This window comes from Rutidosis leptorrhynchoides, chromosome 4, assembly GCF_046630445.1.
Source record: "Rutidosis leptorrhynchoides isolate AG116_Rl617_1_P2 chromosome 4, CSIRO_AGI_Rlap_v1, whole genome shotgun sequence".
Taxonomy (NCBI): Eukaryota; Viridiplantae; Streptophyta; class Magnoliopsida; order Asterales; family Asteraceae; genus Rutidosis; species Rutidosis leptorrhynchoides.
Genome location: NC_092336.1, coordinates 15,493,758 through 15,565,846, shown reverse-complemented (window position 1 = coordinate 15,565,846; position 72,089 = coordinate 15,493,758). Strand labels below are relative to the sequence as shown.

General features: G+C 34.9%; 4 protein-coding genes and 1 non-coding gene across 5 annotated transcripts; all 5 read left to right on the top strand.

Moving 5' to 3' along the window:
* The first annotated feature begins 42,265 nt into the window (after positions 1-42,265).
* LOC139839365 (probable aspartyl aminopeptidase) lies at positions 42,266-47,356 on the top strand. Its single transcript, XM_071829418.1, has 11 exons — positions 42,266-42,405; positions 42,566-42,701; positions 43,069-43,147; positions 43,232-43,434; positions 43,706-43,775; positions 43,883-43,984; positions 44,626-44,781; positions 44,894-45,067; positions 45,799-45,873; positions 45,966-46,106; positions 46,924-47,356. The coding sequence occupies exons 1-11, from the start codon at positions 42,327-42,329 to the stop codon at positions 47,143-47,145; spliced, it is 1,437 nt and encodes a 478-aa protein (XP_071685519.1). The 5' UTR covers positions 42,266-42,326; the 3' UTR covers positions 47,146-47,356.
* Positions 47,357-49,674: 2,318 nt separating this feature from the next.
* LOC139846329 (U5 spliceosomal RNA) lies at positions 49,675-49,794 on the top strand. Its single transcript, XR_011759048.1, has one exon. It is a non-coding gene; the product is annotated as a U5 spliceosomal RNA (small nuclear RNA).
* Positions 49,795-52,457: 2,663 nt separating this feature from the next.
* Positions 52,458-55,630, top strand: LOC139839580 (elongation factor 1-delta-like). The gene is made up of 8 exons (XM_071829674.1): positions 52,458-52,569; positions 53,571-53,681; positions 53,772-53,888; positions 54,163-54,256; positions 54,365-54,485; positions 54,599-54,712; positions 55,142-55,303; positions 55,412-55,630. Coding segments are annotated over exons 2-8 (693 nt in total). The 5' UTR covers positions 52,458-52,569; positions 53,571-53,598; the 3' UTR covers positions 55,414-55,630.
* A 4,016-nt stretch (positions 55,631-59,646) lies between these two features.
* On the top strand, positions 59,647-63,179 carry LOC139839899 (SWI/SNF complex component SNF12 homolog). The gene is made up of 3 exons (XM_071830104.1): positions 59,647-59,775; positions 60,722-62,341; positions 62,936-63,179. The coding sequence occupies exons 2-3, from the start codon at positions 60,780-60,782 to the stop codon at positions 63,009-63,011; spliced, it is 1,638 nt and encodes a 545-aa protein (XP_071686205.1). The 5' UTR covers positions 59,647-59,775; positions 60,722-60,779; the 3' UTR covers positions 63,012-63,179.
* A 3,231-nt stretch (positions 63,180-66,410) lies between these two features.
* Positions 66,411-69,583, top strand: LOC139839592 (elongation factor 1-delta-like). Its single transcript, XM_071829695.1, has 8 exons — positions 66,411-66,522; positions 67,524-67,634; positions 67,725-67,841; positions 68,116-68,209; positions 68,318-68,438; positions 68,552-68,665; positions 69,095-69,256; positions 69,365-69,583. Coding segments are annotated over exons 2-8 (693 nt in total). The 5' UTR covers positions 66,411-66,522; positions 67,524-67,551; the 3' UTR covers positions 69,367-69,583.
* The last annotated feature ends 2,506 nt before the right edge of the window (positions 69,584-72,089 follow it).

Below are 72,089 nucleotides of genomic sequence, written 5' to 3'. Positions count from 1 at the left end.
AAAAGCATGTCAGAGGACATTGCCTTAACAGTTGCTTGTTCAACGCTTTCCTTTACAACCGGACGGTAGTTTATCAAAAGGTAATATACGGAGCAAGTAAACTAGACGTGTTGCTTTCCTAATACAAGGTTAGCAAGTGGGTGACACAAAACTGCAAGTTTTGAGCTAAAATTTTCAAATCTGAAACCCACCAAACCCACAAAAAGAACTTGCAAACACCGGTGAAGGGTTATTCTGGAAAACTTATCTAGGGTAAAAGCTAGATTTAATTTTCAAAAGATCAAATGTTTTCATAAAGATCCAATTTCCTTAAAGGATCTAAATTTTTATAGTCATATGGGACTGTAAACCACAACGTTACTACCATTGTTTATACCGCCGTAAAGAAATCACTGATGTACAAAGTGTGAAGAATAAAGAAGTGATTCTAGTATTTCAAGACTATATTGCTTGAGGACAAGCAACGCTCAAGTGTGGGAATATTTGATAATGCTAAAAACGAACATATATTTCATAGCATTATTCCTCAAGAAAGACAAGCTTTTAGTTGCAATTGTTCTATTTACAAGTGATATTCGTTTAAATAATAAAAGGTGAAGACAAAAGACAGATTCGACGAATTGAAGACGCAAACGACCAAAAAGCTCAAAAGTACAAAAGACAATCAAAGAGGTTCCAATTATTGATGAGAAACGTCTCAAAATTACAAGAGTACAAGATTCAAAACGCAAAGTACAAGATATTAAATTGTACGCAAGGACGTTCGAAAATCCGGAACCAGGACCAGAGTCAACTCTCAACGCTCGACGCAACGGACTAAAAATTACAAGTCAACTATGCACATGAATATAATATAATATATAAATAATTCTTAAAAATTATATATATATTATATTATTATTTAAAATCGTCGGTAAACAAAGAGCCAAGGCTGATTGAGCTGTAAAAATGAACTCCGCGACTTGCGGAGTTCGAAGGCTAAAAGAACCGCGACTCGCGGAGCCCCAAAAAATGAAAATGCCTATAAAAGCCAACGCAGTTCGACGAATTTTAATATCAATAGATATCCATCCATCTATCTATACGTAATATTTATATTTATAATTTATATTTTAATTTTAATTTTAATTTTAATCCTAATAATAAGGGTATGTTACCGAATGTTGTAAGGGTGTAAGTCGAAATTCTGTCCGTGTAACGCTACGCTATTTTTAATCATTGTAAGTTATGTTCAACATTTTTAATTTAATGTCTCGTAGCTAAGTTATTATTATGCTTATTTAAAACGAAGTAATCATGATGTTGGGCTAATTACTAAAATTGGATAATTAGGCTTTGTACCATAATTGTGGTTTGGACAAAAGAACGACACTTGTGGAAATTAGACTATGGGCTATTAATGGGCTTTATATTTGTTTAACTAAATGATAGTTTGTTAATGTTAATATAAAGATTTATAATTGGACGTACCCATAAATTACCATATACACTCGATCGGACACGATGGGCGGGGTATTTATATGTACGAATAATCGTTCATTTAACCGGACACGGGAATGGATTAATAGCCACTAGAATAATTAAAACAGGGGTGAAATTATGTACAAGGATACTTGGTATAATTGATAACAAAGTATTAAAACCTTGGATTACACTCAGTCGACATCCTGGTGTAATTATTAAACAAAGTATTAAAATCTTGTTACAGTTTAAGTCCCCAATTAGTTGGAATATTTAACTTCGGGTATAAGAATAATTTGACGAGGACACTCGCACTTTATATTTATGACTGATGGACTGTTATGGACAAAAACCAGACGGACATATTAAATAATCCAGGACAAAGGACAATTAACCCATGGGCATAAAACTAAAATCAACACGTCAAACATCATGATTACGGAAGTTTAAATAAGCATAATTCTTTTATTTTATATTTAATTTCCTTTATTTTATATTTAATTGCACTTCTAATTATCGCATTTTATTTTATTGTTATTATATTTAATTGCACTTTTAATTATCGTACTTTTAATTATCGCAAGTTTATTTTATCGCACTTTTATTTATCGCAATTTCATTATCGTTATTTACTTTACGCTTTAAATTAAGTCTTGTATTTATTTATTTTTTTACATTTGGTTTTAACTGCGACTAAAGTTTTAAAATCGACAAACCGGTCATTAAACGGTAAAAATCCCCCTTTATAATAATAATATTACTTATATATATATATATATATATATTTGTATTTTTATAAAAGTAAACTAATATAGCGTTAAGCTTTGTTTAAAGATTTTCCCTGTGGAACGAACCGGACTTACTAAAAACTACACTACTGTACGATTAGGTACACTGCCTATAAGTGTTGTAGCAAGGTTTAAGTATATCCATTCTATAAATAAATAAATATCTTGTGTAAAATTGTATAATATTTAATAGTATTTTCTTGTAAAATATAAGCTATTTTATATACACCTCTGCTTTGACATCAAGTTATTTTTGGCACCGCTGCCGGGGACAATCTAGCTTAAAAGCCAGATGGGGTAGCTTTTGTATATTTGGACGCGGATGGGGGATTTGGTAGTCCCCGGGATTATGCTCATGGTATCGGGTTGGGTTGTAGAGTCCTAATCCGTGTATATATATATATATATATATATATATATATATATATATATATATATAAGTCCTAAATGATAGTTTGTTAATGTTAATATAAAGATTTATAATTGGACGTACTCATAAATTACCATATACACTTGATCGGACATGATGGGCGGGGTATTTATATGTACGAATAATCGTTCATTTAACCGGACACGGGAATGGATTAATAGCCACTAGAATAATTAAAACAGGGGTGAAATTATGTACAAGGATACTTGGTATAATTGATAACAAAGTATTAAAACCTTGGGTTACACTCAGTCGACATCCTGGTGTAATTATTAAACAAAGTATTAAAATCTTGTTACAGTTTAAGTCCCCAATTAGTTGGAATATTTAACTTCGGGTATAAGAATAATTTGACGAGGACACTCGCACTTTATATTTATGACTGATGGACTGTTATGGACAAAAACCAGACGGACATATTAAATAATCCAGGACAAAGGACAATTAACCCATGGGCATAAAACTAAAATCAACACGTCAAACATCATGATTACGGAAGTTTAAATAAGCATAATTCTTTTATTTTATATTTAATTTCCTTTATTTTATATTTAATTGCACTTCTAATTATCGCATTTTATTTTATTGTTATTATATTTAATTGCACTTTTAATTATCGTACTTTTAATTATCGCAAGTTTATTTTATCGCACTTTTATTTATCGCAATTTCATTATCGTTATTTACTTTAGGCTTTAAATTAAGTCTTGTATTTATTTTTTTTTTACATTTGGTTTTAATTGCGACTAAAGTTTTAAATTCGACAAACCGGTCATTAAACGGTAAAAATCCCCCTTTATAATAATAATATTACTTATATATATATATATATATATATATATATATATATATATATATATATATATATATATATATATATTTGTATTTTTATAAAAGTAAACTAATATAGGGTTAAGCTTTGTTTAAAGATTTTCCCTGTGGAACGAACCAGACTTACTAAAAACTACACTACTGTACGATTAGGTACACTGCCTATAAGTGTTGTAGCAAGGTTTAAGTATATCCATTCTATAAATAAATAAATATCTTGTGTAAAATTGTATAATATTTAATAGTATTTTCTTGTAAAATATAAGCTATTTTATATACACCTCTGCTTTGACATCAAGTTATTTTTGGCGCCGCTGCCGGGGACAATCTAGCTTAAAAGCCAGATGGGGTAGCTTTTGGATATTTGGATGCGGATGGGGGATTTGTTAGTCCCCGGGATTATGCTCATGGTATCGGGTTGGGTTGTAGAGTCCTAATCCGTGTATATATATATATAAGTCCTAAATGATATTTTGTTAATGTTAATATAAAGATTTATAATTGGACGTACCCATAAATTACCATATACACTCGATCGGACACGATGGGCGGGGTATTTATATGTACGAATAATCGTTCATTTAACCGGACACGGGAATGGATTAATAGCCATTAGAATAATTAAAACAGGGGTGAAATTATGTACAAGGATACTTGGTATAATTGATAACAAAGTATTAAAACCTTGGGTTACACTCAGTCGACATCCTGGTGTAATTATTAAACAAAGTATTAAAATCTTGTTACAGTTTAAGTCCCCAATTAGTTGGAATATTTAACTTCGGGTATAAGAATAATTTGACGAGGACACTCGCACTTTATATTTATGACTGATGGACTGTTATGGACAAAAATCAGACGGACATATTAAATAATCCAGGACAAAGGACAATTAACCCATGAGCATAAAACTAAAATCAACACGTCAAACATCATGATTACGGAAGTTTAAATAAGCATAATTCTTTTATTTTATATTTAATTTCCTTTATTTTATATTTAATTGCACTTCTAATTATCGCATTTTATTTTATTGTTATTATATTTAATTGCACTTTTAATTATCGTACTTTTAATTATCGCAAGTTTATTTTATCGCACTTTTATTTATCGCAATTTCATTATCGTTATTTACTTTACGCTTTAAATTAAGTCTTGTATTTATTTATTTTTTACATTTGGTTTTAACTGCGACTAAAGTTTTAAAATCGATAAACCGGTCATTAAACGGTAAAAATCCCCCTTTATAATAATAATATTACTTATATATATATATATTTGTATTTTTATAAAAGTAAACTAATATAGCGTTAAGCTTTGTTTAAAGATTTTCCCTGTAGAACGAACCGGACTTACTAAAAACTACACTACTGTACGATTAGGTACACTGCCTATAAGTGTTGTAGCAAGGTTTAAGTATATCCATTCTATAAATAAATAAATATCTTGTGTAAAATTGTATAATATTTAATAGTATTTTCTTGTAAAATATAAGCTATTTTATATACACCTCTGCTTTGACATCAAGTTATTTTTGGCGCCGCTGCCGGGGACAATCTAGCTTAAAAGCCGGATGGGGTAGCTTTTGGATATTTGGACGCGGATGGGGGATTTGGTAGTCCCCGGGATTATGCTCATGGTATCGGGTTGGGTTGTAGAGTCCTAATCCGTGTATATATATATATATATATATATATATATATATATATATATATATATATATATATATACATAAGTGGGTCGAAATGGTCACTTTGTCGTAATTTGGGTCGATGTAGGCCCGGTGTTGTAAAACTCAATTTTATTGTGGAAATCTCTAAATTATAATTATACTAATGTGTTGTGAAAACCGTTTCGTTTAAAAGTGTTGGGAAGCGGGTTTTCCGCCCGCGTGAAACTGAAAAACTGATCAGGAACTTTTAGTTCAATTGGATTTCGTCCTGATTTTGGGATGCCGTCCTGTCTTTTGTAACTGGACACCGTCCAGAGACCTGGACGCCATCCAGATGGTCTGGCACATATTTAAATAAATAAAAAGGTTTGTCGTGTTTTTGGTAATACGAAGTTGGGATGTTACAAGTGGTATCAGCGCATGGTCTAAGGGAATTAGGTGACCTTGGTATAGGTGCCTAGTCTTAGACTTGTTAGCGGTTATGCATTATTTGCGGGACTTGTAGGAATACGGGTCGGATTGAGATTTGTTAGTGCCTTAGAGTAGGTGACTAACTAGGACTTGTTTTTGTCCAAAGTGTGATTATGTGGGGCCTTATTTCGTGTGTAAATTAGTGCCTTAGATAGCTAGTGCCTAATGTAAGTAGGCGAACTTGGACATTGTTTTAGTGATAGCCGCCTAGGATGTAGGTTGACTTGTGGTTGCGGTGTACTTGTGTACATTTATTATTATATTGTATATAGGTGTATATATACAGGTATCTTTTGTGCGGTATCCTAGGGATGAATCCATTGGAGAGATTCGTATGTTTGGCGGTTTTGAGTGATCAAGTTCACGGTAAGGACTTTGGTCATTCGGGTACTAGGAGTTCTCGCGTGTTATTTTGTGTGAATGTTGCGTCAGTCCGGGTAAAGTACTTTGCATGACCATGTGGAAATGGTAAGGTACGCATTTGTAATAATGACCGATCACCATTATTACGAAAGTGTATCTTGACACTAAGCATGACATGACAAGTACCGAACAAAGGAAATGTGGCATGGTTGGGGTTGAACTGGATAAATTAGGAATCTTTTATTGGTTCCTAGGATATAGTAGTCTCGAGTGATGTGCTTGTTATCACATTAGGATCTTTGTGAGTCGGAAAGTGTACGATGGATTCAGTTAGTTAAGTGAGCGAGCCAACTCACGAGTTTGGTGCGTGCTTAGTCACCCTAAGTAGTGGGTGCACTGTTGAGATTGTTATTGGTTTTAGTACCCATCGTAACTACGGTGACCGATTTACGTGTGAGTGTGTGCGACGAGGACTTGAATTCCGTAATGGAATGCGACAAGTCTAATGATTGTAGTTTTGAGTTACACTCGGTATAGTGTGTGGTTAGAGAATCGTGTTAGGATTCTTGTTGGGATTCGCTTTGGAATTGGTGAATCGAGGAGTCTTCGGGTCGTTAAACTCATGGGAGTGGGACCCGTATAACGATGATTGTGTTAGTGTGTTGTGGCTTATAAGGTAACATTCCTAATGGAATATCCCTTGTAGTAGTGGTTTTATCGAGATGTAGAAAGGGTGTAAGACTTGGTGTTCCCGAGCATCTCTTTAGTGTTAAATGAAGGGCCTCATTAGGCCATATCGTTTGGCCTTGTGAAAATTGCGGGTAGCGTGTGATCGCTTGGAACTTTCGATAAGACAATAAACCGTAAGGTTGTCTGGTAGGTATGACTACGGGTCATTATTATAGAGAGATGGGTGACATAGGGTGTATGGAACCTAAAGATCGATTTTCTAAAATTCGATTGATTGTGGTGGGAGTCTACATGACACTGCGTCAGGTGCCTTTTTATACCTGCTAGTGTAATGTTCAACTCCGGTAGTGGTGTGATCACTTTGTGCTTAGGGTGCCCGTGAAATACCCTTGGAAGCATCGGTGATGATAATAGTGATCGACGGGTGATAGTAATTCGACGGTTGTGAAAGTCGAAGTTTAAGAGCATTGTGATGAATACTTCTTATGAAGTGACGGGTGAGCGAATCTTGTTGCTCTTAAGTGATAGACGGGTAAAGATGACCGGTGAGCCGGTGACGGATTTAATGGTTGGTTAGTCCGAAGGGTATGATGAAGTGTTGATATTGTGGTGGACACAATTAGGGTATCGGAATTGGTCACTCTTCTCCATGAGAGTGAGCAATTGTCGATAAAGGTTCGTTGCGTGGAGGGTGGGTGATCTCGACTGAGATGCATGACTGGTTAAGTGGAGTGGCATATGCCTAGTCGTAGAGGTGTATGTGACACTTTGATGGAGTTCGCTTTACGAACGATGAAGGACTATTAATTGTATTTATGGTATGAGGATGCGATGTTATCACGTGTACGTGTCTTCAAGCGAATGTGTATGTCGGCTCTGAGATCCCGAAGTGAATTCGTGGTGATTTGGAGTGAATGACCAGTGATGAGAATGGTCATGTGTTTCGTGGAATGCTAATTCCTTAGGATGTTATCATCTTGGCGGTGAGAATGTGGAGCCAAATTCTAAGTGGGGGAGTTTTTACTGCCGCCCGAGGAAGCTCCAGTGGTGTTATATATAGCAAAATGTCGGAGTGTACCGTGCTAAGCCTCAATAGGTATTCGGAGTTCCTAACTAGGAAGAGTGACGGGTTGCTAATGTCGACTCGAGATCATGCTTTACGATTGTGAGTTACAACTCTGGAATGTTATGCGTGAAGATTGTGATGATGGGATCGAAGGAAGTGTAAGGCTTCCTATGTAAGGTGGTCGTGTAGTACCAATGTGCGGTATGAGACCAAATGTGAAGTTTGAGATCCCGGAGTGAGAAAATGAAGTTGTCGTTGCGGGTGCTCCTATAGTGAAAAATCTGGGTTGTCGTGAAACCGGACAGTATAATTGAATGAGAACGAGTTCGATATCGTGGCGAATATAGTATTTTTCCTGTCGGGAAACGCAATCGTGGAGATTGTCAGTGGATTATTCCACTTTACGGATGATTGTGAAGCGGAAAGTGTCGATTCTGATTGTCTCGCATCGAGACACACGGATGTTGTTTGTTTGCGAGAGTGTTTTCCCTAGTGATGTGACCTGTTGGTTGTATCGAAATGTCGAAGCCATCCTCAATGGACGGTCTAGGTAGGAGGATTCACCCGGCGTTGGTGAATATTTTGTGGGTCGTGTGGCGAATTGCGAATTGTTATGTTGATAATTCGTTGTTGACGGGATTCTAGTACACGAATAGTTTCCATGATAGTACTAGGAAGCCATAGTGTATGGATGTGTTGTAGGGTTTAAGGGAGAAACCTTGTGTCGAGTGTTTATGTTTCATCTAACTCGTGGTGTATTATTGTCGTCCTGGATTAATCCAGTGACGGATGGTCGTGTGCGGATCGATTGGTGGGAAAGTGGTGCTCCTAAGTGATTATTTTGGGGTTACCGAAATTTCTTCGTTGAAGGAATGACCCAGTTGTGGAGCCGGAGGAAGTTGGTTCTCGGTCCAGAGAATGTTCATGAATGACCGGTTGAGTAGTACGTTTATGAACCGATGGAGCACGGAGTTTCAAGGAAGCATGAATCCTTCTCGATTGGGATTAATGCAAGACATGGTTCACGACGTGGTGGATTTAGTAGATTGCGTTGGGTGATATAGTTATGGATATAGCTTGTTACGAGTTGTAGTCGAGATTATTTGAAGGGATAATGGTGTTCCTCGTATTTTCATAAGTGGGAATTCTGAACGTTGAGTGTATGAGATACAGTTTGTTGCGGTAATGCGCGCTAGTGATTATTAGCGTGTGGCGAGATATTCGAGTTAATGGAAACTTTTATGGACATCGATTTTGAAGGTATGTCAGATGGACTTTGAGTGTGGGTCTGGTTTATTAAAGTGACAGAGATCACGGGGACGTGATCCAATTTAAGTGGGGGAGAGTTGTAACACCTCGTTTTTCAGTTACGCGTTATTTCGAACATCATTCGAAATACGAGGCATGTAAGCGTATATTTGGATCCCAAATAAAGTTTGATTTGATGTTCTAAAACCTTACCATTAGAAAGGAAATCTCATTTCGTTTCCAACGATATTTGATTCATCGAAAACGGAGTTACGGTTTGAAGTTACGACCAAAACAAGTTCAGAAAACTGAGTCAGTTAATCTGGACGCCGTCCAAGCATTTTGGACGCCGTCCAAAAGGCCTGACGGGCCAGGTGTGACATTTTGAAGCTTTTAAAAGAGGGTATTTGGATCTTTTCACTTGGGGGTCGTTTGGGCCATCAAAACTGATCTAAACTCACCCTTATCCTCATTTTCTCCCACAAACACTCCCAACCAAACCCTAGAGAGAGAGAGAGAGAGAGAGAGAGAGAGAGAGAGAGGAGTTTCTAGAGAGAGGAAGCTTGGATTAGTGATGAAGTTGGTGATTTTTGCCCAAATTGGAGTGGTTCTTGGTGCTTGTTGGTGATTCTAGCTACTAGAGCTCGTTTTGGTGCTTGAGGTAAACCCTAATCCGAATTGTAGTATTTGATTTCTTGTTTGAGTTAGGGTTTATGTTAGTTAGAGTTATAAACCCATTTATTGTGAAATTTGGGGGTTTTGGGTAAGACTCATGTAAGTAAGCCTAAATGGGTGACTTAGGGTTTTGATTGATGAAATTGTGAGAGTGGATCTTGCATGTGTTGGTTAAACTTAGAACACTTGTGTACTAGTGATTTTGGTGTGTATCGACTTGATTTTGGGTGTAAACCCTAATTTAGGTCAAATGGGTATTTTGGGTCAAGTAAGCTTAATTCGGTGTCAAATTAAGTTTTGAGTCAAGTTTTGGTAAATCAAGTATGTAAATACTTGATTTAGGTGTTAGTTGGTGTTTTGGAAAGTTAATCACTAGCCGTTAGTGATTAAAGATGTTTTTGAGACTTATGTCAAAATGGGTTGACTTTGATGGGTCAAAAATTGGTAATGACACTAGTTTGGATTAAATGGATGTTAAATGCTTTTGTTAAGTGTTAAATTGTACTTTGTGGAGCGGGTTTGAATTACCACCCGAAGTGGTAATTGGTTTGTGTCCATTAGGTGTTAAATGGGCGGGTTTTGGCGAACAAGGTGAGATCCCTCGACTAAGGGATGTGAGTGTCGGATTCTCTTTTAGAGAATTGTTAATTATGTGTATTTTGTGCTTATGTGTGATATAGGTGGTTACTTGCTCGGATTTGAGGACGGAGATCATGTTATACATGACTTGTGCGGACATTCCAAGGTGAGTGGAATAATTATGCGTACATGTATATGGCGTGTTTATTTGTGAATGTTATGGTATGAACCACGTGCCGGTAGTGCCATAACATGTATGTGACGAGTATTGGATGTGAACCACGTGCCTGTAGCATCAAGTGTGAACCACGTGCCGGTAGCACTATAAAATTTGGATGTGAACCACGTGCCGGTAGCATCAAGTGTGAACCACGTGCCGGTAGCACTATAAAATGAGGCGTGAACCACGTGCCGGTAGCGCCAAAGTGTGAACCACGAGCCGGTAGCACTATAAAAGAGTGAGACTCAAATGCGTATGGTGTGAACCACGTGCCGGTAGCACCATAGCGTTATGGTTAACCATATTATGTTGTTGGATATTGTTTAGCATGATATATATATATATATATATATATATATATATATATATATATATATATATATATATATACACACACACACATTGTGTTAAGAATATGCTAATGTGGTGTTGTGATTGTGTACGAGTTGTTAGCATTATGAGTATGACGGCATGCTATTTGAGTTATATTTCCGTATGAGGTATTTGGTGGATGCGGTTGCAAATAGATGGGTTATATATGTGTATGTATAATTGTTGCACTCATTAAGTATTGCCTACCCCTCGCGTTGTTTACCTTTTTACAGGTATTGTGTATGAAGCTAGCTAGTTGTCAGACTAGACGAGTAGGAGCACTTGGGCTCGATGGGGGTAGCTTTTGGATATTTGGACGCGGATGGGGGATTTGATAGTCCCCGGGATTATGCTCATGGTATCGGGTTGGGTTGTAGAGTCCTAATCCATGTATATATATATATATATATATATATATATATATATATATATATATATATATATATATATATATATATATATATATATATATATATATATATATATATATATATATATATATATATATATAAGTGGGTCGAAATGGTCACTTTGTCGTAATTTGGGTCGATGTAGGCCCGGTGTTGTAAAACTCGATTTTATTGTGGAAATCTCTAAATTATAATTATACTAATGTGTTGTGAAAACTGTTTCGTTTAAAAGTGTTGGGAAGCGGGTTTTTCACCCGCGTGAAACTGAAAAACTGATCAGGAACTTTTAGTTCAATTGGACACCGTCCTGATTTTGGGACGCCGTCCTGTCTTTTGTAACTGGACGCCGTCCAGAGACCTGGACGCCGTCCAGATGGTCTGGCACATATTTAAATAAAAAAAAAGGTTTGTCCTGTTTTTGGTAATACGAAGTTGGGATGTTACAGAAACTTCCTGGATCAGAGAGTTCTTCTGGTATCTTATTCAACAACACTGCAGAGCAATTAGCATTCATTGTAACAGCCGAGAGTTCTTCCATTTTCTTTCTATTTGTGATTAGATCTTTCAGGAATTTGGCATATCTTGGCATTCCTGATATCACATCAATGAAAGGAAGATTGACATTTATTTGTTTAAACATATCCAAGAATTTGGATTGCTCGGCTTCAAGTCTTTCTTTTCTCATTTTACTCGGGTAAGGAAGCGGTGGTTGGTATGGTTTAACATAAGGTTTAGCCTTAACTATGTTATCTTCATTAACCTTTTCAACTACTGGTTCTTTTTCCTTTTCTTGCTCAGATTGTGGTTCTTGTAGAGTAGGAATAGTGTCATCAGAAATTACAGGTATTTCACGTGGTTTAAGTGTAATACCACTTCTTGTGGTAATAGCTTTAGCTGTTTCATTCCGGGGGTTAGCATTTGTATCGCTAGGTAGACTTCCCGGTTTTCTTTCACCTATCAACCTTGCTAGGTTACTTACTTCTTGTTCCAGATTTTGAATTGTAGCTTGTTGATTTTTAAATGCTTGAGCATTTTATTCATTGGTTTGTTTCTGAGATGTGAAAAACTGCGTTTGAGATTCAACTAGCTTCGACATCATATCTTCTAAATTTGGCTTTTTATCATCGGTTTGTGGGTTTTATTTGGAAAAATAGGTCTTTGCTGGTTGGAAGTATTATTGGATACTTGTTGATTGCTAGGACCTTGTTGGTTGTTGTATGGAACATTTCGGTTATAATTCTAATTTTGATTGTAGTTTGGTCTTGGCGGTTGATAATTATTCTGATAATTATTTCCAGGCATTTGGTTCATGTATGAAACATTCTCTCTTTGTTCCATTGTTTGTTCAATACTGAGACAATCTTTTGTCAAATGTGGTCCTCCACACTGCTCACAACTAATTCGTATTGAGTGAATATATTTAGTCATCTTTTCCATTCGTCTCTCGAAAGCATCTATCTTTGCGGACATGGAATCAAAGTCATGGCTAGAATCGGCTCTAGCCGCCTTAGATGATCTAACGATGTCTTTTTCTTGGTGCCACTCATGTGAGTGGGATGCAGTGTTATCAATAATTTTGTAAGCTTCAGTTGCGGTTTTCTTCATAATGGAACCACCGGCTGCTATATCGATGTCTTTTCTTGTAGTGATGTCGCATCCTTGATAGAATATTTGTACTATTTGATAAGTGTCTAAACCATGTTGAGGACATCCTCTTAACAACTTTCAAATCTTGTCCACGCCTCATATAGAGTTTCATTTGGCTTTTGTGTGAACGTAACAATTTCTCCTTGAAGTCTCACGGCTTTAGATGCCGGAAAGAATTGTTTAAGAAATTTTTCAACTAAGACATCTCATGTATCAATCGCCCCTTCAGGTAACGATTCTAACCAATCTTTAGCTTCTCCCTTTAAAGTCCAGGAAAATAACATGAGATAGATCTGTTCATCCTCCACTTCTCAGATTTTAAATAGAGTACAGATCCTATTAAAGGTGCGAAGATATTCATTTGGATCTTCCTTCCGTGCACCACTAAATTGGCATTGATTAGTTACCATGTGTAGGATTTGTCCTTTAATTTCATAATCTGACGCATTAATGTCTGGTTGAGCAATTGCATGACCTTGGCCAGTGCGTTTAGCTCTCATTCGGTCTTCCATACTTAGAGGTTCCAGATTTTCCATGATTGAAATTGTTGAATCTGAATCACTAGAGGATTCTGACTTAATGGTTTCTTCCTCGATAATTTTTGGATGAGTGATTTGTGGTTCAGGAGGAATGATTAGTGGTTCAGGATCTCTGAATTGTCCCTGAATATCCTCCGAAATCTCAATTGTGAGGTCGGGTTCAAAAAATGGATTATCGGAAATTTGAATTGGAATACTTGGTCGACTAGATGACGATTCTAAAGAAAAATCAACTGCGACAATGTTGGCTAGATGTCTTGATCGAGTTACAGGTGGTGAACGTATGAAAGGTGGTGAACGGTTTGCTCGGTGCATTCACTGAATATCCTATTAGTTATAAAAGATAAAAATTATATAAGTTATCAAATTAATAGACTTTTCTGATTTTGCTCACGTTTCGAATAGCCAATAGATGCAGCAGGTAGCCAGGACCCTTTAAATCGAAAGCCCACAACTTGCCACTAACAAATCCAACTATTATGTAACACCCCAGGTAAAACGTTCCCCGTAGCATGATATTGTCCGCTTTGCAGAGATAGGGACGTACCCTTGTCTCCCCCGTAGGTTGCTCACGGATTTTTCTTGGCAACCACACACGACGAGCACTTTCCCAGGAGGTCACCCATCCTGGTAGTGCTCTCGGCTGAGCACGCTTAACTGCAGAGTTCTCATGAGATCTGCTGCGCTTGTGGTCCCAAAACGCATCATGCTAGGAAAGGTCTCCACACCCTTATAAGGCATGCTTCGTTCCCCTCTCCAACCGATGTGAGACGGATGTAACACGGATGTTACAATCCACCCCCTAATGGAACACAGCGTCCTCGCTGTGCACGTTTGGTCCGGGGCCTGGCTCTGATACCATCTGTGATGCCCCGTACAAAACCATCGTGTATGAATCATCAATAACAGGATCATTACAAGGTTAAGTACTATATGCTGTAATAAAAGAAGTTGCATTCACGATAAAAAGATGACGTCATAACCGACGTCAATTGTTTTTACACCAATAGTATGCTTCTACGAATAGCAAGCACGAATAAATGTATGAGACCCTTAGGTCGTTACAAAACATAGTTTCAAATGTATTAAAGTTTGAATGCAAGATAAACAGTTCATGCGGTGATAACACTAGAGCAGCGGGTGTCTACGACAAGACTAGCACGACAGCGGAAGCAAATAACCTTAAGCACCTGAGAAAAATATGCTTAAAAATGTCAACACAAAGGTTGGTGAGCTATAGTTTAAGTATAACAGTATGTAAGGTAGGCCACGAGATTTCAGTGCTACAAAGTGCGTTTCAAAACAGTAATCCAAATCCGTATGTTTAAGTATATGCTCAACCGTGGGCACTCGGTAACTAACTTAACGTTTAATAATATATCACCCCCTGAAAGTACACTTGGCAAGTGCGTATGTCTACGAAGTATTAAACGCTCGTTAAATGCTAGCGCGACTAGCCCGAGTGGGGATGTCAAACCCTATGGATCCATATCTAAGATTCGCGTTCACGGTTCAAAAACCAATGATTAAACGTTACCGAGCTAAAGGGAATGTTTATGCCGTTGTATAACCCACACATATATAAGTTTAAGTACTCGTGCCTAGTATGTAAAACGTAAAATGCGCATGTATTCTCAGTTCCCAAAATAGTTAAAGTAAAAAGGAAATGCTATAACTCACAATGATAAAGTAGCGGTAAAGTATGACTCGGAAAGTAAGCAAGTAATGAAGGTCGTCCAAACGGGTCCTCAACCTAAGTCAAATAGTACTAAGTCAGTAAATCGTCCGAATAGGTTTAAAAGTATGTAAATAAGGTCTTAAGGGTCATCATCATTCATCATTTAACAAAAGGTGTAAAGTAGGTTTCGTTCATGAAAGTAGTTTAAAACAAAAGCTGACTTCGATCAGTCACCACGGCCTCTACCCTTACTGAATTAAGGTGAGACCAGTGGCCATGGCTCCGTATATGAGTCCTTTAAGTGTGGTTAAATTTACAGAATCAAACTCGTCTTCGTTTGACCGTGGTGACGGTTTAAGTGCGAGCAGGTCAGAAATTTCTGCACAACGTTAAAGGACATAGTGACGATCGGAGGGCCATAAATCCTAAACCGTAACTCGGATTAAGACGAGTCCTATATGAAAAGTTATCTACTCGAAAAGTTCTATCTAAAAATCATGGTCTCAGTAGCCCAGGTCTACTGTTATGTTACAGAAACAGCAGGTCAGTAGGGTTTGGACAGAAACAGTAAGTTTAAGTGAGTTCCGGTGGTCTTGGTGCTTGATGTTCATCATGGTTCTCATCCTTGATGCATATAGCTTCAAGTGTACAACTCATTGATGTATCTACATCATCTTAACCAAGTCTTGACCATCATAACCCTAGTGCAAGTCTAAGACATGAAGCACAACTCTTAAGAGTTGCATGTAGTTTGATGAACCAAAGTTACATCAAAGTCTTAGGTTTGACACTTACATGAACTATAATAGAAATATTGAACTCTAAACTTGAAAATAAACTAACTAATCAAGATCTTAAGATGTAGAACATAGTTCTTAGTTAGATCTTGAAGATACAAGACCCAAAAGTCTAGATCAAGCATAAGTATACAAAGTTATAATTTAAAAGTTTCATTTATATGTTCTTGAACTTTAAAGTTAACTTTAAGTTCAAGATTAATGAGATCAAAGTTAACTTGTAACATTTGACCAATAACAACCAACAAACATAAATTAAAGTGCATAGCATGAAGTAAATAAACTAAGTAACAAGTAATTAGTTCATGGTTTGTTCATACTTTAAAGATTCAAACCAAAGTTTGATCTTTAAGAAAGTAAACTTTAAAGTTTACTAACATGACTTACAAGTATGAGTTTTACAATCATGAACTTACAAACTTTTTGAAACAATAAATGAAGAACATAAACTAGATACTTTATGTTCTTGTATGCCTTGTAAGAACAAGTTAGATGAAGAATCAAACTAATAAGTTTGCTTCTTGAAAGCTAGTAAGTAAGTAACTAACAACAAGATTTAAGTAACTACTAATCAAAGAAAAGTAACATTTAAACAAAAGAATGATGATGATGAAGATGAATGGAGTCGGTTTTGTTGTCAAGAAAAGAAGATAATTATTTGTTTCAAGTCACTTACAAGATGAGAGAAAAGAGAGAAAGTTGAGAGGAAACAAGTGTGTGAAAATGAGAGAGGAATGTAGCAAATGAAGTAAATGAAAAATGGAACAAAAATCACTCCATATGGGAGCCTAGGCTCACGGTTTTAGCTACACAAAAGGGGAGGGAGTTTGTTCAAAGGTTACTTGCAAGTAAAGCTTCAAAAGTTGGTTAAAAGGATGATTGTTCATGGGAAAGATGAGCTAACAAGATTCCAAGTCTTTTTAAATTACTAGTTACCCTTGTAAGTACTACTTACATGTAAAAGAAATGGACTAGTTACATGGGAGTTGGGCTAAAGAGTCCATAAAAGATGTAGGGTGGGCTTCTAAAGTCCAATAACACTAATAAAGGCCCAAGTATGTATGTAATTAACAAATGAATCCAAATAAAGCCCATGTAACTAACTAATCACCATAGTTAATTAAAATGATTAATAAAACTAATCATGAATGTAAATAATATCTAAAAATATTATTCATGAAAGTTCCGGGTGTCACAAAGACGTTTCGGGCAATTAAAGTCAAGTTCGGGCAATCATGGCAACATGTAATTGTAATAACATACATTCGTTTTATCACACGTATTAATAATAACAATTATTAATAAATAAACGTTGGAAATTCCAGGGTCGTTACATTACCCACCTGTTAAAGAAAATTTCGTCCCGAAATTTAAGCTGAGGTAGATGGAGGAGTCGGAAAAAGGTGAGGATACTTCCGCATCATTTGATCCTCTCGCTCCCAAGTAAACTCAGGTCTTCGTTTGGCATTCCATCGCACTCAGACGATCGGAATCTTGTTGCGTTTCAAAGTTTTGATCTCACGATCCATAATCTCAACAGGCTTTTCCACGAAGTGGAGTTTGTAGTCAATCGTAAGTTCCTCAAGTGGTATGATAAGTTCAGGTGCAGCAAGACACTTCTTCAAGTTTGACACATGGAAGGTAGGATGAACTGAGCTCAATTGTGCTGGTAGATCCAAACGGTATGCAACGGGTCCAACACATTCCAAGATTTTAAAAGGACCAATGTATCGTGGGTTTAACTTTCCACGTTTTCCAAAATGAATCACACCTTTCCAAGGTGCAACCTTCAACATAACACGATCACCAACGTTGAATTCAAAGTCTTTACGTTTAAGATCGGCATAACTCTTTTGACGATCGCGGGCAGTCTTAAGTCTAGCTTGGATCTGAGCAATCTTCTATGTCGTTTCATGGACTACCTCGGGTACGGTGATTTGCTTTTCGCCTACTTCGGCCCAACAAATAGGAGATCGGCACTTACGGCCATACAATGCTTCAAAAGGTGCAGCATTAATGCTAGAGTGATAACTGTTGTTGTACGAGAATTCGGCTAGTGGCAAATGCCTTTCCCAGGCCTTTTCAAAATTAATGACACATGCATGCAACATGTCCTCCAAGGTCTGAATCGTTCGCTCACTTTGCCCGTCAGTCTGTGGATGATATGCAGTACTCATGTCAAGACGAGTTCCCATGGCTTCTTGCAATGAACGCCAAAATCTAGAGGCAAAACGGGGATCGCGATCGGAGATGATCGATAAAGGTACACCGTGACGAGATACAACCTCCTTGATGTATAATTGAGCAAGTCTTCCCATTGTATCAGTTTCCTTCATCGCTAAGAAATGTGCAGATTTGGTAAGGCGGTCAACAATAACCCAAATGGTATCGCACCCGCCCGCTGTCTTTGACAGCTTGGTGATAAAATCCATTGTGATCCTTTCCCACTTCCATTGTGGGATCTCCGACTGTTGAAGTAAACTAGAAGGTCTATGATGCTCGGCTTTGACCTTCGAGCAAGTCAAACACTTTCCAACATAAGTCGCAACGTCCTTCTTGAGATTCGGCCACCAATACCGTTCCTTAAGGTCGTGGTACATCTTGCCTGCTCCAGGGTGAATCGAATATCTCGATTTGTGTGCTTCATCAAGTATCAGGTTTCGTAGATCTCCATAAAGAGGTACCCAAATTCTTCCGGCATAACATCGGAGTCTAGACTCCCTAACCTCGAATCGAGAGACAAGTATGTTCAAATGTTCGTGAGATATATTCTCCTCCTTGAGAGCCTCATCTTGGGCTACTCTGATCTGGCTGTTGAGGTTCGAATGGATGGTGATGTTCAGAGCCCTAACACGAAGAGGTGTCGTCCTCTCCTTTCGGCTTAAAGCGTCAGCTACAACATTGGCCTTGCCAGGGTGATAACAAAGTTCACAATTGTAGTCTTTGAGCGTCTCGATCCATCGACGCTGTCTCATATTCAGTTGCTTCTGATCAAAGATGTGCTGGAGACTCTTGTGATCGGTGAAGATAGTGCTCTTAGTTCCATACAAATAGTGTCTCCATAATTTGAGCGCAAAGACAATGGCTCCAAGTTCAAGATCATGAGTAGTGTAGTTCCGCTCGTGAATCTTCAATTGGCGGGAGGCATAGGCAATAACTTTTGATCGCTGCATCAGTACACAACCAAAACCACTCTTCGATGCATCACAATAAATAACAAAGTCGTCACTGCCTTCGGGAAGTGATAGGATAGGTGCGGTGGTCAACTTCTTCTTCAAAGTTTGGAATGCTGATTCGTGTGCGGGTTCCCAAATGAACTTCTTGCCCTTGTGAGTCAGCGCAGTCAAAGGACGCGCAATCAGAGAAAATCCTTCAATGAATCTTCGGTAGTAATCGGCGAGACCTAGGAATTGGCGAATATGCGTTGGAGTAGTGGGGGTCTCCCACTTGCTGATGGCTTCAATCTTGGCGGGATCAACTTTGATACCCTGGTCGCTCACAACATGACCCAGAAATTGAACTTCCTCCAACCAAAATTCACACTTGGAGAATTTGGCGTAAAGTTGCTCTTGTCTTAAGAGTTCAAGTACTAGTCGGAGGTGTTGCTCATGTTCTTCTTCGCTTTTGGAGTAGATGAGGATGTCATCTATGAAGACAATAACAAACTTATCCAAGTACGGCTTGCAGACACGATTCATGAGGTCCATGAACACGGTAGGTGCATTTGTCAAACCGAATGGCATCACGAGAAACTCATAATGACCATAACGGGTCCTGAATGCAGTTTTCATCATGTCACTTTCCTTCACCCTCAGCTGGTGATATCCGGATCGCAAATCGATCTTTGAGTAAACGCTCGATCCTTGTAGTTGATCAAAAAGATCGTCAATTCGTGGAAGAGGATACCGATTCTTGATTGTCAATTTATTGAGTTCATGGTAGTCGATACACATACGGAAGGATCCATCCTTCTTCTTCACAAACAGAACAGGTGCGCCCCAAGGAGAGAAGCTTGGTTGGATAAATCCTCGATCAAGTAGTTCTTGCAGTTGGCTTTGTAGTTCTTGCATCTCGGAAGGTACGAGTCTATAAGGTGCGCGAGCTACAGGTGCAGCTCCTGGCACTAAATCAATCTGAAACTCTACGGCTCTCTGCAGCGGCAATCCAGGCAGTTCCTCTGGGAAGACATCGGAAAATTCGTTCACGATTCGAACGTCGTTCACGCTCTTCACCTCAGTTTCTACCGCTTTCACATGTGCTAGGACAGCAAAACGTCCCTTCTTCATAATCTTTTGCGCTTTCACACAACTAATGAGGTTCAACTTCGAGGTACATCTCTCTCCATAGATGATCAGTGGTTCGCCATCTCCTTGTGGTATGCGAAGTGCTTTATCTCTACAGATAATATCGGCCTTTATCTTGCTCAACCAATCTATACCAACGATCACATCAAAACTTCCCAGTTTGATAGGTATCAAATCAATTTCGAAATCTGCACCAGCTATGTTGATAATAGCTCCATGACTAATATGGTCAACTTTCTCAAGTTTACCGTTGGCGACCTCGACAAGCATACTCTCTTTTAACGGGACTAATGACCAATGAATCTTATCGCAAAAATGTCTACATACATAACTTCTATCCGTACCAGTATCAAACAAGATAGAAGCTAAAAGATTGTTGATTGTGAATATACCTGTCACCAAGTCGGGGTTTTCGCGTGCGTCCCTTGCATTAACATTGAAAGCTCTACCACGGGGTGGTCCGCCATCTTTTCGCTTGTTTGGGCACGCATTTCTGAAATGGCCCGTCTGTCCACATTCGTAGCACTTCTTAGGTCCATTGGTATTCGGCTTCCCATTCAAAGTGGTAACCTTGCAGTCTTTCTCAATATGCCCAGCCCGTTGGCATTTCTCACAAACAATATTGCAATACCCAGTGTGGTGTTTGTAGCATCGCTTGCATTGTGGTAAGGTTCCTTTGTAGTTCGGTTTGGTGTTGGTGTTGTTATTGGGGTTGGGGTTTCCTCCGTTGTTGTGCCTCTTGGTGGGGGTCTGATCATAGGTTCTCCCCCTGTTGTTGTGGTGGTTGTTGTTGTTGAGGTTGTTGTTGTTATTATCCCACTTTCGCTTTTCGCTACTACCAGCTTCAAACTTAACCTTCTCCAGCTCATCAATAATGATTTGGTTCATGAGAGTATGCGCCATGCGCATTGCTTCGGGAACATTCGGTGGTTTGGACGATGTGACGTTTCCTTTGATGGACTTAGGGAGTCCCCAGAAGTATCTCTCCATACGCTTGAATTCCGGGGTGACCATTGTCGGACACATAAGAGCTAGTTCCAAAAATCTCCTGTTGTAACCATCAAGGTTGTTCCCAACGGCCTTTAGCTGCATGAATTCCATCTCCATCTTTTGTATTTCGGTTCTCGGACAATACTCATCAATCATAGCAGCCTTGAATTCCTCCCATGGCGTAGCATACGCCTCATCAATGCCTTTTGCTTGAGCTAACGTGTTCCACCATGTTAGCGCGCTGTCAGATAGCGTGCAAGATGCAAACTTGGTTTTGTTGTCCTCCGAAAAATTGCTAACTCGGAATACTGATTCAAGTTTCTCGAACCATCTGGTGAGACCAACCGGTCCCTCGGTTCCACTGAAGTTATGCGGTTTGCAGCTCTGAAATTCCTTGTAAGTACACCCATTTCGAACGGGTGGGATAACTGGTGGTGGTGGCGGTGGAGCCTGGAGATTTCTTTCGGCTAGGGCCGCGGCGACCCGTTCGTTGATCATGTCTTCAATCTGGGCTGCGGTAGGTGTGGTTCTTCCATTGGTCATGATGTTCTAAACAAAAATTTTGACTTAAGTCAAAATCCAGCATTCAATATGTAATAATATAGTATATATTAACCAACATGGAATCAAAACATCACATGCTATTAAATAATGCATCTAGGTACAAATACCACAGAATTATCGTACAGTAACGTAAATAGATCATCGTGCAAGAATTAAATAACGCAAAGTTCCATTAATAATAATAAGTTTCATACATCTGAATAAGTCCGTACAATACATGAGTAATACAATAAACTAAAACTAGATTACATCATGAAATCTAATACAAAAGTCCTACGGTGGAGGTGGGTGTAGGATGTCTAAAACCTGAGCCAACTGCTCCTCGAGCTCAGTAACCCGAGCTCGGAGGATTCCCACCTCCCTTGTCAATTCCTCGACAGTGGGTGTTGGTGGGGCAGGCGGTGCTGGTGGTGCAGGTGGTGCCGGTGGTGCAGATGGTGCCGGTGATGCAGATGGTGCCGGTGATGCAGGTGGTGAAGCCCTCACGAAACGAGGTGCAGATGTCCCGGCTCCAGAAATAGTCAGCACGTAACGAGGTGCCTTATGTATCTGTGGGTCGGCAGGGTACGGAACAAGCCGCTTACGGGCAGTAACCCTCCGACGCCGACCAAAAGCGTCAGTGAAAGCACGACCTACATTCACCCCTGGAATGACGGTGCCGTCAGGACGGTACCGCTTCTTCGGCGGGGTGGAGGGTGTCTGTATAGGTACGTCATCAAGGTTCTCTTCGTCGAAGTCACTGGAGTCATCTGTAGAGGAGTCATCGGATGAAGGATCATCAGAATCATGTGGTGGTGACACGGGTGGCTGAACTGGTAGTCCAAAGGCGGCCAACATCTCTCTGTGTCTGCCTGGCGGAATCGGCACTAAACGTCCGTCGAGAGTGCGTCGGCAAGGCGTGCGCATATGGTTACGAAATGGCCCTTCCCCGAACTCCGCGGGAATCTCAATCCCACCGATGCGGGGCTGTGACCCCGAGGGTCCGGGAGTAGACGGAGCTGGAATCTCCGTAGGGCCTACGTATCCATCGGAAGCAGCCACTGGGGCAGGTGTACTACTACTGGCTCCGGAAGTAGAAGCGCCGGGATCACTAATGGGTAGCGGGACCGGTGGATCGGCAACGGTAGTAGGTGGAGTAGCTGAAGAGTCTAAACTGCCCAAAATGCTAGCAGGTGGTACATCCGACATCTGAACAAGGAAAAATAAATTTTCCATGTCAGTAAGTCATAAAGCAAGCACGTATTAGGCCAATAGTTTAAATCATGTATAACAATAAGTAGTATGGCAATAATAACGAATCGTACAGAAGTAGCATGCAATCGAAAGCAAGTGATATCATACAGTAGTGAAATCATGTAGTAGCATACGACATATAGCAGTAAAAGCAAGCAGCAGCATGCAGTAAGTTCAGCGGAAACATGTAAACTAGCAAGTTGTAGATTAGTCCTATTAGTGAATCCTACTCGGGTCGGTCTTAGACTCACTAATGCAACCTAATTCCCTACAACCAATGCTCTGATACCATCTGTAACACCCCAAGTAAAACATTCCCCGTAGCATGATATTGTCCGCTTTGCAGAGATAGGGACGTACCCTTGTCTCCCCCGTAGGTTGCTCACGGATTTTTCTTGGGAACCACACACGACGAGCACTTTCCCAGGAGGTCACCCATCCTGGTAGTGCTCTCGGCTGAGCACGCTTAACTGCAGAGTTTTCATGAGATCTGCTGCGCTTGTGGTCCCAAAACGCGTCATGCTAGGAAAGGTCTCCACACCCTTATAAGGCATGCTTCATTCCCCTCTCCAACCGATGTGGGACGGATGTAACACGGATGTTACAATCCTCCCCCTAATGGAACACAGCGTCCTCGCTGTGCACGTTTGGTCCGGGGCCTGGCTCTGATACCATCTGTGATGCCCCGTACAAAACCATTGTGTATGAATCATCAATGACAGGATCATTACAAGGTTAAGTACTATATGCTGTAATAAAAGAAGTTGCATTCACGATAAAAAGATGACGTCATAACCGACGTCAATTGTTTTTACACCAACAGTATGCTTCTACGAATAGCAAGCACGAATAAATGTATGAGACCCTTAGGTCATTACAAAACATAGTTTCAAATGTATTAAAGTTTGAATGCAAGATAAACAGTTCATGCGGTGATAACACTAGAGCAGCGGGTGTCTACGGCAAGACTAGCACGACAACGGAAGCAAATAACCTTAAGCACCTGAGAAAAATATGCTTAAAAACGTCAACACAAAGGTTGGTGAGCTATAGTTTAAGTATAACAGTATGTAAGGTAGGCCACGAGATTTCAGTGCTACAAAGTGCGTTTCAAAACAGTAATCCAAATCCGTATGTTTAAGTATATGCTCAACCGTGGGCACTCGGTAACTAACTTAATGTTTAATAATATATCACCCCCTGAAAGTACACTTGGCAAGTGCGTATGTCTACAAAGTATTAAACACTCGTTAAATGCTAGCGCGACTAGCCCGAGTGGAGATGTCAAACCCTATGGATCCATATCTAAGATTCGCGTTCACGGTTCAAAAACCAATGATTAAACGTTACCGAGCTAAAGGGAATGTTTATGCCGTTGTATAACCCACACATATATAAGTTTAAGTACTCGTGCCTAGTATGTAAAACATAAAATACGCATGTATTCTCAGTTCCCAAAATAGTTAAAGTAAAAAGGGAATGCTATAACTCACAATGATAAAGTAGCGGTAAAGTATGACTCAGAAAGTAAGCAAGTAATGAAGGTCGTCCAAACGGGTCCTCAACCTAAGTCAAATAGTACTAAGTCAGTAAATCATCCAAATAGGTTTAAAAGTATGTAAATAAGGTCTTAAGGGTCATCATCATTTATCATTTAACAAAAGGTGTAAAGTAGGTTTCGTTCATGAAAGTAGTTTATAACAAAAGCTGACTTCGATCAGTCACCACGGCCTCTACCCTTACTGAATTAAGGTGAGACCAGTGGTCATGGCTCCGTATATGAGTCCTTTAAGTGTGGTAAAATTTACAGAAGCAAACTCGTCTTCGTTTGACCGTGGTGACGGTTTAAGTGCGAGTAGGTCAGAAATTTCTGCACAACGTTAAAGGACATAGTGACGATCGGAGGGCCATAAATCCTAAACCGTAACTCGGATTAAGACGAGTCCTATATGAAAAGTTATCTACTAGAAAAGTTCTATCTAAAAATCATGGTATCAGTAGCCCAGGTCTAATGGTATGTTACAGAAACAGCAGGTCAGTAGGGTTTGGACAGAAACAGTAAGTTTAAGTGAGTTCCGGTGGTCTTGGTGCTTGATGTTCATCATGGTTCTCATCCTTGATGCATATAGCTTCAAGTTTATAACTCATTGATGTATCTACATCATCTTAACCAAGTCTTGACCATCATAACCCTAGTGCAAGTCTAAGACATGAAGCACAACTCACTTAAGAGTTGCATGTAGTTTGATGAACCAAAGTTACATCAAAGTCTTAGGTTTGACACTTACATGAACTATAATAGAAATATTGAACTCTAAACTTGAAAATAAACTAACTAATCAAGATCTTAAGATGTAGAACATAGTTATTAGTTAGATCTTGAAGATCCAAGACCCAAAAGTCTAGATCAAGCATAAGTATACAAAGTTATAATTTAAAAGTTTCATTTATATGTTCTTGAACATTAAAGTTAACTTTAAGTTCAAGATTAATGAGATCAAAGTTAACTTGTAACATTTGACCAATAACAACCAACAAACATAAATTAAAGTGCATAGCATGAAGTAAATAAACTAAGTAACAAGTAATTAGTTCATGGTTTGTTCATACTTTAAAGATTCAAACCAAAGTTTGATCTTTAAGAAAGTAAACTTTAAAGTTTACTAACATGACTTACAAGTATGAGTTTTACAATCATGAACTTACAAACTTTTTGAAACAATAAATGAAGAACATAAACTAGATACTTTATGTTCTTGTATGCCTTGTAAGAACAAGTTAGATAAAAAATCAAACTAATAAGTTTGCTTCTTGAAAGCTAGTAAGTAAGTAACTAACAACAAGATTCAAGTAACTACTAATCAAAGACAAGTAACATTTAAACAAAAGAATGATGATGATGAAGATGAATGGAGTCGGTTTTGTTGTCAAGAAAAGAAGATAATTATTTGTTTCAAGTCACTTACAAGATGAGAGAAAAGAGAGAAAGTTGAGAGGAAACAAGTGTGTGAAAATGAGAGAGGAATGTAGCAAATGAAGTAAATGAAAAATGGAACAAAAATCACTCCATATGGGAGCCTAGGCTCACGGTTTCAGCTGCACAAAAGGGGAGGGAGTTTGTTCAAAGGTTACTTGCAAGTAAAGCTTCAAAAGTTGGTTAAAAGGATGATTGTTCATGGGAAAGATGAGCTAACAAGATTCCAAGTCTTTTTAAACTACTAGTTACCCTTGTAAGTACTACTTACATGTAAAAGAAATGGACTAGTTACATGGGAGTTGGGCTAAAGAGTCCATAAAAGATGTAGGGTGGGCTTCTAAAGTCCAATAATACTAATAAAGGCCCAAGTATGTATGTAATTAACAAATGAATCCAAATAAAGCCCATGTAACTAACTAATCACCATAGTTAATTAAAATGATTAATAAAACTAATCATGAATGTAAATAATATCTAAAAATATTATTCGTGAAAGTTCCGGGTGTCACAAAGACGTTTCGGGCAATTAAAGTCAAGTTCGGGCAATCATGGCAACATGTAATTGTAATAACATACATTCGTTTTATCACACATATTAATAATAACAATTATTAATAAATAAACGTTGGAAATTCCAGGATCGTTACATATTACTACGAACCAGAAAATTTTGGATGTCTATCAATTTAACCGCTTAAAATAATTTTTCGTCGAAGCTTTAAAGAAAGTAAAGAGAATTCTATGTCCTAAGAACTAGAGTGTCGAGAAATAAGAAAGAAAAAGAGTGCATCGAAAAATGTCGAAAAGTAAAAGGTCGAAAAAATAAGCGTCGAAAAATAATAAAATGCAGCGTCGAAACTTAAAAAGTCTAAAAACTAAATATTAAAAGTTGCGTCTAAAGGTATTAAAGCTTAAAGGAATTCTATATCCAAAACGGCAATATCTTAAAAAGTACTAAAATCTTAAAACGGCGTCGCAAAATTCTAAAGCACCTAAATCTTAGTCTAAAGAAAAAGCACTTAAGGGATTTTACGGCAGACCTAAAAATCTAGAAATATATAAAAAAAAACTATGGCAAAAATTATATCTTAAAACTAGTTACAAACGATAAATATTATAAAAGTTACGAATTAAACGATTAAAATATACAATTTATAAAAAAGATACAAAAAAATGATAAAATTACTAATTTTATAAAAATATTATTTTTATATTATTTATTTTATAAAAGTATTAATTTTATAGTTAATAAAACCAAATAAAACTTAATATTACAAATTAAATAAAACTAAAACTAAATATTATTAAATCAAAACCCTAGTTAACTAATTAATTAATAATAATTATTATTAAACAAAAACCCTAATCGTACAGACTAAGATACCAGACCAGTCAAATCACCTCATGCGATCGCATGAGGTGTTAGTTGTTTTTCCATGCGGTCGCATGGCAGTGGATACCAGGCCAAATGTTTGGGCTGCTACAGTGTTCGGCCCATTTACAATTTTAATTATTATATTTTTTTCTGTTTTATCTTTATATAAAATATTTATATAAATAAAAACTTATATTTTAAAAAAAAAATGTACTTATTAGTTTTAATCTTTTAACAAAAGAAATAAAAAAAATATAAACTTTTTAATTTAAACACTTAAAAACATAGAAATATAATTTTGTTTTTATGTTTTTATATTTTGTATATTTTTAAAACTTATATTTTTTTTAAAAAAAAAACTTAAAAACTAAAATTTTTTATAGCATTTCGCTTTCGGCATTATTGAGATATCCCCGGCAGCGGCACCAAAAATTCCTTATGTTATGCGAGGTGTATATGAAATAGTTATATTTTTATTGCGAAATACTATTAAATACGATACAATTTTACACAAGTTATTTATTTATTTATTTATAGAGTGGATATACCTAAACCTTGCTACAATACTATAGGCAGTGTACATAATCGTACAGTAGTGTAGTTTTTAGTAATTCCCGTTCGTTCCGCAGGGAGCTAGCCAAGTTTAATGCTATATTTATTTTAAACTATATTTGTATAAATATATATATAAGTAATATTAATATTATTATTATTATAAAAGGGGTTTTTACCGTTTAATGACCGATTTGTCGATTTTATGTCTTAAGTTGCAATTAAAACCTAATGTAAAATATTAAATATAAATACAAACTAATTTAAGGCGTAAAGTAAATGACGATAAATAAAAATGCGATAAATAAAAGTGCAATAATTTAAAGTACGATAAATAAAATGACGGTAAATAAAATTGCGATAATTAAAAATACGACAATTAAAATGATGATAAATAAAATTGCGATAATTAAAAAGTACGATAATTAAAATGACGATAAATAAAATTGCGATAATTAAAAAGTACGATAATTAAAAGTGCGATATGATACGGAGTATAAAATAAAGGAATTATGCTTATTTAAACTTCCGTAATCATGATGTTTGACTTGTTGATTTTAATTTATTACCATGGGTTAATTATCCTTTGTCCTGGATTATTCGATATGTCCATCTGGTTTTTGTCCATAATAGTCCATCAGTCATAAATATAAAATGCGAGTGTCCTCATCAAATTATCCTTATACCCGAAGTCAAATATTTCAACTAATTAGGGACTTAAACTATAACAAGGTCTTAATACTTTGTTTAATAATTACACCAGGATATCGACTGCGTGTAACCCAAGGTTTTAATACTTTATTAACAATTACACCAAGTGTCCTTGTATGTAATCCACCCCCGTTTTAATGAGTCTATTGACTATTAATCCATTCCCGTGTCCGGTTAAATGAACGATTATTAGTACTTATAAATATCCCACCCATCGTGTTCGATCGAGTGAAAATGGTTATTTATAGATACGTCAAATTGTAAATCTCTATATTAAATTAACGAACTATCATTCAGTTAAACAAATACGAAGTCCATTAATAGTCCATAGTCCAATTTCCACAAGTGTCGGTCTTTTGTCCAAACCCCAATTATGGTACAAAGCCCAATTAACCCGTCTTTAATATTTAGCCCAACATCACGATTACTTCGATTTAAATAAGCATAATAATAACTTAGCTACGAGACATTAATTTAAAAAGGTTGAACATAACTTACAATGAGTATTAATAGCATAGCTTTACACGGACAGAATTTCGACTTTAAAACCCGTAAAACATTCCTTACAATAACCCAATTATTATTAAACTTAATTTAAAATTAAAATTATAATTAAAAATATAATTATGATTACAGAGGAAGAAGAAGAAAAGGGTGTCATTCATTCGTCCGAATTCATTGCTTTTTATAGCACTTGGGCAGCTACAGGACTCCATGCGATCTCATGGAGTTTATACCTCCAGGCCATGCGATCGCATGGCACCATTTTACAGCTCAGGATCTTTTGTTTGCAAGCTTGCCGACACTTATTATATATATATATATATATATATATATATATATATATATATATATATATATATATATATATAATATATATAATTTTATATAATTATATATATATTATATTATATTTATATGCATAGTTGACTTGTCATTTTAGCTCCGTTGCGTCGCGCGTTGAGAGTTGACTCTGGTCCCAGTTCCGGATTTTCGAACGTCCTTTCGTACAATTTAATATCTTGTACTTTGCGTTTTGCGGCTCGTACTCTTATAATTTTTAGACGTTTCTCATCAATAAATTGAACCACTTTGATTGTACTTTGTACTTTTTAGCTTTTTGGTCGTTTGCGTCTTCAAATCGTCGAATCTGTCTTTTGTCTTCACCTTTTATTATTTAAACGAATATCACTTGTAAATAGAACAATTGCAACTAAAAGCTTGTCTTTCTTGAGGGATAATGCTATGAAATATATGTTCATTTTTAGTATTATCAATACTGTTGGTAAGTCTTAACTCCGTATTTTGAGTTTTAGTTAATTTGTGGCTAGGGTTTGGCCATTTGAGACTTGTAAGACCCATTTGGGGATTTAATGGGTGGATTTGGGTTAATTTGATGTAAGAAAACCCAAATGGTGTTAACCTAGGGTTTGTTCATGTAATTGGGGTTTTGTAAGTGTTAAATTGAGTTGCTAGTCACTAACACACTTGTAAATGATGAAAGCTTGTTAAAGGGTTAAGTTTGACCAAGTTTGTGTGTATAAGTGTTAAAATGGGACAATTGAGTCATGGTTGAACTAATTGGGTAAAATGGGTATGAAATACCCATAGTTTGTGTTAGTTGGTGATATTAGCCTTCAATCACTAGCTTTTAGTGATTTATGACGAGTCATGGCCATTAATGGGCGATTTGGTGGGTGTGAGTCATTTAATGCGGTTAGGACATTAAATGCTCAAGATTTGAGTGATAGTGGTTAATTCCACTAGGTTGTATGTTAATTAAATGCATAATGTGATAGGTGCATTTCATTGAAGGTTGCGAGCTTGATTCACTAGATCACCAAGGGCGATAAGGTGAGTGGAATAATTATATGCGTGCATATATGATGTATTTATTTGTGTAGTTGTGTTGTGAAGTGTCGACGTGTTAAGGCACCACTTCTCACATGGCGAGTGAAGTGTCGATATGTTAAGACACCACTCGGGAGTGAAGCATCGACGTGTTAAGATGCCACTCTGAGGGATGTAACGAGTGAAGTGTCGACGTGTTAAGACACCACCCGGGGTGAAGTGTCAACGTGTTAAGACACCACCCGGGGTGAAGTATCGACGTGTTAAGATGCCACCCGTGGGGTTAGTGTACGACGTGTTAAGTGCACTAACGGTTGTTGTGAACACCGATGGGAAATTTGAGTACCATTCCTTGTATGATTGGTTAACCATGGTTGTGCGTTGTATTGTAGCATATTATATTGTTCAAGTTATATGCTATCGTTATGCTAGCTTGTGTGTTTGGAAGTTAGTTATTATACTTGCGATGGTATGATTATTTATATTGCTAGCATGTATGCGGTAAATGCGTAAGTGATAGCAAGTAAGTAGGTTGTATATGTAATCATGTAATTGTTGCACTCACTAAGCATTAGCTTACCCGTCTCATTGTTTATCTTTTTAGATGCAGGTGCAGATAAGGGAAAAGGGGTTGTTGGGCACTAGGTGTCCCTTGATGATGCTTGTCGAAGCTTTTGAAGTTGGCCTAGTGTTTTGGGTAGTTTAGCCCCAAATCATGCTCGAAGTGTTGTTTGGTTTAAAACTATCATTTGTGAATGGGTCAAACTTGTATGACATTTGTTAAGGGCCTTCGTGCCATTTGTAAACATTTAACTTGTGGTGTTGTTTAATGGGTTATGTGTAACCGTTTAATTTGGTGCTAACGGTTTATCATTTAAAAAAAAAATTATCGTATAGAATATGGGTTGGGTTGTTTCAGAATTTGGCTCATGTTTTTGGTTAATTAAAGTGCATAAATGAGTTCCTCTCATCCAGTACATAATTTTAGGTTTTGGATTCATCTCGTTTCGAGTTACGGATCAAAATCTATGCTTGATTTAGGGTTTTGTAAAATTGAAATGTACAAAGTAGCTAAACCAGGTTTTGGTCCGACTTTAGGACCATAATTTGAGATTTTGGGGTGCACCATTGGGTTAGGATTGATGATTGGATGAACTTTCATGTCCGGGTCATCAAAATACGAGCTACGGATCACCCGGAATGACTATAACAATGTTTGAAACGGATTAATGAAATGTTTGGTTCATGGCTGTTCATCACGACCATATGAACTGATTTTGGGGTGTTCCTGAGTATTCTAAGGTGTCATGATGGTTTTTTAGACGAGGATATATATAAGATTTGTCAATAACCGACACTCGAGGCTCAAGTTATGACTCGACAAACTTTATAATAAAACTTATGATTATAAAATTTAACTTAGGTATATAAATAATGATTTTCATTATTATTAAATTACTTATGTTATAAAAGTAATTATTATTAATTAATACTTATGATATATATTTATTATATCATTTAACATTTATATTATGATTTAATTATTCCTATAATTAAACTTATGAATTAATAATACAATTATTATTAATGGAAGACTTATGTTAAGTATAAAACTTATGATATGAAATTATTATATCAATACTTATAATAAATATTAATTAATTATTTATTTATTATAAGACTTAGTTATTAATTAATTAATTATGATACAATTTAATTATCAAATACTTATGATTTAATAATTTTAATAAAATACTTATGATATGTGTAATATTTCATATATTAATAACGGGTTAAGGCTACTCAAGGGCCATATACTTTTTATTTTGTCCCTATGTAGTCCATATACCAAAAAAAAAAAATACTATTATAGGCCATAAACTTTAAAAAAATTTGTTAATGTAAACCGTTTACCTGATAAATAAGGTTGATCGATTTTGTAGGGTTGATCTTCAAAAAAGTATATTTTTTTTTGTTCCAATGTAAGCTTTATACAAAAAAAAGTACTAATGTAGTTCACATACTTTCAAAAAGTGTATCGATGTAGGTCACATATTTTCAAAAAGTGTATCGATGTAAACAAAAGGCGACCTGTTTAGCCGGTAGCAGGTTACCTTATTTTATATCGATACATTTTTTCAAAGTTTATGGCCTATAAGAGCATTTTTTTTGGGTATATGTACTACATCGGGACAAAAAAAGTATATGGCCCTTGAGTAGCCTTAACCCATTAATAACTCATTATTAATTAATAAAACTTATGATATGACTAATATTTAATTAATTAATTAAATACTTATGCTATATCTATTATATCATTTAAACTTATATTAACTTTATAATTCAATTTAATTTAATTAAACTTATAATATGACTAGTTTATACTAATATTATTTTAAATAATATTATAACTTATATTATTAATGCGATTTACACTTTAAACTTTAAGGTTGACTTGAGTTAACTTTGACTTTCAGTTGACTTTTGTTGACTTTTATAAATAAGGAAACTTTTCAAAAATAGAAACTTTCTAAAAATATAAACTTTCCAAAAATAACTTTCTAAAAATAGGAAGTACGTGTTTTACGCTGTCCTGATCATACCGAATCATATTGATTGTTGTTCTTTGCTTTACTACAACAAGCACTATGGTTAACATGCTAAGACTTGACCTAAGTTAGTTATTTATATCGTCCTATTTATTTTTAGGTCGGAGTTGTCATCATTCTTGATCACTTGCCTTTGCTGTTCGCATACTTGTTTCCTTTTTGCTTCGTTTACTTAAGGTGAGTTATAGTCCCGTTTTTCATACCATTTTAAAGTATTTTTGGGATGAGATTACATGCAACTTTTGTTTTACATTTTAGACACAAGTGGAAATTAATTTAAGTTATTCATTGTGAGTTGAACAAAAATATTCCCTAATCTGGTAACTGTAATCACTGGTTTCTACTGGTGAACGCGAATCCTATGGATAGATCTATCGGGATTGACAGCCCCATTTCATACTAGTCGCGCTAGCAATTTATAATCGAAATGTATTAGTATTTCGTAATTTTGAAGATACACCTGTTCAGTGTATATTGTTATATGTTAAGGGTAAGGAATGGTTAAGTGGTTACCAGGTGGCTCACGGGTTAATGGAATAATGTTTTTATGTTTTCTAACATCTAAAATCTTGTGGTCTAAAGCTTATATGTTAATTAAATCTATAATTCACTCAACATTTTTGTTGACAGTTTACTCGCATGTTTTCTCATGTACCTGATTGATTGCTTCCGCTGTGCTTAGAGATTCTGCATACATGTTGGCAGCTTTGTTTAAACATTAAACTTGCATTCTGCTTTAGTTACATTAAATTGTGGGTGTTTATTGACTTGATTCTGGTCAACTTTTAGTTAATTACTTATGTTGGTTTTTCTAAACTTACATTTATGATAGGTTTCCTTTATAGGAAATTATTTTTAAATAAAGAATGCAATGTTATTTATTAAATTCATTAAAAGTTATGATCAAACTGTAGGACCAAGTGACAAAGCCGTTAAGGGTACTTGACGGGTCCTCACAAGGGTGGTTGGGTGTGTATGGTTTAATGACCTATTCTCCTTGGCTATGTTTACCCCATAAGTTTAAAACAAAGTAAATAATAGCGAAAATAAACACATAAATGTTTTTCACTGAGCACATGCCAAACCTAGTACAACCAATGTCGCTTCAAAATCACACTTAGACTATTTAGTTTGACTAACTAAATGGAAAGAGGACTTACAGTCACGATTGGCGGGATTTTTTTTTTATCCAAATCGAAACATAGCTAATAATGATTTTGATGCTTCTTATTGAAATTTCAGAGTTGCTTCATATGCCAACGAATTGGATTCAACACTTCAATACATTATTATCAACACATCACTATCAATAAAGATATTGGTTGATAAAACGTAAGCACCTGTTCTCATGGTGTTTTAGTTCATATAACTTTCTTGATATTGCTTGTATCACACCTTTCTTGTAATCCACAAACATAGTGGGCAAGAAGTGATCTTTTTCAAAGTTTGTAAGAAATGCGAGAAATCCATCATTCGTGAAATGTGATACAATCCATCAAGATATTGCACAGTGATGGTTAATCGTATTGTTCAATTAATGTAAACCTATATTGCTCTAATTGAGAATACTTTTGAGGCAACATTAAAAAAAATTAGATGTAAACTACATATGTAAGAACCTCAAATAAGCCAAAAGCTAGTACATATCACAGATAACATAGAACACATAAAAAGTGGGCCAAACATGTAGAACGGGTCAGTATACTGCTGCTGTTACGTATATCCCCTTATCCTCAAAAAGTTACTTAGCGTTAGATCTTCTCCCGATATAGAATAGAACAATGTAAAATGATGAAAATTTACTCAAATTTTACACATGTAGATGACCTGTTGCATATATTTGAGAACTCTAATTGATCCATCAATAAGTAATTGAATCACAATATGTACATGTTTTTTCCTTTACAAATAATTGTACATGTGGGAATTAGCAAGATGTTAAAGAACCAACCATGTTGAAGAAGCCAAGTTCTACCATTTTTCTGTTTCTGTCCAACTGATAAACTTTCATCCAGCCTAAGGTCTTCCAATATCCTGCCATTTAATTTATGTGAGTATATACATATACTCCAATAAATAGAGTATTCATGATATGAAATTTTCAGGCAGTCTAGTTCATATTATAAATTTCGAAATATGAAAGGAAGCCTGATAACTGGGATGAAGTTTTTAGGCAATAGAATCTGAAACCGATGTTTGGTTTAATACTCATACTAAATAAGTTACATTATATCCTATTACTAAATGCATACAATATTTGATTTAAAACCTGATATAATCCAGCCTTCACAAAGTCGATTACAACAATCAATAGTGATATTTAACTGTGTTGATTTTTCAATTCATATCATATCTAATATGTAACATTGTTATAAACTGATCAATGAGCACATCAATATTAGATAATAATAATAATCAAATAAAAAAACTTCTAATTTAGACAATATTAAAATTCAAAATCTATTTTCGTAGAAGCGAAAATACCTTAACAGATGATAGCGCCCATCCTTAAACCTCGAATCCTTACTTCATAATCAGTACAAACCCTTATAAAAAAAGCAATTTTAGAACAAATATACAAAGTCATAAAAGACAAGTTAGACATGATGAGAAGAATGATAATTGCAGCTTTCCACCCTAAGTATACGGATCGTAATTTACACCCGTTAGTTAAATAAACGAACCAACATACCAGTCAAACAAACACAGGTATGATAACGATTTGAATTGGGTTGCCTCAAACCCTAACTAATCAACCGAAACCCTAATTTTCCTCACTAATGTAACCACCGAAATCAGATCATCGATCGAAACCCTAATTTCTACCAATATCGCGAATGGTTATGATGATGCGATATTGAATTTAGGGAGAGAAAATAAAACGGTTGTTCAGCATCATTTTTCTTAAGGATGTAAAACTAATTTAAGATTATGTTAGAAGGGTATTTTAAATAACACACTTAAATCTAACATCAGAGACAGTATTCTGACATTAAACAAATGGTAACTATTAGATCAAGCTAAAATAAACTCATCTAAGGGTGGAGATTGACTACTTTAATTAATTTTATTCAATTCTGAAGTAAAGGTAAATATGACTTTGTTACAATAGATAATAAAGTAGAAAGTAGAAAGTAGATAGGATAGATGCGTACTTAAAACAAAATTTAATTAATTCTATAGATAGATTTAAAGATAGACTAGATGGTAATGCCCGTGCGTTGCACGTCTAATTTTATGTTTTAATGTCCAAAAATAAACATGTATTCTGTAAGAAATCACGATTTTTTTTATTTAAAATTGAGCTAAATTCCGCTTTGTTAACTTCTCGAACTAAATTTTTAAGTAGGAATGGTAGATTAGCTAAATACCACTTTTATATAGTCTTTTACAATAATAGTTCCATTAATAATTAGTTACATTGATGATGAGCTTATCATCTTTAATGAATACATTAAACAATTTATTAACTAAATACGTTGATTAATGATTAATAATGATAATCTTAAATAAATTACAGAATATTATGGAATATGTTTTTTTACTATAATCTAAGAGAATATAGATAGATAAATAGAGTTATCATATAAGCAAGTATAAAGAAAGTGTTTATGCACTAATGCGCGAGTTTATCAGCACTCATTGAAACATATTGTTAAAATGATATTAATGGAAAAAATACACATGGTAACAATATAAAATACGTATATTCATAAATTATTTACACAAAGATTATTACACCATGGTGAAATACACTATCATATCAACTTTAATTTATTATTGAATTTTTAGTCATGTTTGTTCAAAGGTAATCGTATCATTTGAATAAATAAATGTATGTAATATCAAAGATATGATCATGAATCATATATTTAATATTAAGTAATTTAATTAATATCAAAGTTGTTGTAACTATTGTTTAAAGTGATAAACTAATTAACCAAACATAACTGAATATATCTCTTCGTATTATTTTATATACTTCGTATAAATAAATCAGTTTGTTACAATCAGTCACCCGTCATAGGTATGATAATTAGTTAATATAGTATTGAGTTGTAAGAATTTTGTGATAAGGTTTTATTCATAATTCATTTTAAATACTAAAAGGTATATGCATATTTCCACATAATGAAAGAGAGTGGCTTATTGTGACGATATCGATAACTCATTCAAGTAAAATGGTGATATAAATACCATAAATAATAATATTTCTTCTTTAAAGTTTAGGAATTGCATTGCTTATAAAAAGTCCAACCATATATTATTTGATAAATTATGATACATACATATGAATATGATTTCAAGGAAAATATAAAAAGAGAAAAATAAAGGTAGAATAAATAATCATCTAAATAAAATGCTTATAAGCAACTTAAGAATTAAATTAAAAAAAACCTACACAAATATAAATCAAGACAATTGTTATCATTAGACTTCTAAAAAAAATATAAAAGAATAATAAAAGGTTTAAATAACCACTAAATATATATAAAATGTTTATAAGCATTAAAATTTCATTTTAGTATGAAAACCAATAGAAAGAGAATCAAGTCTTCTATTGGAAAATGTAAACGCCTCTTACATGGGTGATGAATGTGTGCTCACTGAAGTTATGGTCTTCAAGAGGTGTCATCTCTCTCTTTCATTTGTACACTGTTATATTAATCAAATTTAGGAATCTCCGCTTCTTTGCTTGTGATCGATAATAAAATACAAAAATCTATTATTAAATGAGAATATAAAATAATGGCTATTTCAAATTCCAACTTACAAACATGCAATTACATAAGGTCCATAACTTCCCTCACACTTCTACAAAGTATGCAAATGATGAAGTAGGACCGGACAATGCCGAAAGATGGATAGAAATTTATAAACATGTATATAACTATGTAAGTATGGGCGTAATATAATACAAATGTAGTTTAAAGTAAATATGTTATCAAAATAATTTGTATGTTATATATGTATGATGTATCCCATATGCATTATAATGAAAGAAGGATGGTGCCAAAACAATTGATTCATGTGCAAGACAAAAAGGAGTATTTATAGATAAGAAATACTCCCAACTTAATTTTCGAGTTATTATAATTATTACTAATTAAGAATCAAGAAGAATGTGAAAAGATAAGCATTAATAATGAATGAACACTCAAATTGAATTTTGTTTTTAATATATATATATATATATATATATATATATATATATATATATACTCTTTAAGTGTAATAAAATCGTAACCTTCAGTTAAAAAACTTTTCACCTATCTAATTCTTTATTTACCATAATTTATTAAATATAAAACTTTTTTTTTAACATCAATATACCATGCCTTATTTATTAACCTTATTTACTAATCTAGGAGTCAATATTTAAATAGTACTAGTGGGCAATGCCCGTGCGTTGCACGTGTTAACCCTTGTTACAATATATTAGTATGCGCATCATAAATACACTTACCAACCAAAATGTATGGGGTTAAATATACTCCGGATCATATATCATAAATAGTCATGAAACGAAATGTAAAGTTATAGATCTTATAATCAACTACAGATTTGTGTCTCAGTTTGAGGGAAAATATATACAATTGCTAAGCTAGATCTGCATGAATGAGAACCATGTTTCAGGGTAACAGAATGTGTACATAGACATTAAATTTAAAAAGAATAATTGTATGAAATGAACACGATAATTACATGATTTAAGGTATATAATGGTAAGTAAGAGGTTAATATTCTTACGTACTACTGTATTTATGATGTTACTAATAAAATTAAGTGAGCCTAGATCCCAGATGTAAGCGGAAGGTTGTTCATCTTTAAGATAGCAATGTAAAGTCACTTACAAAATAAATGAGATGGGAATCCAAAAGGTACATAAGTCATTACATTATCAATAAAAAGTGATCGGTTACAAAACTAATGAGATGAGTATCTCAGATTAATGGAAGTCAACATACACAAAACTCATAGAATAGACTACACACACTATTAATAGCTGAAGTGACATGGCTCTTGAGTTTCTGGTCATTGCTTAATAATGAGTAAGAGTAATAAAACCGATATAATGAGGAAAGAAACATAACAAAAGTTACTATGTGAATGTGCAGTGTAGAGAACTATATGATCTTTTGCTTAACCCTTGTCATTGTTAAGCATTAACATGTTAAGTTGATAAATTTGCAATCCTTCAAAATCACCAGCTCACATAACTAATAACTGACAAAAAAAATTAGCTCACTAACTCTTAACCACTTGATTTAAAAAGACCCTAAAAAACCCTCATTTGTCTCTAAAAGAATAAATAAATCAAGATGATAAAAAAGTGAAAAGATATGCAAAAAGATCCTAATAAGTACACCAAAACATTCAAACAATAAAAACTGATATATTATTGATAAGTTACGATACATATAATTTTCAAGTGAAATATGGAAGAAGCAAACATATAATAACTTAGAAAGTAATAATCATTCACAAATGATTATGCCCGTAACCAACTCAAAATTTAAAATAAAAAGAACATACAGATATAAAATAATATCCATCTATCAACAAACTTTATATAAAGAAACATAAGATGATTCAAAAAATGAAAGTAGCAAGGTTTGTTAACGTCTATTAATAATAAACTAACCAAAATCAGCATTTACATCCAACAAATATTAGAAACATAAATTTTATTTTGGTTGAATGGATATAACAGCAAATACTTAGTATGATCATGTATTGCATATACAATAATTTAAATTTAGAACTAATATATGCGATATTATCTAACATAAATACATACATAACTTATAATTTGTTAACTCGTATTGAATGAGGTTCTTCAACATCAAATTTATACATTCTAACAACATACCTTTTTCCTTTAACTTGTGGGTTCTTCATTTATTTGTGTGATCTCAAATTTATAGTTTTTGAGAAGAAAAAAAAACGTTATATAGGTCGTAAAATATTAGGCACCGATAAAATATTGTATAGTGTGAAGCACTCAAAGATTAAGGGTTCAAATTAAGTTTAAGAGACAATTCACTTATTTTAAGAATATTTTGAATGCAAATAGACTAATTACGTGTCTCCTTTTAGTACCAATTCATGACAAATTTCTGTTTATGTTAGATGGAGGGTCAAGGGGTAACACAGCTACATGCCAATAACCTTATCGTCCTAATTACATATATTAACCTTTGTAACTTAAATAAATTTATTACAACCTATTTTTTCTTTCATTGTCACAACCCGTAGTTGTCAATAAACTCTGCTTCTAAATAACTCCAATGAAAACATAGTGAATTCTTATAACAAACGACATAAAATAAGTAAATAACACAATAACAATTAAAACGCACAAAAATATAAATTTGTTTTATAATATTCAAAGAATATTTACCGTAGACCCATCCAGTAACATCAATATCCGTTAATCATTTTCACATTATATGATAGACACCTACAGCACAAATTTTAGGAAAGAACAGTTAAACATTTACGGTTTATCAAAATAACATAAAAAATTGGTCATTAGAATGAAAAGTAAAACCTGATACAGAGACCGAGTATACAACATACTGAATGCAATTAATTCATATTGATGTTAAATTGGTTACTGCAATTTTGCAAAGAAAAGTATAAAATATGAGAAGTGAAAAATAAAACTATAACTATTATACTGTTCTCGAACTCTACCTTCGTGTATTTACCAAGATCTTCAACTTTTTACGATTTCTTATATCCTCACACATATCAAAAATCTCTTGTTTGACTTAAACAATGCTTCTCTCGGATTGTTTATATAAATATGGGTTGCATATGAAGTCGTTTAAGTTGTTTTAACAAATATATGTAAGTGGTAATTAATGCAATGATAAATGCTTTTAACTTTTGAGTTGTCACATTATTATTATACTTAAACTATTTTTGTCTTAACATTGTACTCGCAACTGAAAGGTCGTATCACTCTAAAAGCATAAATTGAGTTATCACCATATTAAAGCAAAAGAATATTAATTTTTTTTAAATAAATGCCATTTACCATGTGGTTAAGTGTAGAAGATGGGTAAAAATAATAGAGTAAATATGTGAAATAAATGGGCTAATTTATGACAATAGTAGTCAAGGTTTAGATATATATAGATAGATAGATAGATAGAATATTAAAAATAATATATATAAATACAAATATATAACATGATTTATTGATTCTATGGTGTGTGGTGAGTGGGATGGTTAAGAAATTAACTTTAGTCAAGAACATTTTTTTTTTTTGGCGAAAAAACATATTATATAAATAAATAGAGAGAAGATCAGACGATCTTGTGGTGTTACAATTGACAGATTATACAATCTGTTTGACAACTATTGAACTCGCCAAAAGAGAGGCGATCTTACAAACAAACTACAAAATTGAAGGCAACGGCACAAACCGGGAAAAACAATCCCCAAGAACCAAACTAACAAACAAACTAAAACTGTGCCCGCTGCATCTTGACGTAACCACCAACAAGAAAGCCTGACCCAAAATAAAGTTCCTCACCTGAATTGAAGCCTGCAACCGCGAGCCAGAGCCCACACGTCACACACTAACCGCATCAACCTCCGTACGAATATCCGAATCCAAACACCCGCCTGGAAACCCAAGAAAACCTCCCTCGAGGCCGCATCGACCAGAAACCCAGATTAAATCCTCGATGATCAACACCTCCAAGCAGACCCCTGAAGCAGCCAGCCCAGAAACCCTAACCAGTCAAAGCCCAGACCAAACGGAGGAAGGGACACCAACCGAGAAAACAACCCGAAAAACCACCCTTTTGGCACTCAACGACTCTAAAGAACACCTCTCACGACCCTAAAGCTGCCAAGGCGGCAACAACACCGGAACGCTCCGAACCGAAACCGGTGACGAGGAAAGACGAGCGAAACAGACCAAACACTCAACAAAGGAGAACGGCCCAGTCAACAATAACCAGTCAATCTGGAAAGGTAAAAATCGCCATTTTTGCAAAATAGAGAAAAGCCGACTTTAGTTAAGAACATGAATAACTAACCTAATTAATAGAAATAGTAGACAACTTTTATAGGTTTATAGAAGATTCGAGATGCCATGCTGTTTAACTTTAAACAAAAAAAAAAAAAAAAAAACTAGTTTAGTTTACAAACACTCATACAGTCACAAACACAGGAAAACAAAAACAATATTCCGATCAAATTAATGGCGACGGAAGGAATCTCAGTCGCAGGCGATCTTGTCGACTTCTTAAACGCTTCTCCAACAGCCTTCCACGCCGTCGGTAATTCATTAAATTAATAAAATCATAAAAACAAATCCCTAGGAATTGATTAATTCAGTTACAAATTGTTATTATCTGATTACCTTGATGCAGTCATCTTTATGATCATCTGTATGTATATATTTGTGATTAATTGAATATAAATTGTATTATTTTTTAGATGAAGCGAAAAGGAGATTAAAAGTAGCAGGGTATGAGCAAATATATGAAAAGGGAGATTGGAAATTAGAAGCTGGAAAGAAGTATTTCTTTACAAGAAATTATTCGACTATTGTTGCTTTTGCTATTGGTAAAAAGTATGCGTCTTTTACTTTTTTCATACAAGATTTTTTGATATGATTTCTAAGATTTCATGTTTTAGTGTTGTTGAAAAAAAAAAATTTATGTTTGTTTTTTTACTTATTTTTTTTCTTTTAATTCATGTTGTGAATATGTGTTATAATCAATAGTTAAACTTATGCATTATGGTAATATAGACATTATTAGTTGGTAGTATTGGGAATTAATTTGACTTGATAGAATGAAGTAGCAGTAACAATCTATTATCATGAAAATTTCAGTTTTGCATGATTAAGATAATTATATATAAATCTTGTTTCTTGTCATTTCGAGACTTTATAATGGAATTAGCTTTTGGGTGTATTAATCTTGTTTCTTGTCTAGATATGTCGCTGGCAATGGATTCCACATAGTAGGTGCTCATACTGATAGTCCTTGTCTTAAATTGAAGCCTGTCTCAAAGGTAACGTCTTTAAATTCTTTTAAATAAGTAATGAATCCCCTTCAAGTGTTTTCTTCTCTAAAACTTAGTGATTTATTTCTTTAGGTATCAAAAGGTGGTTATTTGGAAGTTGGCGTTCAGACGTATGGAGGTGGTTTGTGGCATACTTGGTTTGACCGCGACTTAACTATTGCTGGAAGAATGATTATTAAAGAAGGAAAAGGCGACTGTGTAACGTACTCACATCATCTTGTTAGACTCGAGGAACCTATAATGCGAATTCCAACCCTGGCAATTCACCTCGACAGGTAGTCTATTTTCATTTGTCCAGGTCCAGTAACTGGTTTAAATGTCTAATTTTTTACTGTAGAATGTTACATGAAATAAAATTACACTTTGGTCAACTTTCAACCCGTTGAACCTGTATGAGCCATTTAGCCTGTTTCATTTGTTGCAAACTTTGTTGATTTGATCCGTTTGGGATTAAACATAATGAAATTGACGTGTTCATAAGTAAATGGTAGAATTGCTACCTTTAGTTATCCTCCTTCAGTATTCATGCTTATGATGGTTGTATAGGGGAGTTAATGAAGGATTTAAGGTGAATACGCAAACTCATCTTGCTCCTGTCTTGGCAACCTCTGTTAAGGTAATAATTAAATTATTTTGTATAAAGTTTCTGTTTTTGTCAGACGACAATATGAATGCTCTATTTATAATATTTTTTATGACATAAGTAAGTATACTCTCTGATAGGCCGAGCTCAATAAACCAGTTGCTGAGAATGGCCCAGATGGGAAACCCAAAGAAGGCCCGAACACTTCCAGTATCCAGAAGCATCATTCACTTCTTTTGCAGGTAGTGTACTTGAATTATTTATTTGTGTTATATTAAGCTTTTTGACGAAGGTCCGAGGGGGTGTTTGGACGTGCGCTATGGAACTGATATGATTATAGTGACTTGAAGCTATAATATTTTAATTATTTTAAATGAAGTGATCTATATTCTGAATACTAAGGGTTTAATCAATGAATTTCAGCTACCAGTTTTATATTGGCTTCACAAAAATTGATATACAGGAAAAACTATAAAAAACGGGTTTACCCTTTTTATCCTTCCAGATTAACGTCTGCAGTTTTATCATCAACAATTTGATAAAGAGATTAATTCTTTGAATTACATATGATAGTTTCTTTGCCCTTAGGGGAAGTGTTTATCAGTAAGTTTATTTATTTTTCTGTTTATCATATATGTAATATATAATATGCAGGGAACCAATGTGCTCGTTCATAGGAGGGTTATATACTATATGCTAGCTGATACAAAATAAGGAATCATATTTACAATTGGATATGTTAATAATAATGTATTATTGTGTCATTAATATCATTAATTATTATAATTAATAATTATGATTACCTACAAAAACAATGTGAGTCTTTTCAAATAACTACTTTCTGGTGCAATGTAGTCACTAATTTTCCCTTTCATTCTCATAGCTTCTTGCAGCAAAAGCTGGCTGTGAACCAGAAGACATTTGTGATTTTGAGTTACAAGCTTGTGACACTCAACCGAGCATTATTGCTGGTGCAATGAAGGAGTTTGTATTCTCAGGAAGACTTGACAATCTTTGTATGTCTTTATGCTCTTTAAAGGTACCAGTTACTTCTTTGCCCACTGTCTTATCAAAAGTAGTATCTTCAAGTAGCAATCTTTTTCAACTTTTCTCATGTCTTGGAAATGTAATAATAATTTGATTAATTTCAGGCTTTAATAGACACCACAGCTTCAGAAAAAAGCCTTGAAGACGAGAGTGGTGTAAGAATGGTGGCATTATTTGATCATGAAGAGGTTGGGTCCAATTCAGCACAGGGAGCTGGATCTCCAGTCATGTTTGATGCCCTAACCCGCATTACAACCTACTTTTCCTCTCATGCACAGGTAGGAGCAGCTTCATATTCTAATATAATCTATCATTAGATGAAGTGGGTACCGAGAAAAATGGATAATTTTAAGGTATGGGTTGAAACTGGTCTAAATGGGTAATTTTTAGGTATGTGTTGAAACGGGTTGGATTGACCTGGAAAAACTTGTCCAACTTTTTGTGTGAATTAGTAATGTTATTAATATGATTAGAAAGTAATTTTACTCATCTAATTATTTGAATTAAATGAATCAGTAAGTTGTATGTGTTAGTAATACCCTATGGGCGACTTTTAACACATTTGTCTTGCTTTTCTTTTAGGTTTATTTTCCTTCTATTTTTAACACTATTATACTAGCCTATTCCGAAACTTTCCATTCAAAAGTGAATGAGTTAAAGAGTTTAATTGACAGTCAGGCCCGTAGTCATTACTTTGTTCGTCTACTTTGCCATATTATCTAAGTTGTAACCAGCATTATATTCATTTATGGGTGCTTTATTTGAAACGTGGTGGCATTGTAACCGGAGTAGGTGAATTTCATACCAATATTAAAATTAGATGATGTGTGGAAATCAAAATAAAGATTCTCATGTAGGTTGAAAGGTGATAACAGTAAAAAAAAAAAAAAAAAAAAAAAAAAAAAAAAAAAAAAAAAAAACACTTTGTAGACGAGTTTAACAACAATCAGAAATTTATTGTTTCAGTTACATTGATTATTGATACTTTGTTATCTTTGGATTTGTGCAGACACTAGAAAAGGCAACTCAGAAAAGCTTCCTGGTGTCTGCTGATATGGCACATGCCTTACATCCAAATTATATGGTTTGTTAATATTAATCTCGCAATCAGGTTTCAGCAATTAATAGTTATCTCATTAAAGGTCTCATGTCAAAAATTATTGTTTGATTTCATAGGATAAACATGAAGAGAATCATCAACCTAAGTTACATGGTGGCCTTGTGATTAAACACAATGCAAACCAGCGATATGCTACTAATGCTGTTACTGCCTTTATATTCCGGGAAATAGCAGCTAACCACAATCTTCCTGTTCAGGTTCCTTTATTTATTACTCCGTATTTTCTTGTTTTCGACATTTTCATCTGTTCAAGGTTTTGTTGTTTGTCTTTTTGGCTCGGTTGCACAATGGGATTTAGATGCGACAAATTTCAAATTTTATACGTAGTATTTTTTTTTTTTGTTTTGTTTATCGCTTTCACTTATCAACATCTAATATTCAACTAAAGACCTTTATGTACTTAAAAATTAAATCCTACTCTTTTGAGCCACAAGTTGAAGAATTTAGTGATACAATTGGCTGATTTGGTAATGGGTTTAGGTTAGTTTGGGTTACACCCATTTGATTTATTTTGGTAAATGTTAAACAAGAGAGGTGGCTATTTTGATCTGTTTACTTGAACGGGTTAATATTGTTATGTCTTACCTTTTAACAAGCCAAACAGGTAAACTCAAAAAAAAAAGTACGGAGTAGTTTAAAAGACAATTTTGATACTATTACTTGAATTGGTTAATAGTGTTGTGTTTTATCTCTAATTAATGGTCAAACAGGTAAACTTATAACAAAGTAGTTTAAGATTTTTTTTATTTAAAGTTTAGTTTATATCTGAAAAAACTACTATTGCTATGGATAAATTTTTAAAAGTCGGTCAACCCAACGGACAGAACAAAAACTTGTATGTTCTGTCCCATAAGACAACCTGTCATTTGATTAATATAAAATATCCCTAATTAGTACTTAATTCTGAACTGTTACCTTAATTGAAAAAGATGAAAGCATCAATTGTTATGTACCCAACGTGATGTTTTCTGTCTGATGCAGAAGGCTAATTATTTAAAAGTTTATGTAAAACAGGACTTTGTTGTTCGAAACGACATGCCATGTGGCTCAACAATTGGACCCATTCTGGCAAGTGGAACTGGGATTCGGACAGTTGATATTGGAGCTCCACAATTGTCAATGCACAGCATCAGAGAGATGTGTGCAGTCGATGATGTTAAGCATTCGTACGAGCATTTGAAGGCATTTTATGAAGACTTCACTTCTCTTGATGCCAAGATTGCAGTTGACAAGTAGGTCTTCAGTGTCATTTATAGTCAAAAAGACTTCATATTATGGCTTCACATTTTCACACCTTCTGTTTGCTTTTGCAATTCTGTAACCTTTGCTTTCAAAGTGGTTTAGACTCGTAATGAATCATTCCAGTTGGTGCAAATGAAAATCAATATATCTAGAAATGTTTAAAATCAGTGATGGCATAAAGCATACAGATTGTCAGACAGTATCAATCAATATATTTAGAAATTGACAATGATATATCATATATATGGATGGATATATGAATGATGCATATAAATGTGTTTTTTCTATATAAATTAAGAATAAAGACATGTATCATGAATTTATTCTTTATAATCCCAACCATATAATTAACTATTTAGACTATATTTCCCTATAAACACATAAAAAGTAGTTATAAATTAATTATTGTAAATTTATTTTTAATTTAGATCCAAGTTCAATAAAAACCTTTCAGTTGTTAATATATATCTATATAATCTAATAAACCTCTCGAATGATAATGTCATCATTAAGCTTGATTTTTATAATAGTGATGTCATAATTATATATTAATTTAATTTAAAAAATAATACAAAATCTTTTATAAAAGAAAATATTAATCTCTCTTAAATTGTAATTTATTTTTCTAATAAAATTTAAAAGGCATTTATTATTATTAACTAGTGAAATGACCCGTGAAAACACGGGTTTGTTTAAACGAAACAGTTTAATGATATGTTTTACGTATTAAGTGAATGTAAATGTTTAGTTTATTGGCCCGTGGAACCACGGATTACGACTAAAAAACTTGTCGTTGATTTTACAAACATAAAGTTCGCTCAAATTTGAGTATTTATATTTATATTTTTAATAATAATAATAATAATTAATAATAATAATAATAAATTCCTTTTAAATTTTTTAGAAAAATAAAATTACAATTTAGGAGAGATTAATATTTTCTTTTATAAAAGATTTTGTATTATTTTTTAAATTAAATTAATATATAATTATGATATCATCATTATAAAAATTAAGCTTAATGATGACATCATTATTTAAGAGGTTTATTATTATTATTATTATTATTATTATTATTATTATAATAATAATAATAATAATAATAATAATAATAATAATAATAATAAAAACTTAAAAGTTTTAAAACTTACAAAAAATTAGTGGGAAGCCTAGAGACAATCTGGGCCCCCACACCTCTAGCAATAGCAAAACCTATCCTAGTAAAAATATGAGCAGCAGCACCGGCACTAATATCTTGCGCCATCGAACTCTTCTGAACCCGCTTTAGCAAAGAAACAGCCTCCTTCTCTAATTCCCCCAGGGAAGAAAATGAGAAAGGAATGAAACCATAACCAATCGCCTGACAGCTAGATTCGTACTTGACCCGCTTCCGACGAGCCGCATCAACCACAGCACGTCCAGGGACAAAGTCAGAAAGCCCAGACTGCGTCAAAGGAGAAGACCCTGTCAAGTCAACACAAACATCGCGACCACAATCCCAGGAATAAAGTAACACATCTGCAGGTCTGAGGGCCCTGTCGTTCCCTCCAGACAACCCAATGTCAACCTCCTTTCTCGCTGAAATCCCAGATCGATAACAAACATCAACAAGGGAATCCCGAACAATATTATGTCGATGCTTAATACCCACCATACCAGCACAAGACACGGCGTGATCCCCGAAAATATCCCCAGTAAAAACCCTTGAACAGGCAGAGCATGCCGTCGAGATAGAGAACAAAGGAACACCTAACCGGTAGCACAACACACATCGGTAAGTCTTTGCGTTCATCGTCTGACCCAACCACAAAATAGGGACTGCCCTTAGCCAAGCAGATGTGTGATCACCCTGCTGTGATTTCCGTAAGGCCGATTGTCGGGGAGATAACGAAAAAGTGGATTCTGCAGAAGCGGTAACCTTTGTGAAATAAACATCTGCCAATTTCTTCATGAGTATTGGGGCAGCGACCTCACTCGGATTACCTAAAATATCAAACCCAACCGTATTATTAAACAGACCCAATGCATCTTCAAAATCACGACCAAGACCAACTTTGAGAACTTTATGTTTGTAAAATCAACGACAAGTTTCTTAGTCGTAATCAGTGGTTCCACGGGGCAATAAACTAAATGACTTTAACATTTACATTCACTTAATACGTAAAACATATAATTAAATTGTTTCGTTTAAACAAACCAGTGTTTCCACGGGTCATTTCACAAGTTTTAAACTATACAACGCTTTATTATTGCAATATGTTTTATCCAACTTTCTTCAAATCCAAAATACATATGGAAGATTCGAAGGTGCAAACATAATTTTTCTAGGATAAGAACCGAATAATACAGAAGGCCCATATGGAGTACTCCATTAAATATGGCCCGGTCCATTTGGAACACTTTTAGAGGTCAACAAGTGAAAAAGGAAGTTTACTAGTAGTCCCACATCGATTAGTAGGTAGAGGCGGAGTGTGAGAAATCTGATATAAAATAGACCCAATGGACCTATATCAAAAAATACGCAGCCAGCCAATGAGCACAAAGCGAACTATTCTTTCGCCTTTTACTAAAGAATACCGTGTGTTCGTTGCATTCACTGGCATACGACAATTTTTGTAGAGCCTCTTCTTCTTAAATGAAGAGCTCCAACCAATTCCAGTTTAACTTTTTATTCAGTCTCTTTAGTTATGTAGCAAATACACACCTGATAGTTAAACACCAGATAATTAAACAGTCAATGAACAGAAACTTTAAATACATCTGTTATGAAAAAAAAGGGCGTAGTAGATCGGGCCTTATCATCGGTGAACGCAGCCAAATGAACACACTCCAAGAATGGTCTAACTATTAATTTTTGTTCGCAATTATGATAATTAGCTTCTTCAAAGTAAAACAATTCTTGATGTAAAGCACCAGACTTATTTATTGAATCTAAAGTTTTAACCTTTTAAAATTTCACCAATGTAGAAACATAAAAATAAACTAAAATAACTGCAATGATTTAATCAGATCAGTTCTTGGCCTGCTCTTTCTCAAGCATTGCTCTGGCTCTCATGGGCAGACCATACAACCTTATATATCCAGCAGCATCAGCCTGATCATAAATCTGTCCGCTTTCAAAAGACGATATATCCTCTCGGTATAAACTATTCGGGCTCTTCCTGCTTGCAACAAAAACGACCCTTTGTACAGTTTCAACCTCACCGATCCAGTGCTCGTTTTAGTAATATTCTTCATGAACGCATCCATTGACTCCCTGAGCAGGTCAAACCATCTCCCTGAATAAACAAGCTCAGCGTATTTAAGCGCCATGGTGTCTTTAAACTGGATGGCTTCTATTTAAGCTACTGAAATTTGAAAAAGCCGGTAAATTAATCTTCAATGCTTATCAGTGGCGAGTTTAGGTGTTAGGGACTGGGTCCCGTGACACCACTAGTTTTTCGAAATTTGTTACAATTTTTATTTTTATTTTTTATTTTTATTTTTTTTTTGTATCGGACACCACTAAATATAATAATGTGACCTCATATATTTTTAGAATTTAGAATTTAATAGTTTGGACTGCTAAAATATTTGAAATTAGCCCACTTATGATTTTATGGTATGGACCATTTAAATATTTAAACACAAAAATAAACAAGCCCTTATCAAATTTCGTATTGAATATATGATAGTTTTGTATACGGGCTTATTTGTGGAAATATTAATTCCCTTTTTGTATATGTGATATTTTTTGTATGATAGTTGTTGTAACGACAATAGTAAAAAATATGAATAACCTTATATTTTGCGAGTACTATCCAATATTATGTTTGTCTTTTGGGTGTGACTCGACCCAACCCGATTTGACCCGACACATTCAATATTTTGTGCAAGTAAGTTATCGGAAAAAAAATTTGGGACCCCATTAGGTTTTGACCCTAGAATCGCCACTGATGCTTATAGGCTTATATTTTTAAGTTTGATGATCATGTGGTACCATAAGCTCAAACTGGTAAGCTCTTGAGCCGTAAGATTGAGCTTATCGGCCTATCCAAACTTTAATAAGCCCCGAAAAATGCAGAGTCAAACACCCAAGTAGATTTTATTAGTCTAACCATTTGACATATTAGAGACGAAACATAGACCAAATGGTCCTTTTTATAAATGGGTAGAAATTGGCACCTTTACCTTTTAATTATAACTACCCGGTTACAGTGGCGGAAGCAGGATTTTTCTTCACCGGGGGCGAAATTTTTTTTTAAAACCTTAGCAACTTTTTTGGGCAAAATACGGAGTTTTTGGGACAAAATTTTGAGGTTTTTGGATAAAATTTGAAGGTTTTTGGGCAAAATTTGAAGATTTTGGGGCAAAATTTAGAGAATTGTGGGCAAAATTTGAAGGTTTTGGGGCAAAATATGTAGGTTTTGGGGCAAATGGGTTTTGGGTTTGGGGCAAATGGCTTTTGAGTTTGGGGCAAAATGAAAAAAATTCAAATTTTTACACTAAAATTTCGAAATCGACTGGGGGCGGGCGCCCCCCCTGCCCCCCTCTAAATTCGCCCCTGCCCGGTTATGACTTAAAACGTCACCTTTGCAATCACGGGTCGGGCCATTGAGGTTCCCAACAAGTACTTTCTCTCGTACACCGCCCCAGCTCAGAAACACGGATACACATAGTCTTTTACAAATTCCTCCAGTCAAATCTTTAACCACCAATTGACAGGCTCCACTCGCCTTGGCCTTTGCTTCCAGACCCTCCAACTCTGACAACCCCTACAAAAATGCAAATAAAAGTATAATATTTAATAATATAAACATGATTAACTAAGAAAAGCTCCATCAAATATGTTACAGTCTTATACAAGTTAAGCACTTAACAACATTACCAGTAAAGCACACAACTTCACAACCATAATTCTCTCTACAATATAAAGTAACAAATTAGGTAAAAACTCATGTTCCTTGGTCTATGTAAAAATGAGAGTAAATAGCAAACTGTTGATACAAGTACAAGAACACTATAATCGACAACAAAAATGAGTATATAGCCTTATTTATTTGGGAAATGATCCGTACATCACCTCATTTTTGTCATACACCACCAAAACAATTATTTGGACATTTCTACCCTTCCTTTGAGAAGTTAAAGGGAGTTGGTGGTGAATAAAAGGAAGGGTAAAAATGTCCAAATAATTGTTTTGGTAGTGTATGGCTAAAATAAGGTGGTGTACGAATCACCTCCCTATTTATTTAGACATTTGTGAAAGTATATAAAGTTTTGGAATCAAAATCCCCCGTACAAAATTCTCGTTTCTTCCATACAAACAAAATGACAAATTTACCCTCTATCACCCTTCTAATTATAGATAGACGATTCTAGTAGGGTTTTTGATCACCATTGCCCAATTTACCTCTCAACTCAACTCGCAAACTGTAGGTATGTTTCTTATTAGCTGAATTATAGTGTCTGTTCACCTTCGAATCATTAAATGATTGTATAACTGTTCGTCTGTTTGAATATAGTTCAATCGTATCTTAATATGTGCGTCAGTTGATTTGATTAATTGATGTAATTTGTGTATTTATAACAGAAATATGTAATATTTATATGTGTGTGTATGCGCTGTGATCTGAAATTGAACTAATCTACGTGGTTATATTTCATGCGTGCTATGATTGAGTTTGAGGTTTATGATGGTGATGATGATACTATCGTTAAATTTTGCAAAAAGCTACCAACTTTATCAATCTATTCGTTTTCGGTATCCAATGTTTTAACGCATTTAAGGTTCTTGGTTTACTTATAATTTTTTACTCCGTACAAAAAAGTGATTTTCTTGTTACTTAAACCGAGTTTTTGAACCATCACCCCTTAAAAAATTATGTTTTTAGACGTCTATGGGATTACATTACTCTGTAATTTACCATCAAATAATTTTTTATTAATTTCATTTTTGAAGCATCGGCACCAAAAAAGAACCCCTTTTCTGACTATTTAAAGAATAATTATACCTGGTTGTCAAATAGTCCCTTTATTGAATCATGAGTGTGGTGGTTGAATGGTTAAGACCCTGGCCTTCCATAGTGGAGGTCAAGGGTTCGATTCCAGGCACCCACAGTTATCCACTCATGGCCACGGAGGTTCGCCTGCAATGACTCCGGGCTGCTCGCGTAGCGAGTAGTCGCCCTGAGATTAGTCTAGTTGACCGTTTGGATACCCAGGTAAAAAAAAAAAAAAAAAAAATAGTCCCTTTATTGGTGGTAAACAACGAGAAAGTATACTTAAGTGACTTGAATCGGCAAAAAATAAAGTGACTAAACGAGAAACATATACTGAAATTTTACCTTTTTTTTGCTAACATTTTGTTTATGTTCTGTAATATTCACTGTATGTCTCAAACTTGCATAAGAGTTTAGTTTTTTTTTTTTTTGGTAAAGGCATAAGAGTTTAGTTAATTGCATACAAATGGCTCCTACATTTTATGTTGGTTCTGAGGCTGGGCTTAAAAAGCTTGATGAGTACCTATTGTCCCGTAGTTACATCACCGGGTAAGTTTTTTAATATTTATTTTTCGTTAAGCTGTGTTTGGCCCATCACCGTTTTAATTATGCATATTCAAGATAAGGTTTATTTTCCAGGTATCAAGCTTCGAAGGATGACCTCACTGTTCATGCAGCTTTCACAAAACCTCCATCACCACAATATGTGAATGTATCTCGTTGGTATAATCATATCACCGCTCTTTTAAGGATCTCGTAAGCTCTTAAACCTTATTATGTCATTAACACAAGATTCTTTATTAACTACGTTAATTTACTCTGACATACAGTTTGCTCTGTATCATCAAGAATGTTAGAGTGGGATAATGAAATGGGCTATTTCAGTACAACATTGCCCAAATCCCGCATATGCTGGATAGTTTTACAACCTTTAGTTTCCAATCGAATCTTTTGACAGCGTCAAACAACATATAAGTAAATGGGTCAAAATTGCCACCTTTAGAGACTATTGGTTAATTCTATTTTATAGTGGTGTATTCGCTGAAGGCAGTGGCGTTGTTGTTGACGGATCCGCTTATTTCCCGGAGGAGGCTATCGCAACTCCACCCGTTGCTGAGACAAAGGCGTGTCTTATAAACTTCTTTTTTTTCTTTATTATCCTTTCTTTAAAATATGTATTAAGTGCATCATTTGTGTGTGACACATATTTTGACAAATTGTTACGGATTCAGGGTGCAGTAGATGAGGATGATGACAGTGATGTGGATCTCTTTGGTGAGGAAACCGAGGAGGAAAAGAAGGCTGCGGAAGAACGTGCTGCTGCGGTTAAGGCATCTGGAAAGAAGAAAGAATGTAAGCTTAATTATTAATTATTATATCAATTAATATTATAATCTGCAAACACATGTTGTTTTAAAGATATATCACATGTTCACTAATCTTTTTCCAATCAATTATATTATCAGCTGGTAAGTCTTCGGTCTTATTGGATGTGAAGCCTTGGGACGATGAAACCGACATGCAAAAGCTCGAGGAAGCTGTGAGAAGTGTTCAAATGGAGGGCTTGCATTGGGGTGCATGTACGTTACATTTTTTGTTATTAAATTATACTGATGCCAGAAAAACGACTCGTAGTAAAATAAGTCTTATCTATAAATCTGTATGACAGTTAGAGGTAGCAAAGTCTACCCGTTTGCTTATGGATGGGTTGTTTTTTTTTCCTTCCTAAAACATGTCAAAATCCATTCTAGCTACAAGGGAATTGTTCTAATAAGTTAAAAGGCGCCCAAACTCTACTTGTAATACCTCTTAATGAACACGTTAAGTCTTTATTAAAAGAGTTGGATGAAAAAGCTTTCCTGGTTAACCCACTTGTTTTGACTGTTACCCAACCCACCCATCTTGCTACATTTTCCACCTCAATCGGAAGGGATAAAGATGTTAAATTGTGGTAGCTTTTGTTAAATTATAACCACTTCTCTAATGGCTTGTAAACTTGTCGTATGCAGCCAAGTTGGTACCGGTTGGATATGGTATTAAGAAGCTGCAGATCATGATGACCATTGATGATGACCTGGTGTCTGTTGATTCACTCATTGAAGATAAACTTATGGCAGAACCAATTAATGAATATGTTCAGAGTTGTGATATTGTGGCCTTCAATAAGATCTGTAAGTTGTTGCTAAACCCAATTCCAACATCTTAAATAATGCAACTTCTTGATTAACGTTTCACATCTTGTTAATATATTGATCGATGGTTTGTATATCATGATGCAGAATTTGTCAACGTTGCTCCAATGCATTGGGATGTGCGAATGCTTCATGATAGTGTATTGTATTAGTGTTGTGCATCCGTTTAATTCCTCTGTTAGTGGTTCTATCTCTCTCAACTTTTTAGCATTTTGATCATGTTTGTGTGTGTTTGTGACTTGTGATCTTATCCTCTTACGGGTTTAAGTAGATTATCGAATATATATTTTTATATGTTTTTTTTAATGCCACGTTTGTTTTATACAACTATTGGTAACAACCTGAAAGTCATCTAAATAAATTGCAGAGCATACGACATCTTAGATACATCTTTACTGATCTAGGGGTGTTCATCGGTTCGGTTTTCGATTTTTCGGTTTATTCGGTTCGGTTTTTTCGGTTTTGAAATTCTAAAAATTAAAACCAAAAACCAAACCGAAACCAAATTCAAATATCAAAACCAAAACCGAACCGAACACCAAATTTGAATTCGGTTCGGTTTCGGTTAAAACCAAATTAACTTCCACATCGATTTTTCTTTTACTTTTTTCTCAAGATGTAAATAAACATTATATTATTAACTTTGTAAGTATCATACTAAAATAATATATATAAGCGAACGTATATGCGTATTTTATAAAATAAAATAAGCTTATATAATATCTTAATACAATACATTTTATATCAAAAAATAAACAAAACCAATACCAATAACAAAATTAAAACTTTATCTGTTTTAGTCATAGTGTATACTTTCTAATAATAAACTGTTGTAAAGCAGTGTATATAAATCTGATTGATTCAACATGCGCACACATATAAATTGAACTGAATAGCAAATCGGCTTGATATGATTACAGTTTCAAAAATGTGGAGTTAAAAGGAAAATTATGAAATTAAAGATTAAAATAGGATTTCAATCCAAGTAAATCGAATTTGACTTGAAGAGTTAAAATATCTATTCAAAATCGTTTCTCGTACATGTATACAATAATATAAATAACTTAAAATATTTATTTAATATTGTATAAATTGAATTCGGTTTTATATTCGGTTTTCGGTTAACCAAATTAAAAAATTTCAAAACCGCAAACCAAACCGAAAAACCGAATTAAAATTCGGTTTCGGTTTTTCTCGATCCAAAAACCATTTTTCAAATTCGGTTTGGTTTTTTTCGATTTGGTTTCGATTCGATATTCGGTTTAAATGGTTTCAAACCAAATGGTGCACACCCCTACACTGATCATAAAGTATTTACAATCGTAACAACTAACTATTAGTTTTCATTATCTTAAGCAAACTTAACCCAACCCTAACCAAGTGAATCACAATACTGGCTACCCATTTCATATTTGAATAGAAAAACAAAAGGCTCAAAGATACTGACATCTGTCCAGGGTTAAATGAAGTGAGAAGCAAAACCAAAATATTGTTCAAAGAAAAAGGAACAAAACTGATTACAGAGTCCCACATCCGCTAGAAACATAAGTTACAGAATATATTTAAAGGCTGTTTGGAGTGAACAATTTGCTGGGCTTGGTCACATTAGTCTGTGATCCAACTGGAAGCATTAAAATTATTGAAGGGTGAGGAGCTAGGGGCTACTTTGGCTCGAGAGTTTGTTGGGGGTTAGCTGGTCCAAGGAGGTTTGTATCGGTGTCGACACTGGAATAGTGCGCACTTTCGGTGAATTTGGTGTATGCACGGCCATGGTGCAACACCCTCGCTGAATATGCTAGCAGGCATGGTCATAGCCTGATCTAGTTCGTTGTTATCAAGCCCAATAGTCCGTCAAGTGATCCAACTGGAAGTATTAAAATTATTGAAGGGTGAGGAGCTAGGGGCTACTTTGGCTCGAGAGTTTGTTGGGGGTTAGCTGGTCCAAGGAGGTTTGTATCGGTGTCGACACTGGAATAGTGCGCACTTTCGGTGAATTTGGTGTATGCACGGCCATGGTGCAACACCCTCGCTGAATATGCTAGCAGGCATGGTCATAGCCTGATCTAGTTCGTTGTTATCAAGCCCAATAGTCCGTCAAGTATTCGTGTACTCCAACTAGCTAGACCTGCGCTTCTCTCATCCAAAGTGGATCCCCTTCTGAACCCAACAATAATTTTATGTTTTTTTATCCCCGATCTAGTTCGTTGTTATCAGTGGCGATTCCGGATTCGAAACTCAATGAGGTCTCGATTTTTTTTTTATGTACTAATTATATTTGAATGCTATTTTATTAGTTATTTACCTTAAGAAAAACTACAAATTCGAAATTAATATGAGTCTGACTAGTTAAATTTACTCTTATCCTATACAGTGTAAGGAAAAAGCTATAAATTCAAAAAAAATATGGGGTCATGTTGTTAAATTTAGTGGTGTCCTATACATTTTAAATGGTAAGTTCTACATAACATTTTCAACTAGTGGTGTCCCATGATCTTACGGGTTAAAGGATAAACTCGCCACTGGTTATTGTCAAGCCCAACAGTTGATCAAGTATTGATGCACTCTAGTTCGTTGTTAATACTATTACGATTTTTTATTTTTTATGCCCTGATCTAGTTCATTGTTATCAAGCCCAACAGTTGATCAAGTATTGATGCACTCTAGTTCGTTGTTAATACTATTACGATTTTTTATTTTTCATCCCCTGATCTAGTTCATTGTTATGAAGCCCACCAATTGATCAAGTATTGGATGAATACATAGGTTTGGTTATATACATGCATAGAGTTTTGTCATACTTGGTAAAAGATGCTTGTTTTTTACATGGCTTCTGATGTCTACTTTAAGAAAATTGCATGGATGCCATGATTTACTGTAAGGTACTGTAGGGCTGCTTCTAATAAGATATCAAAATTTTTGTAAGTGAGTCGAAAGTGAAAGTGTGTTTGAGCGTCTTAGCTTGTTTGCTGCTGCTATTCTTTTTTTTCTTTTTCGATTCCTTGACTTCCTCAATTGTGTGACTTGTTCATTTGTGGGACAAAAGTTGGTCAGTATTTGTATGTTATAGTGATGTGTGGTTTGTGGACTGTGTATATTCTTGTTTAGATGTTGCTTACACATTTATTGATTGGTTAAACTCTTTAATGTATATGTTCAAATGGGTTGTTGAAGTATTTGAAAGTTGAATTTGACCTGCTTTTTCAAAAACATAATACTCCGTAGATGAATGGATTTAATGTTTTGGCATGATATATTAAGGTTTAGAAACATCGTTAATAACAAATACATGGATAGACATGTATAATTCACATGAACAAGAAGTGAAACCTGCAATTTTCAAATCCAGATATTTTGAACCTAAATACCAGTAAATTGCAAACAATTATTCCAAGTAATCTAACTGCAGGCCATAGAAATTGGAACACTTAATGTACACGAACTGATTGTATAGCATTGAGATTCAATACCAAGCAAGGGCGGATCTATTAGAGCAAGGGACACCAGTGAAATACCTGATGTAGTGGAACAATATCTGAGTTTTTAACTAGTGACACCAGTGAAAAAAGGCGGATTCAGCTTAGACCACTATAAACTATAACATACTTCTTTAAAAAGACTGAGTGCCACGTAAGCGCCACCTCAACACTTCATTAGAAAGACTGAAAAAGACAATATGCAACCAACAATAACACACTTATTTCAAAAGACTAGGACCCTCTTATTATCATCATCATTCAATTAAAACCTCTTTAAAAGAAAATACGTTACATTTTTCTTGGATAAAAACATTAAATAATTTAAAATAAAAATTTTGGAGTTGCTTTTAAAAATAAAATAAAAAAGAGTTAGTTCTATTTTTTGTGTGGTTGGAGTGAATGGATAAATTGAATTGAATTTTACTTTTAATATTTTTGGTCCTACTACCCCAATACCTCTCGTCTTCTTCCGTTTGCAAAATGACTAATTTGATTTTAAGTTGTAAAAAGACGAGGATGACTGTTAATTACCTATGGTGTCATTTTCAACTGTAAAAAAGACAGGCCCAATAACCGTTGGCCATGGTCTTAGTACAACCAGACAAAACGATATAAAGAGTTAAACACAATCAACAAACCACGAAGAGCTAAAGAAAAACGCAAAACTCCCAATCTACCGAACTAAACAAACTAACTAAACTTAAACGAGAACAAACAAGGCAAACGTTATAAACGCAGATTTTAGGTTAACGAGGGCAATTTAGTAACTTCATCACTCGTCGAATGATAGTAGTTCAAAGGAGCAACAAGGAAACGGATTATAAACGAGCGCAAATATAATTCCAAACGAAGCCGCAAAACTATTGAGAAGAGAAAAAATCATCACAAAGATTCATCTCACAAGATCGGAATTTAATTTAAATTTAAATTTAAATTCCTTTAAAAAGAAACCCCAAATTTCAACAAGCATTACATGTAAGTTTTAATTTTTCCCTTCTGTTTTCTGTTTTTCACTATGCTAAATCTAGGGTTTCAATTTTAAGCGGACCACATTTGTTGAATCCCCACAGTTCAAAATTCACTAATTCATCTTTCCTTTTATCTAATTTCAATCTTTTTGCTTACCAATTTTGAATGAAGAAAGTTTAAATGTTGACCTAAATTAGTGTTTCACACACACCATATTTCTCGAACTCCCACAAGTTGTAATTGCACTGATCTGTTTGTTTTGTTACTCCGTATTATTTTTAAGCTTTTTGTGTACCCATATGCTTAATTAGCAATTTGAAGGAACAAAGTTTTAATCTTGACCTAATTTTCTTTGTAATACCCACCATATAACTTGAGCTCTCACTAGTTCTAGCTATATCGCATCTTTATTCTACAGTAATTTTTTGCATACACATTTTCTAAGTGTGTTATTTGACTGAAGAAAGTTATAATCTTGACCTAATATACTGTCCAGCATGTTACTTGAACTACCACTATCTAGTTACACTGGCAATTTTCATTTCAATCTCTTTGTTTACCCATTTGTCTAATTTGCTACATGAATGGAAAAGGGTTAAATATTGACCTTAATCTAGTGTTTCATACCCACCATATTACTTGAACTCAGATTAGTTCTAGCGACACTGTTTTGTATAAATTTGATCACTGTGTATACCTTTTGTTTAATTCAAATCAATTTGTATACTTACTGTTTAATTCAAGTCAATTTGTGTACCTATTGTTTGATTTGCTATATTAATGAGAATTTTTCATTGTTGACCTAATTTAGTGTTTCATATCCACCATATTTCTTGAACTCATTAGTTGTAGCTGCACAATTGTGTATGTCAACCCTTTTATATACCCATGTCCTTAATTTGCTATCTGAACGAAAAATAAGATTGAAACTTGACCTAATTTTGTGTTTCAGGCGTGGTTTCGATTGAAAGTATTGATTAGGATTCTTTTGACAAGAATTTGAGAATATAATGGCAGGCGGTAGTAATAATATGAATAATTCTATAAAAAATATTGGCAGTGTAAGTGGACCAACTGGTTTTGGTAATTCAGGTGCAACAATACCACCTACTCAATCTATGGGACCACCATTGAACAACTCGAACAACCAGTTGTCTGAGCCGCAGGCTCAGGCATTAGCTCACGCTCAGTATGTTCAAGCTCAGGCTCAAGCACAGGCTCGAGCTGCTCATGCCCGGTTTCAGGCTCAGTTACAAGCTCAAGCTCAAGCAACACAAGCACAATCGGTTACTCAGAAGCAAAGTTTATTAGGAGGGGTTAATAATAATAGTAATAGTAACGTTGGAGCTTCATCACCATCACTTAGTACTCCTATGAATGCGAAAAGATCGGGTCAAAAACCGTCTTCTCGGGTTCCGAGTTCTTCGGGTGGTGCTGCTGGTTCGCCTTTAAAAACCATGGAGCTTACACCTGCGGCCCGTAGACGAAAACGGGGCCCACCCGAGAACCAAATTCCTGAAAAAGTAGCCGCCATTTTGTCAGAATCAGCTCTTTATACTCAATTGCTGGAATTTGAGGGTCGTGTAGATGCGGCTTTAGCGAGAAAAAAAGTTGATATTCAAGATTCTGTTAAGAATCCTCCTCGGTTGCCAAAAATGCTCAGGATTTACGTTTTCAACACGTTCGTAAACCAAACCCAAACCGGATCTCTAAAGGAAAATGCTGAGTTACCTTCTTGGTCTCTCAAGATTCTTGGTAGGCTATTAGAAAATGGGTCGGATCAACAAAAATCGGGCTCTATGAACCCAAAGTTTTCATCTTTTTTCAAGAAAACCACTATTTACTTGGACCAAAATCAGTACCCAGATAACCATGTGATCTTGTGGGAAAGTTCTAGATCTTTGGCACTTAACGAGGGTTTTGAAGTGAAGAGAAAAGGGGATACAGAGTTTACTGCTATAATCCGATTAGAAATGAATTACACACCTGAAAAATTCAAACTTTCACCCGCTTTAAGTGAAATTCTTGGACTAGAGGTCGAGACCCGCCCAAGAATTATCGCTGCAATATGGCAATATGTGAAAAATAAAAACTTACAAATCTCGACCGATACTTCATTCTTCACATGTGATCCTCCTCTTAGGAAACTATTCGGTGAAGAAAAGGTGAAATTTTCAATGGTTTCTCAAAAGATTTCACATCATTTGAGCCCACCTCAGCCTATACATTTGGAGCATAAGATCAAGCTTTCGGGAGATAATCCATCCGGAAATACATGTTACGATGTTCTTGTTGATGTTCCTTTTTCATTAGATAAAGACATGTCTAATTTTTTGGAAAATATGGAGAAACAAAGGGAGGTTGATGCTTGTGATGTAGCGATTTGCTCTGCAATTAAAAAGATCCATGAACATAGAAGAAGACGAGCTTTCTTTTTAGGGTTTAGTCAGTCACCGAGTGAATTTGTTGATGCGTTTATTGCATCACAGAGTAAGGATTTGAAAACGGCTGCTGGTGATGCTACTCGTGATGCTGAGAAAGAGCGAAGGTCCGAGTTCTATAATCAACCATGGTTAGTTCTTTTTTTTGTTGTCAAAATTTGTTAATGTTTTTGTTCGGATCAAAAAGAATCGGGCGGGTTGATTTTTAAAATCTTTGTATCAGGACATTATTTTATAAATAGGAGTAAGTAATAAGTAGTTTTTTTATTAATATGATTACAAAACTAATAACTTTTTCTTATCTAGAAGTGGTTAAGGAGGTAGTATGCGGTCAAAATTGCACTTTGGGCGACTTTCGATCAATTTCTTTATTTGCTTGTTTGACCCTGTAAGATAAAACATAACGTGATCCGATCCATTTGCAAGTAATTGGGTCAAAATTGCTACCTGTAGACTCTAGTATGAGAAATCGAGAAAGCATCATCCATATAAAGTAAAAACTTTATTCAACTTGATACGCAGTGAAAGATACTTGCTTTTAGGGCATAACGTACACGTGATAACATGTTGAGTCGGGGTTTAGAATAAGTTTTTTCTTCACACTCATCAATCATATTTTCGGCAGTACGACATAAATTTCTAGAATGGGAAATAAGTCTTGTAAAAACGCATACAGTTGTAAGCGTTAGTACGATAGATCTAACTTAGGTTCATGCACTTGATAGGGTCGAAGATGCTGTTATTCGTTACTTGAACAGAAAACCGGCTGCAGGAAGTGAAGCACCACCTGGAAGCATATAGTTTAAGATAGTTGATAAATAGTTTCATATGTGGGCCATGGGGATAATTTCTGATCTAACAACTTAAGTTATCCTACTTGGTGCAGTATTAGATTTTAGTTTTGTTTGTTTCTTTGATAATTTCTTGTAATATTTGTTTGACTTTGTAGGAGTTTCTTGTTATGATAATGGTAATGGTAATATATTGTTTGTGTAATGAGCCAATGCAAATGATGTTGAACATTATATTGGCCAAAATGCTAGATATGGGAGCTGATTCGTACACCACCAAGTTTTAGCCATACACCACTAAACGTGTATTAGGCAGTTGTACAGTACAGTGCTTTAAAGCACAACTAGTGTACAGTGCTTTAAAGCACAACTAGTGGTGTATGGCTAAAATTTGGTGGTGTACGAATCATCACCCATATGAAAACCAGACCGGCAAGGAATTGAATGATTACTTGGTCAATAAGGTGAAGGATTAGAGTTTGAGAAGTTTTTTTGGTTTACGAGCCATCTTTTATTTCCTTTCTCTGTCTCAATTCTCAAATAAAATGTCTATTTCAAAATAATTATTCATACGTAAAAAAATATCATTAAACTCTACAATTTACTTCAATATATTACTCTCAATAATTTTATTTTTTTAAATGAATTCAGTTAAATTTATATTGAACAAACGTATCTTGAACATAGGAGTAAAACTGACATGACACTTATCTCTTAGGGACGAAAGGAGTATTAGTTTACTTATTAGATTTTAGTATTAGTATTAGGTTCATTTAGTATAAACAGGGTTGATTTTCTTTGTTTTATTGATTTTTAAAGGAAAAAGGAATTGTGTGTAGCTCTTAGGATGACGGTTAAAAATTAAAATATAGTTGATGCTACATTATGTATGTTACTGGGGGAAGTATTTATTCAAAGTTAGTGGTTGGTTACGCTCTACAACTAAAAAATGAATCTATTTTAAAACCACAAATAAACGGCGTTACCAGACTCGTTTGACGATAATTTGGCTAATTTGACGTCCCCTAACACAATGTTAGAGTTAACACCAACGGGGCGTCAGTCAGTGAAAAAAAAAGCATCACAAACACGTGACTTGATATGATTGGTGCGTTTGGTTCGACTGATTCCAACGAAAATATTATTGTTTAATTTTTTAAAATCCGAAACTAATTAAAACTCAACCATTTATATACTCTATATAAACACATGTACTTCTCGTCTTTTCATCATTAACTTTCATATTCATCTTTTCATATTTCACTCTTTACACAAATATTCAGACACTTTCATATTAACACAAATGCACCAATGTCTAACCCGAATCGACCACTACTCCAAACGATTTTAACGATTATATGGGATACAATCATTATTTTGAAGATGGCTCTTCAAACCCTACAAATATACAACTAACTCCACTTGTTTTGCTACAATTTCGTCCGCTTACACCCGAACAACAACATCAAATATACTTGGAACAACAACGAGCTTTCCAACAAATCCACCAACAACGAAGCTTTCAATTACAAGATACTCAACAAGAAACGATATTGTAAACGCAACAGGAAACGATCCCCACAACGCAAACAAATCAGAAAAGCGAAGCGTTGTGGAGTACTAATTACAATAAGTTCGACAACACGAGTGGACGACGATGAGGTGATAACGAGTTACATTAATTAACCCGTAATCCATATATATACTACCTGCATAGCAAGTCAATCACTAGTCTCACTCAGTCGATCAACTGACTTACTTAGTCGGTCGATTATGACTCAATTAAACTATTGATTTAACATTAAGTATCACAATCATATATTTATAAGATGAAATGTAAATGGCTGAAATAAACATACATAACGATTAGAACTGGAGATTTACAATAATGCACTAAAAACATTCACTAGCAAAATGCTAGCTATCGTTTTAAGCTCGCTAATCTAATTTAACCATTCACGTTATTTCACCCTTTATCTAAATAACAATTCATAAACACTATTTCTCGCTGACATCATGTTAACGCCAACATGAACTTTTGATAGGAAAGAACCCACAAAATCAAAGGAAAACAATGACGTACTGCAACGTACTTGTGAGATTTTGTCAGAAATTCAAATTGATTGTGTTGTGGCTCATGTAGTAGTGGCATGCCTTTCTAACCGAGAGGTCAGGAGTTCGACTCTCGTGGGGTGCAACATTGCACACAAGGTTGCCCCTTAACCCTTGAATTCCACCTAAAAGTGCCTTTCGCGCATCGCGTTACGAGGGCAGTGGGGGATGGGGTTTTATCGCCCATGCCCACGGATTGGGCCGGGTTTTCTCGTGAGCAGCAGTTGAGGGCGGGTTATATAACTGCGGGAGATGAACGCGTGAGTGATTTAGTTCTCCTGGATGATCCCGAATTGCGATAAAAAAATGTACCCTAAATATAAATTAATGTAGTTTATTATATTTTACTAATATCTATATCTGTAATGGGAAGGTTTTGGGGCAAAATATGTAGGTTTTGGGGCAAATGGGTTTTGGGTTTGGGGCAAATGGCTTTTGAGTTTGGGGCAAAATGAAAAAAATTCAAATTTTTACACTAAAATTTCGAAATCGACTGGGGGCGGGCGCCCCCCCTGCCCCCCTCTAAATTCGCCCCTGCCCGGTTATGACTTAAAACGTCACCTTTGCAATCACGGGTCGGGCCATTGAGGTTCCCAACAAGTACTTTCTCTCGTACACCGCCCCAGCTCAGAAACACGGATACACATAGTCTTTTACAAATTCCTCCAGTCAAATCTTTAACCACCAATTGACAGGCTCCACTCGCCTTGGCCTTTGCTTCCAGACCCTCCAACTCTGACAACCCCTACAAAAATGCAAATAAAAGTATAATATTTAATAATATAAACATGATTAACTAAGAAAAGCTCCATCAAATATGTTACAGTCTTATACAAGTTAAGCACTTAACAACATTACCAGTAAAGCACACAACTTCACAACCATAATTCTCTCTACAATATAAAGTAACAAATTAGGTAAAAACTCATGTTCCTTGGTCTATGTAAAAATGAGAGTAAATAGCAAACTGTTGATACAAGTACAAGAACACTATAATCGACAACAAAAATGAGTATATAGCCTTATTTATTTGGGAAATGATCCGTACACCACCTCATTTTTGTCATACACCACCAAAACAATTATTTGGACATTTCTACCCTTCCTTTGAGAAGTTAAAGGGAGTTGGTGGTGAATAAAAGGAAGGGTAAAAATGTCCAAATAATTGTTTTGGTAGTGTATGGCTAAAATAAGGTGGTGTACGAATCACCTCCCTATTTATTTAGACATTTGTGAAAGTATATAAAGTTTTGGAATCAAAATCCCCCGTACAAAATTCTCGTTTCTTCCATACAAACAAAATGACAAATTTACCCTCTATCACCCTTCTAATTATAGATAGACGATTCTAGTAGGGTTTTTGATCACCATTGCCCAATTTACCTCTCAACTCAACTCGCAAACTGTAGGTATGTTTCTTATTAGCTGAATTATAGTGTCTGTTCACCTTCGAATCATTAAATGATTGTATAACTGTTCGTCTGTTTGAATATAGTTCAATCGTATCTTAATATGTGCGTCAGTTGATTTGATTAATTGATGTAATTTGTGTATTTATAACAGAAATATGTAATATTTATATGTGTGTGTATGCGCTGTGATCTGAAATTGAACTAATCTACGTGGTTATATTTCATGCGTGCTATGATTGAGTTTGAGGTTTATGATGGTGATGATGATACTATCGTTAAATTTTGCAAAAAGCTACCAACTTTATCAATCTATTCGTTTTCGGTATCCAATGTTTTAACGCATTTAAGGTTCTTGGTTTACTTATAATTTTTTACTCCGTACAAAAAAGTGATTTTCTTGTTACTTAAACCGAGTTTTTGAACCATCACCCCTTAAAAAATTATGTTTTTAGACGTCTATGGGATTACATTACTCTGTAATTTACCATCAAATAATTTTTTATTAATTTCATTTTTGAAGCATCGGCACCAAAAAAGAACCCCTTTTCTGACTATTTAAAGAATAATTATACCTGGTTGTCAAATAGTCCCTTTATTGAATCATGAGTGTGGTGGTTGAATGGTTAAGACCCTGGCCTTCCATAGTGGAGGTCAAGGGTTCGATTCCAGGCACCCACAGTTATCCACTCATGGCCACGGAGGTTCGCCTGCAATGACTCCGGGCTGCTCGCGTAGCGAGTAGTCGCCCTGAGATTAGTCTAGTTGACCGTTTGGATACCCAGGTAAAAAAAAAAAAAAAAAAAATAGTCCCTTTATTGGTGGTAAACAACGAGAAAGTATACTTAAGTGACTTGAATCGGCAAAAAATAAAGTGACTAAACGAGAAACATATACTGAAATTTTACCTTTTTTTTGCTAACATTTTGTTTATGTTCTGTAATATTCACTGTATGTCTCAAACTTGCATAAGAGTTTAGTTTTTTTTTTTTTTGGTAAAGGCATAAGAGTTTAGTTAATTGCATACAAATGGCTCCTACATTTTATGTTGGTTCTGAGGCTGGGCTTAAAAAGCTTGATGAGTACCTATTGTCCCGTAGTTACATCACCGGGTAAGTTTTTTAATATTTATTTTTCGTTAAGCTGTGTTTGGCCCATCACCGTTTTAATTATGCATATTCAAGATAAGGTTTATTTTCCAGGTATCAAGCTTCGAAGGATGACCTCACTGTTCATGCAGCTTTCACAAAACCTCCATCACCACAATATGTGAATGTATCTCGTTGGTATAATCATATCACCGCTCTTTTAAGGATCTCGTAAGCTCTTAAACCTTATTATGTCATTAACACAAGATTCTTTATTAACTACGTTAATTTACTCTGACATACAGTTTGCTCTGTATCATCAAGAATGTTAGAGTGGGATAATGAAATGGGCTATTTCAGTACAACATTGCCCAAATCCCGCATATGCTGGATAGTTTTACAACCTTTAGTTTCCAATCGAATCTTTTGACAGCGTCAAACAACATATAAGTAAATGGGTCAAAATTGCCACCTTTAGAGACTATTGGTTAATTCTATTTTATAGTGGTGTATTCGCTGAAGGCAGTGGCGTTGTTGTTGACGGATCCGCTTATTTCCCGGAGGAGGCTATCGCAACTCCACCCGTTGCTGAGACAAAGGCGTGTCTTATAAACTTCTTTTTTTTCTTTATTATCCTTTCTTTAAAATATGTATTAAGTGCATCATTTGTGTGTGACACATATTTTGACAAATTGTTACGGATTCAGGGTGCAGTAGATGAGGATGATGACAGTGATGTGGATCTCTTTGGTGAGGAAACCGAGGAGGAAAAGAAGGCTGCGGAAGAACGTGCTGCTGCGGTTAAGGCATCTGGAAAGAAGAAAGAATGTAAGCTTAATTATTAATTATTATATCAATTAATATTATAATCTGCAAACACATGTTGTTTTAAAGATATATCACATGTTCACTAATCTTTTTCCAATCAATTATATTATCAGCTGGTAAGTCTTCGGTCTTATTGGATGTGAAGCCTTGGGACGATGAAACCGACATGCAAAAGCTCGAGGAAGCTGTGAGAAGTGTTCAAATGGAGGGCTTGCATTGGGGTGCATGTACGTTACATTTTTTGTTATTAAATTATACTGATGCCAGAAAAACGACTCGTAGTAAAATAAGTCTTATCTATAAATCTGTATGACAGTTAGAGGTAGCAAAGTCTACCCGTTTGCTTATGGATGGGTTGTTTTTTTTTCCTTCCTAAAACATGTCAAAATCCATTCTAGCTACAAGGGAATTGTTCTAATAAGTTAAAAGGCGCCCAAACTCTACTTGTAATACCTCTTAATGAACACGTTAAGTCTTTATTAAAAGAGTTGGATGAAAAAGCTTTCCTGGTTAACCCACTTGTTTTGACTGTTACCCAACCCACCCATCTTGCTACATTTTCCACCTCAATCGGAAGGGATAAAGATGTTAAATTGTGGTAGCTTTTGTTAAATTATAACCACTTCTCTAATGGCTTGTAAACTTGTCGTATGCAGCCAAGTTGGTACCGGTTGGATATGGTATTAAGAAGCTGCAGATCATGATGACCATTGATGATGACCTGGTGTCTGTTGATTCACTCATTGAAGATAAACTTATGGCAGAACCAATTAATGAATATGTTCAGAGTTGTGATATTGTGGCCTTCAATAAGATCTGTAAGTTGTTGCTAAACCCAATTCCAACATCTTAAATAATGCAACTTCTTGATTAACGTTTCACATCTTGTTAATATATTGATCGATGGTTTGTATATCATGATGCAGAATTTGTCAACGTTGCTCCAATGCATTGGGATGTGCGAATGCTTCATGATAGTGTATTGTATTAGTGTTGTGCATCCGTTTAATTCCTCTGTTAGTGGTTCTATCTCTCTCAACTTTTTAGCATTTTGATCATGTTTGTGTGTGTTTGTGACTTGTGATCTTATCCTCTTACGGGTTTAAGTAGATTATCGAATATATATTTTTATATGTTTTTTTTAATGCCACGTTTGTTTTATACAACTATTGGTAACAACCTGAAAGTCATCTAAATAAATTGCAGAGCATACGACATCTTAGATACATCTTTACTGATCTAGGGGTGTTCATCGGTTCGGTTTTCGATTTTTCGGTTTATTCGGTTCGGTTTTTTCGGTTTTGAAATTCTAAAAATTAAAACCAAAAACCAAACCGAAACCAAATTCAAATATCAAAACCAAAACCGAACCGAACACCAAATTTGAATTCGGTTCGGTTTCGGTTAAAACCAAATTAACTTCCACATCGATTTTTCTTTTACTTTTTTCTCAAGATGTAAATAAACATTATATTATTAACTTTGTAAGTATCATACTAAAATAATATATATAAGCGAACATATATGCGTATTTTATAAAATAAAATAAGCTTATATAATATCTTAATACAATACATTTTATATCAAAAAATAAACAAAACCAATACCAATAACAAAATTAAAACTTTATCTGTTTTAGTCATAGTGTATACTTTCTAATAATAAACTGTTGTAAAGCAGTGTATATAAATCTGATTGATTCAACATGCACACACATATAAATTGAACTGAATAGCAAATCGGCTTGATATGATTACAGTTTCAAAAATGTGGAGTTAAAAGGAAAATTATGAAATTAAAGATTAAAATAGGATTTCAATCCAAGTAAATCGAATTTGACTTGAAGAGTTAAAATATATATTCAAAATCGTTTCTCGTACATGTATACAATAATATAAATAACTTAAAATATTTATTTAATATTGTATAAATTGAATTCGGTTTTATATTCGGTTTTCGGTTAACCAAATTAAAAAATTTCAAAACCGCAAACCAAACCGAAAAACCGAATTAAAATTCGGTTTCGGTTTTTCTCGATCCAAAAACCATTTTTCAAATTCGGTTTGGTTTTTTTCGATTTGGTTTCGATTCGATATTCGGTTTAAATGGTTTCAAACCAAATGGTGCACACCCCTACACTGATCATAAAGTATTTACAATCGTAACAACTAACTATTAGTTTTCATTATCTTAAGCAAACTTAACCCAACCCTAACCAAGTGAATCACAATACTGGCTACCCATTTCATATTTGAATAGAAAAACAAAAGGCTCAAAGATACTGACATCTGTCCAGGGTTAAATGAAGTGAGAAGCAAAACCAAAATATTGTTCAAAGAAAAAGGAACAAAACTGATTACAGAGTCCCACATCCGCTAGAAACATAAGTTACAGAATATATTTAAAGGCTGTTTGGAGTGAACAATTTGCTGGGCTTGGTCACATTAGTCTGTGATCCAACTGGAAGCATTAAAATTATTGAAGGGTGAGGAGCTAGGGGCTACTTTGGCTCGAGAGTTTGTTGGGGGTTAGCTGGTCCAAGGAGGTTTGTATCGGTGTCGACACTGGAATAGTGCGCACTTTCGGTGAATTTGGTGTATGCACGGCCATGGTGCAACACCCTCGCTGAATATGCTAGCAGGCATGGTCATAGCCTGATCTAGTTCGTTGTTATCAAGCCCAATAGTCCGTCAAGTGATCCAACTGGAAGTATTAAAATTATTGAAGGGTGAGGAGCTAGGGGCTACTTTGGCTCGAGAGTTTGTTGGGGGTTAGCTGGTCCAAGGAGGTTTGTATCGGTGTCGACACTGGAATAGTGCGCACTTTCGGTGAATTTGGTGTATGCACGGCCATGGTGCAACACCCTCGCTGAATATGCTAGCAGGCATGGTCATAGCCTGATCTAGTTCGTTGTTATCAAGCCCAATAGTCCGTCAAGTATTCGTGTACTCCAACTAGCTAGACCTGCGCTTCTCTCATCCAAAGTGGATCCCCTTCTGAACCCAACAATAATTTTATGTTTTTTTATCCCCGATCTAGTTCGTTGTTATCAGTGGCGATTCCGGATTCGAAACTCAATGAGGTCTCGATTTTTTTTTTATGTACTAATTATATTTGAATGCTATTTTATTAGTTATTTACCTTAAGAAAAACTACAAATTCGAAATTAATATGAGTCTGACTAGTTAAATTTACTCTTATCCTATACAGTGTAAGGAAAAAGCTATAAATTCAAAAAAAATATGGGGTCATGTTGTTAAATTTAGTGGTGTCCTATACATTTTAAATGGTAAGTTCTACATAACATTTTCAACTAGTGGTGTCCCATGATCTTACGGGTTAAAGGATAAACTCGCCACTGGTTATTGTCAAGCCCAACAGTTGATCAAGTATTGATGCACTCTAGTTCGTTGTTAATACTATTACGATTTTTTATTTTTTATGCCCTGATCTAGTTCATTGTTATCAAGCCCAACAGTTGATCAAGTATTGATGCACTCTAGTTCGTTGTTAATACTATTACGATTTTTTATTTTTCATCCCCTGATCTAGTTCATTGTTATGAAGCCCACCAATTGATCAAGTATTGGATGAATACATAGGTTTGGTTATATACATGCATAGAGTTTTGTCATACTTGGTAAAAGATGC

What these genes read in the sequence shown, in the direction of transcription:
- LOC139839365 (XM_071829418.1), top strand. Translation starts at nt 42,327, where the DNA reads ATGGCGACGGAAGGAATCTCAGTCGCAGGCGATCTTGTCGACTTCTTA. An exon ending in AACAGCCTTCCACGCCGTCG is followed by an intron (nt 42,406 to 42,565) that starts GTAATTCATTAA and finishes ATTATTTTTTAG; the next exon opens with ATGAAGCGAAAAGGAGATTA. An exon ending in ACCACAATCTTCCTGTTCAG is followed by an intron (nt 46,107 to 46,923) that starts GTTCCTTTATTT and finishes TATGTAAAACAG; the next exon opens with GACTTTGTTGTTCGAAACGA.
- LOC139839580 (XM_071829674.1), top strand. Translation starts at nt 53,599, where the DNA reads ATGGCTCCTACATTTTATGTTGGTTCTGAGGCTGGGCTTAAAAAGCTT. An exon ending in TCCCGTAGTTACATCACCGG is followed by an intron (nt 53,682 to 53,771) that starts GTAAGTTTTTTA and finishes TTTATTTTCCAG; the next exon opens with GTATCAAGCTTCGAAGGATG. An exon ending in ATCTGGAAAGAAGAAAGAAT is followed by an intron (nt 54,486 to 54,598) that starts GTAAGCTTAATT and finishes TTATATTATCAG; the next exon opens with CTGGTAAGTCTTCGGTCTTA.
- LOC139839899 (XM_071830104.1), top strand. Translation starts at nt 60,780, where the DNA reads ATGGCAGGCGGTAGTAATAATATGAATAATTCTATAAAAAATATTGGC. An exon ending in GAGTTCTATAATCAACCATG is followed by an intron (nt 62,342 to 62,935) that starts GTTAGTTCTTTT and finishes TGCACTTGATAG; the next exon opens with GGTCGAAGATGCTGTTATTC.
- LOC139839592 (XM_071829695.1), top strand. Translation starts at nt 67,552, where the DNA reads ATGGCTCCTACATTTTATGTTGGTTCTGAGGCTGGGCTTAAAAAGCTT. An exon ending in ACCGCTCTTTTAAGGATCTC is followed by an intron (nt 67,842 to 68,115) that starts GTAAGCTCTTAA and finishes TCTATTTTATAG; the next exon opens with TGGTGTATTCGCTGAAGGCA. An exon ending in CACCCGTTGCTGAGACAAAG is followed by an intron (nt 68,210 to 68,317) that starts GCGTGTCTTATA and finishes TTACGGATTCAG; the next exon opens with GGTGCAGTAGATGAGGATGA.